The sequence below is a fragment of the Vidua chalybeata genome, chromosome 1, assembly GCF_026979565.1.
Source record: "Vidua chalybeata isolate OUT-0048 chromosome 1, bVidCha1 merged haplotype, whole genome shotgun sequence".
NCBI classification, from domain to species: Eukaryota; Metazoa; Chordata; class Aves; order Passeriformes; family Viduidae; genus Vidua; species Vidua chalybeata.
This window is the reverse complement of record NC_071530.1, coordinates 64,162,672-64,223,619: the sequence shown is the minus strand read 5'-3', so window position 1 is coordinate 64,223,619 and position 60,948 is coordinate 64,162,672. Positions and strand designations below refer to the sequence as shown.

The 60,948-nt window shown below is 39.8% G+C and overlaps 1 protein-coding gene across 2 annotated transcripts; it reads right to left on the bottom strand.

Annotated features, from left to right (window-relative positions):
• Nucleotides 1-21,575: 21,575 nt before the first annotated feature.
• Nucleotides 21,576-37,092, bottom strand: MYLIP (myosin regulatory light chain interacting protein). 2 transcript variants are annotated; one of them, XM_053966124.1, is made up of 7 exons: nt 36,899-37,092; nt 35,722-35,912; nt 26,615-26,800; nt 25,672-25,869; nt 25,163-25,327; nt 23,299-23,719; nt 21,576-22,962 (listed from the first exon to the last, which is right to left on the bottom strand). In XM_053966124.1, exons 1-7 carry the CDS (start codon nt 36,983-36,985, stop codon nt 22,873-22,875), a joined length of 1,338 nt encoding a protein of 445 aa, XP_053822099.1. In that variant the 5' UTR covers nt 36,986-37,092; the 3' UTR covers nt 21,576-22,872. The 2 variants fall into 2 exon arrangements, with proteins under 2 accessions (XP_053822099.1, XP_053822108.1); XM_053966133.1 differs by lacking the exon at nt 26,615-26,800.
• Nucleotides 37,093-60,948: the final 23,856 nt, after the last annotated feature.

Genomic DNA, 60,948 nt, shown 5'->3' with positions numbered 1-60,948 from the left:
TCTGTTACATTTTCTAGGTCAGCGTGAATCATTCTTAAGGGAGAAAATTTAACCAGGCAAGTTGAGAGGACTGTAACTGCTCTGTGCTCCCCCTTGCCCAGCTAGTTCTGCCCCAGGAGAGGCTTTTGTGGCACATGGTGTAATCAGGGAAATGCAGTCCTCATCCCCTCCTCATGATCTCAGGATGCTTTGCTGTTGACAGCAAGGCTAACAATGGTTCTGGTTCTAAGGATCCCATCCCTGGCATACCACTGGACAATTGCAGAATAAAATAAGAGGATAAAGCAATTTCATCCTGAGTCAAGAGGTGTAGATGTAAAGGCACAAGGAACCAGTAGAAGGAGAAGCAGATTCACGTAAAGGCACAAGCAGATAAATGTAAAGGCACAAGGAACTGCTCAGAATGAGAAGCAGATTCCAAAGCAAGGTGCCAGGCAGAGAGGCAATTCTGCTATACACTCTAGTCTAGCCCTATATTGTGAACATGTGAAGGAATCCATAGTCTTGGAAATAGTAAATGTTTACCTATTACACACATTCAAAGATAGTGACATACATATAAAAACAATACTCTTCCATGTGCTGTGAACAGCAGCATCAGTGGTTGACACATGACTCTCTTTTATCCAAGGAGTAATACTTACCAGCAAGACAACAGTGTGTGGCATGTAAATTCAAGCCTGCTGCACCCTTTCTTTGGTGTTATCTCTGAAGATGCTGTGGGTCACAGTCTTGGCTGCTTTCAACCTGAAGCTCTCATGCCATAAGGGTAAAAAATGTGCTGGCAAGGGTTATAGGCTGCAGTGATTTGAGCTGAGGACCAACAGGGCATGACATACTGAATAGTTCTTGGTTCAGCAGTTTGTGGGCAATGAGCATCTCTCAGCAGGAATAAACCATGAAAAACACAGAACTCATCTACTTCAATTACACTGTGTATTTTTAGCCCAGAGTTATCACCAATTAGGCAAATTATTTTCTCTAGTGATGAACTTCTTTTTGACCCTTTGTAGGATATTCTACTTCCTGGTGCCTCAGTTTCTACACAGGGGATAAAAATACTCCTTTAACTTGCAGAGATGTTGTGCTGATTAATTAACGCCCAGCTGCACTTTCCAGGCTCTTGAGATGAAAAGTGCAATGTATGTATTTCCTTTTAAAACTGTATTTTACTATCTTGCTGAAAAAGGCATAATTTGAACCACTGCCAGCGTGAGAGGAGAGTTCTCAGCGGACACAGGAAATCAGAATGAAGCATATCTTGTCTCTTTAGGACTTGCTCAATGCTCATTGTAAAACCAGAATATCTGCAAAATACCTGTTATCTCTATCTAGGTTTAATCTTGGCTAAATATTATTCAGAGAACAAATTGTGACAGCTGCTGTTCAAACACTGGGCCTTCTGTTGATGTCAGTAGTTGTATGAGAGATGAATTAGGCTTGCTGTCCCATTTTAATGAGTGCACGAGTGTGTGTATCTCCCATGCGTTACACTGAGACAGTGTTAAAACAGGTCAGGATTTGGTTTAAATCCCTCAGTCTCTGGGGCTGTCTTATTTCTTGCTGAAGAAATCAGCTCTTCAGCAAAATGTGTGTCACCTCAGTAGAATCAGGGGTGCCATCTGCAGTTAGAAAGCTGGGCTTCACAAATAATTTTGTCTTTGCTCTCAGTGACTGCATTGCATCTCCTCATGAAGCTTCTTGGATCACAGAATCACTGAATGTTTTGAGTTGGAAGGAATCCACAAGACTACCAAAGCCCTGGTCCTGCACAGGACAGCCCCAAGAATCAAAACATGTGCAGCCATGGATGTGGGCCTTGATTTTGGAAGAGGGGTCCTGGTTTGTTCTGTCAGAGCAACACTCACTGTTTCTCAGGTTGCTGTGCAGGGTAAAGTGAGTGTGGGTTTTGGGTTTTTTTATCCACCTCTGCAAAATCCCCAAAAAAGTGTGTGACAGGGAGAAATAGCTCTACCTACTGGAGGACAGACAGGCTCTAAAGTTAATTTTTAGGTACAAAAAATATGTGGGTTGAGTGAGTAGCTGAGCAACATCTGAGAAGCTATGGAAATCAGAGTTTTCCTAGATCTAAGAGGTTTAAATTTTTCAATGGAAAATAACTGTGCCCCATTGTAACAAAGCCGAATGTTTTTTTGGACTGTGTGTAAACCCTTGATTTTGGCAAATAATGGCTGACTGGGAAGCTGGAAGCTGTGTGCTGTGCATGCAGTCTGTAAGCCTTTTGTCATTCTGAATGTTGGTTCAAGTAATCTTTCTTTGACAGCTCATTTGCATCTAAGCTATCCCCAAAGAGTCTGAGAGTTTGGAAATAATAGAGATGACATTTGGGTAAGTGTTTAAAAATGCACAGCAGCAGGATGCTCGGAGGCTTGCATTAACAAGCAGAAACAAATTCTGAAAGTGAGCTGCAAAAAAAAAAAAAAGAAGAGAATCTGTTTGAATGAAGTAAGTTTCTCTGGGCATCTGAAGACTAAGTAGGAAGCGTTTTGTGCCAAAACCTGGGAAGGTAAGCGTTACTCGCAAGATGACAGTGCCAGAAAATAAACCAACACCAATGTGGCTTATGGCTAGAATGCAGTATTGAGCACAACATACTCCCAACCTCTGTGAAGTACTCCATTGAGAAAATTGCTTGCAAATCAGTCTGAATGGCAATGGAAAAACAGGGCAACAGAATGACTTCAATGAGCCAAAAAAATTATGTGATTTTAAGTGTTCCTGTCCTCTAGCACAGGCATGATGCCAGCAAATCTGTTCAAGCAAGCTTTGAGGATTAGGACGACACAATTTTGCTAGTTCACAGGCAGCTGATGTCACATGCAACTCAGGAGATGTTGCTGGATACCAGTAGGGTGTATCCTGACAGGAAAATAGATGGTGGCTGCTGTGTTTGGAAGAATACTGTGCCAGGATGTGTACATTAAAACTCTCTTGGTGAAGGTAGCTCCGTGCAACCGAAGCACACAGAATTGTAGCTTTCAGGAGGTGTTAAAGTTCATTAACTGGATTTACCACTGGAGTTCCCATGATGATCACTCCTATTGATATTGTAATAAAGACAGCAGTTCAGCTGAGGGGTTGATTTTACAAACATATAATAAGAGATAGAGAAGAGATTTGCCTGAAAGCATGTTAGTCCAAATGGGGTGAAACTAGTAAATGAAGAAATAATAAATAATTGAAGAAATAGTTGCTGTGTAACAAAGGACAGATTAGGGCGAAGCCAGAACTATCAAGTTCAGCACCATGCCAGTAGCAACTCTGCAAAGTTGCTCAGTAGATATAAACCACAACAGGCCCAGCTTTATATATTAATTTTCCAAAGCATAATTGCCTTCATAAGGGAAGGCCCTCTGAAGAAAAAGGACATAAGCACTCAGGAATTTGGCTCTAAAATGGGCATTTTGGGCTCTGGAATGTTACAAAAGTATATTTATTTGCTGTAGAAGGATGGAGGTGAAATTCAGGGTACAGAGTCAGGACCCAGCAATGAGTATCCGGACCTGATCTGGCTAGGGTTGGTGCAAGGATATAGGATTTGTGTGGTGTTCACTACAGCCTTGACCCAGGGCTCACTCCTGCCCATACTCCTGCCTGTCACAGTCTATTATAAACAAAAGCTTTGGAAATTAGTTATAAAGGTCATTGATTTCAGCCATTCATCCTTGCCCAATTTCCACATGCTGGAACATACATGGTTTTACATGGAGCCTTTTTTAGAGCTTTCTTTTCTTCAGTGGCATAAACAGCCAACCTGAATTCTGAGCTCCTTTGCCCATCAGTGTCATGCTCAGGAGCACACAAAGGCCAGAAACACTCATATAAATTTCCTGCAATGAAAGATCGAAGGCAGTGAGTGAGCGTTGCCTGTTCTTATCTGTTTCAATGAGCAGCCATAGCACAGCAGAGCTCCCACAGAGTGCCAGTGTAGCCTCCCCTGCTTCATTCAGACCTCTCGCCCCAAATTGTTCCTGATCAGTATTGTTGGCTTTTAGATCCAGAGGAAACATTTGAATTATAATAGTGTTCTTCAGTAATATAGAGCAGGAGTGTTTGATACCTGTGCTCCTGCCTGGAAAGGCCACAGGCTCACTCAAGTCTAGATGCAGGCAATAAGCCAGCAGGTGAAGCAGCATGGACATCAGGGATCTTGGGCTTAGCAGGACTGAGGCCCCAAGCTAACAGAACAAGATGGACAAAATCCTTCAACAAGATAAATTGCTTTTTTGCAGAGGTCAGTTAGCCATCAGGGGGCCTTTGTACAGAGAATCTCTAATAAATAACTCAGAAGGGAACAGGATTTTCTCTGTGGTGAGAAAGATGGAGATTTTGAGAATTTATCTGCTTCCTGTTATTCTTGAACAGAATCTCAGAGCTCTTCATGTAACACCTGCCCTCTTCCTCTGTTTCCCAGCCAGGCACTTTCCCCTCTTTCAAAAAGACTTGCATGGGGAAACAAGCCAGGTGAGGAACCCACTGCTTGGACACTTAAGAAGCCAGCTGAAGAAACACTGTTTTTGATAACTGGTGTTTCTAGAAACAAACTTTTCATGTTCAAAAATTTCTGAATTCCCATGGGGAATAAAATAAGTAAGAGCCTACCTCAGGAAAAAAAAAAAATATCCTGCTCACCCAACTGCTATTCTGGAATGGAATTCAAGTAAAAATGTGATGAAAGACTCAGACAAAATAGTAATTTAAAAGAGAGTTTCTTGTTAAACCAACAAATATTTTTAAAACACCAGCAGGATTTATTTAAGGAGAAAGCAGCTGATAATTGATAGATTTTATACAGAGGTTGTAAAGAATCTCAAAGCCAAATGATTTGTCAAGTGAAAACTTTGTGTTCATCTACTAAAGGTAACATTATTTTCTACTCGTTTGTTTCTGTCTTTTTCAGCTTTTCAACAAGGATTTGAGAAATTTTGGGCTAAATAAGCATGGAAATTTTTAGGATTGGAATTTTTGGGAAGATTTCTGCAACCCATTTCAGAATATGGCCAGCTGTAGTGAGAACAAAGAATAAAGTAAACAGCAGAGGACAATAGACCTGCTCCTCCCTATAGAAACCACTGCTCAGAAATACAGATAGAAGTCTCTGGAAAGTTTTGTGGCACTCCTGAGCATTCTCTTGGAGTGAAGAGCTGAAGAAATATTTATTTTCAGACTTGGGTCAGGGAATAAGAAGCGAGTGAAATGACTCATAATATCCTAGACCTGCTAAATAAAACTTGTTTGAAATGACAGCCCACTGGAGAGCACAGTGTCTCTTGAATCAGTTTAGAGCCTCACTGTATAAATTCTGTGATGACAAAAAATACTTTCAAAGGCTTTTTAATTTCCTTAGCACCTCAACTCCTATGGATTCTGGACTCTCTCAAACAGAAGAAGGTAGGCGACTTGCTTGTTCTTCTGGACTAATGTGAGAAGCAGAATATGGCTTTATTTTAAGAAGATGTGGGCTGGATATGCCTCTTTGGTCTACATCCTATCTGAGAAAATACCTCTGTTATTTGGGAACAGGTGACTGTAAGATGCCTTGATGAGTTTTGCAAAGGAAGGGAATATTCTGTTCACTTGTCTCTTAACTCTTGCCCTAAATCCCTCTAGAGCAAGCACTTCTCACAAACAGGCTGCAGACTAAAATACTGTGAAATTCACAAAATCCATTAATAGTCATTAACTACAAAGGGCTCTGTACAGATTCTTGAATGCTTTACTACTAGGGTAATTTCCATATTTTTTCTAGATTTTACTCCTTCGGGCTTCTCCACAACATTTCCAAATCATCCATGTCACAGATTTTACTAGGGAACATAAAGACACCTCCAAAGAGCACAGTCCTTTATCAGAGTCCTTTTTTTGTTATTTCCTCTTGTTTCAGATAGGCACAGTTGAACAATGTGGTCACAAACATGGTTAGTAGGTATAGTTAGTAACATGAAATGCCTTATCTGTGGCTGCATCTACAGTTGCACTCTGATTTGGTAGAGTAACATAGTGTTGAAATGAACCCCCTGCTCATTCTCATTTCTGGTCCACAAAATTGCTTGGCACATAGGACCTATGCTCTGAAAGAAACTGCACCAAAAGCTGTACTCCAGATTGGCATCACACATGCCCCAGCTCTCAGTTGAGGCTCTGGACCTACGACCCGTCCATCAGAGAGCTTCAAACCACTTGCCTGAGGGTGATCAGATGGCACCCTACATTAAACCAGATGAATTCAAGCTCTAGATGCAACTTGTGCAAAAGACAGAAGGGAAAAAAGCAGCCTAGACTGCCAAGTGAAGTCAATCGCAATGGTACAGATCACTCTCTTCCCTGGAGATACTTGTTGTGTGTCAGTCTTGCTGACTGACTGATTCCCCCTTCCTTGATGGCATTTGAGAGCCAAAAATAAATTGGGGATTTGTTATAAATAAATTAGCAGTTAGCACTGTTAGTACTATGCAGGGAGGCCTGTAAAATCTGGCCTAGGAGCCGTGGAAATTTTGCTGCTGAAGAGAGAGGCCTGGTCAGCCATGGCCTTGCCTTTACAGAGCACTGATGCCAACCTTGCCTGGGCAGAATTCTGGGGAATTAAGAGGTCGGTGTGGTTTGAACTCTGATGCCTGTCAGGAGCAAAGGTGCCTGATTGTGTCCCTGCCTTCTTATCAGTCAATAAATGATGATTTTGCCACTTCTTCACCTACCTGCTTTGCAGTCTAAACTATTTGGTAAAGGTAGCTCCAACTTTGAGGAGCAGAGTGCAAGCAGCTCCTATTTGTTTTTACTTTGCCTATGTTAAGCATTGTATTTCTCTTGGAAAAGCATTTATTGGTTTGTGTTTTGCACATGCTCCATTCCTCAAATCTTTATGGGGCCAGAGCACTCCCTCATGGGCTGAGCAGTGCGCTGGGTATGGTACAGATCCTCAGTGTTTCTCTAACTCTGCAGTAGAAGACTGGGTGATTTATTTGCTATCTTAGCTGCTATTATATGCTATATGATTTCTCTGTGCTTCGTTCATCACAGCTTCTCCTCATTCTGTCTTCCCATCATTATTCTAAGCACAGACAGCACTGAGAAGGCACATGGTGCACACTGGTGACACACCAGGCCAAGTGGTTGCAGTGAGCTGGTTTCTACAGCTGACAGGTAGAGGTAGGATACATCATGACGAGCTGCTTCTGATTTACCACCTAAAGAAACTGATTGTAGCTAGTCCATATGGGATGGCATGAGTTTTGAGCCAGATCTCTGGACCTGTAGCAAAAGTCTGGGTGACAACACCAGCAGGCCCTGCCATGGGTGTAGAATCATCCAAGATTGCACAAATCCTTAAAATACAAATTTCTGTAAATTGTCTTTCTTCTTCCATTTCTTGTTCATTTCTCAAGGAAATATACAAGGGCTCACTTTTTAATACAGTCAAAGCATCCAAGTATCTTTCAGGATAGTCTAATTTTAAGTCTCTTCTCTTTATTCCCAGAAGAAAGTAAGTATGATTTCAGACCCTCAGGTCTTGTTCCGTTTTCATGAGATGACAACCACTCATCAGGGATTGGGATGCTAGGGCTGTCCTACAGGCTGGTTCTGTAGGTAAGATCACTGGGCTGGAATACTGTCCATTAAAAACAGACTCCAAGAAAAGGACAAAAAACATGGCTATTTTTTTTCTGATCTGTTTTAGCTATAACACTTAAATATACTGAAATGATTGTCCAGCATGAATAATTATTATGGCCTTATTTGCCTTTCTGCTGTATGAAAAAATGTGAAATATTTAGGAACAGTGTCATCACAGTCCACTGAAAACATTTACAATGGTAGAAGAACCTGAGATGCAACATAAAACATCTTTGATTTTTTTCGTCCTTTTTTCCTGTCCTTTTAGATTTCCTTTACATCGTTTTGCTGACAGCAGTAAGTCACATTTTTCCTAGATAACTTTTGTTCGGCATTTTGTAAGATTTTTTTAGCCCTACTTCAAGGCTGATGATAGGATGAATTTCTCAAGGCATCCCATTGTTCTGCAGTTCATATCAACCTCATGATTAAATTACTTGACATGGATATACTCTTTGCACATTTATACACTATTTTTTCTATATATAAATCAAATGGGAATCAAAATAACAAAATAAGAAAACAGACAATGTGAGTACATTAATAGGCAAAGCAAGCCACAAGGTTTTACTAACAAGGATTATTGATATATTTATTAAAATAATCTGCCATTTCCATCTCAATGTGCACTTGATTTGAATGTCATAAATAAACAATCAAGTCTTGATTTTTGCAATGCTAAGCATAAAATTAGAGCACAGAGAAACCAGCCCAAACAAAAGCCTCTGGCTTTTCACAGAATCATGGAATTCTAGAATGGCTTGGGTTGGAAGGGACCTTAGAGACCATCTCATTCCAACTCCCTGTTATAGGCAGGGACACCTTCCACTAGCCCAGGTTGCTCAGACCGCCATCCAACTTGGCCTTGAGCACTTCCAGGGATGGGACATCTGCAGCTTCTCCAGGCAACTTGTGCCAGTGCCTCACCACCCTCACAGTAAAGAATTTCTTCCAAACATCTAATCTAAATCTCTCCTCTTTTCATTTAAAACCATTTCCCATTTATTCTTTTGCTCCTTCTCCATATAAATGTCGCTCTGCCTCTCTTTTATAAGCTTCTTCCAAGTAATGGAAAGCTGACAGAGTCCTTTTGGCTGAGCCCTTTTGCCTGAGCTTAGGTTTGTCTGATGTGCTATTGATGGGCAGAGATCTCTAAGTGTTGCATTCAGACCTGTTTCAGGTAGTCGACTTAAAAGGTAGATCTCATTTCCTGAGAAGAAAATGGTGTTATTACTAATTGCTTTCTGACTGATAAACAAAACTCAATTATTGGGTTAGGCTTTTCATAGGAACTTCTGTACACTCACATGGTTCATGTGAGTTCTGTCTGTCACATCCAGGTAGGAGCACAACAATCAGGAAAAGTCTGAGTATTGTTTTTCATCTGCAGACTCTGAGGAAAAAAAATGAGAATATTACAATATTGGCATAGCCAGGTAAATTTATCACATAAGAAACTAAAATCCTTAATTTTGATATGCTGTACTATCCATGGTCAGCCACCTAATAAGCATGGCCTGGGTTCAACCAAAAGCCAGCAGAAATTCTCCTTTGGCGTAAGTTGAAAGGACTTGCATCTTCACATCAGGAGCCCACTGGTTCTGCTCAGGCATCCATGACTGGTGGTGCAGTTGTATCTGAAGATAGACTGTGGCCATGGGATGGTTCTGCAGATACATTTAATGGTGGAGATGAAATGTAAAGAGGCAGCATGACAGGTTTCCAGATGGTGCTGCCTATTCGCTGAGCAAAAGACTCCATATGCAAGTTGGCTATACATGACTGTTGGCTTCTTCCAAAAATAAAGCTGGTCATTAACATGATTCCCTTCTTTTTTTGTTGATGTTATTAAACTGAGAAATAAATCAAGTGTTTGTGAGTATGTAGGAAGGAAAGCAGATAAAAGAAAAAACAGAAACCCAGAAAGAGGCAAACCCAGACAACACATAGCATGAAAGCACTTGCAGATTAGGTTGTGTGTCTCTACAGTGTTTTTATTTATTTTTCACCCTGCCATAATATGTGGGAAAATATCATAGTGTGCTGATATACTGGAGGGACAGAGTGGAGTTCTGTTCCCATTCCTTGAGGGACTTTAGTTTATTGAGACTGCCTTTAATTACTGGGATTGAAATTATAATCAAAGAAGGTCTTGAATAGAGATGTTGATATTTCTTGTGTCCACAGAAGTGAGAAAAATACCTCAGGCCAAGGTTGCTTCCCCAGAGATATGCTTGCTCAGTTATCTAACAGATCTTGCAGTTGGCAATGCCTATATTTAATTACAACTTCAAAATCATGGTAATAGAAAACTGTTTATCCTCTGCCCTTAGACTCTTAGATGTCAGGCTCATCCAACTGCTGCTCTTTTCCAACTCCCTGATGGAACTGCAGTGAATAACAAGCCTGTGCTTCCGGATGCTCTGTGCATAAATACTCCTGGAAGCTACCCAGAAAATACCCTCCAGGAAAATTCCAGAGACACTCTTGACGATTCACTCAGCGCTAGTGAACCACCTAACTGGATGTGAGCACTCACCCTGTTGTAAAGGGCTTAATCTAATAAACAAAACAGGAGTCTTGACTCCCAGTCCCTTTTATTTCGCTTCTTCTTTCAGAGCCATCTGCTTCTCTGACCTATTTCAGAGCATGCAAATTCACAAGCAAGGTGAAATTTCCCATGGACCAGTAGCCTGTGAAATATAATTACTGTGCTAATTTCGAATTCCAAGCGGTCAGCACCGGCTAGGAGTGCTCACTCAGCAAACATGTTAACACAATTACAACAAATATTAAAATAAAAGCCATGTTGAGATTTGGCAGTGACTCTGGAAAATGACAGGTAGCTTTTCTGGGGTCAGAAAACAGACAACAAAATGGCTGATAAATGTTTGGGGTTTTTTTTTATGACGCACAGATGCATTCTCAATGGAAACAGTTGAAAGCAAAAGGAAATGGTAAGTGAGAGCACATCGCATCCAGGCTGCCTTCCCAGCAACACTCAGAAAATGAGAGGCTGTTATGAAATCTCTGCTCCCTTGTGAGGTCTTTGCTACCTTGGATGACCTCTGTCAAGTTATGCGCTCATTCAGCACTGCAGCCTGTCTGTAACAGGGGCTAATGACACTAAGCCCGCTGGATAAATCCATGTGGGATTTATGACTGTGCAATGCACAGCATTTCAAGATATACAGTATGCCAATTTGACAGTATCCGTGACAGGGGTAAGGCTGTGAAGCTGTTTCAAAAAATCTTAGAAAAATCCTGCTTATAAGTCTCCCATTGCTTCACAGCGGAATAGAAGAATGAGATTTAATACTGTATTTTAATGTAAATGAATTTACTGCTTCCAGTAAGGACAGTACGTGGTTGATTTTTTTTTTTTTTTTTTTTTACTCTTTCAGGATTGCCTTTGGGATTCACCTAGTATTTAAAAAAAATAAGAAGAGAAACAAACAAAAAGAAGTGTTTTGATGATGATAGCAGGTTGTATATTATCCAATCTCTGGAGTAAATTGTACTAATGCAGCCTTGCTAAAATAACCAGGAAGGACAATTTTGCCCATTAGCACCCCTAATACCAGTGGTGGGTTTCAGGCTGTGGTGCTTTTGCAGAGGAAGCTCAGGTCAATGAAGCAAAGCCCCAGATCCCTTCTGGGGAAGCAACACTTTTTGACCTGCTATGCTGCTTACCTTGGAAGAGGAGCTACAGGCTCTTCTGTTGTGGTCATAACAGAACCTGAGGGAATCAGAGTGACAAGCATATTGCACATTGACTCCATTTCTTGGGAGGCTTGTGTATGAGATGTGTGTGGTGTGAAAGGGAGAATGTTTCCTTGCATCCAAGACTAATTTCAATCCATTGTGACATAGACAGAAGAATCTGATGCGCTCGGCAGAAAATATATGGAAAAAACGCCTAATGCAAAGATAAGACAAAATGTACTGAGGGTGTGTGTGTGTGGGGTGTGTGTAATTAATTTTGACATACATGCTTAAATCAAACAGCCCAGTGGTTACAGCACTGCTTCAGATGTAATCTGACTTTGGTCAGCTCTGGTTGAAAATCCAGGTACAAAAGGCAATTTCTCTCCCCCTTGGCACTGTCTGTCTGCACTGTAGGGTCTGGGGTCAGAAGAAGTTGTAGGGGTGCTGTGAGATGAAAGTGCCAGGCAGCACAGGGCTCTCCTGCTTCAGGTACTCATGGGAGAGTACAAAAGCTGCCCTGCAGGTTCAGGACAACCATCTGCATTGTAAATGTGTTTTAACAACCAGGGAAAAATATCCTACATCACATGGCTGGCATGGTGTGGGAGCTCCATGAAAAAGCAGAATTCAAATCCAGCTCTCCAGCTCTGAGACTTGCTGCTTTAAGCATAAAGCCAGTTTTCTCCTCCCTCCCTTATGCTAGCATGTTCTCCAAGTCAGAGCCATTTGAGGGAGGCAGGGTAGAAAGAAAAGAAAAATAACCACAACAGAATAAAATGCATATATATATATATATTTTATTTATTTATTTATATATATATATGCAGAGATGCAAAGATATATGTGAATTCATGCATCTATATGATTTGGATCGCACACACACAAGGGTTTTGCGTAAACAAGATCTTTTAGGATTGCAAAACAACATATTTTTACTTCGTGTCATTCTTAGAAAATTTTGGTTGAGATTTAAAAAAAACTCCATCATTCTGAAACAGGCAGGCAACACAGTAAAATCAATTCTAAGTGATGCAAATTGGCACAGTTATTTGAATAGTGTTATAGGCAGACATAATAATTGTTGCCGCCTGCCTATATTAAAACATTTCTGCTATACAAAACCTTCCATGGGCTGCAGTTCTCCTTTCTTTAAGTAGCTGTCTGAGCTTGTTTGGTATTTATGGTAAAACAATACTGAACATTTTGCTGCCATGTGGGGTCACAGGACAAACATAATGACAGACAAATGAAAGTACAGGCAGACAAAACTGAGGGGTCAATGTATAGATGTCTGACATTATAATTGGCTGGAAATGATTCCAAAAGTCAACATATGCAAGTACTTAAATGTGGCTTATATTTTCTCTTTGGTCCAGGGCCCTGACTTCCTTAACAGCAAACACTTGCAAACACACCATCTGTTGTTGAAGAGTGAGCAGTTTAATGAAGAGGATCAGATTCTTTCCATCTCACTTATTCCTTGGTGCCTGTTCCATTTTCTGGGCAGTTGTCTTCAAGTAATACAGAATTTCCTTTGGTTTCCTTGAGCTTTTGTTCAGACTTCTAGTTCATTAGACTGGTGATCCGGGATGCAATCAAGGATGTCAAATACATTTTATAATTTTTAATTTTCTTTTAAAAGGAAAGAGACCTGGTGGAATCACTCCAGTGTTATTGTAAGAGTAGCTGTACAGTGTTTTAAAACCAAAGGTATAGCATCAGCAACAGCAGAGGTACATGCACAAGGTGTCCCTGTGTTCTTCTTCATCTGGAACATTTTTCCTGAGCTTTGGGACCACGATTTAGAGTACATCTCCCACAGCACATTGCACTGACCCAGAGCACTCATATCTTGTGGGCTTTTGCCTTTCTCTGGCTAAAGGGCTTCACATCCTTTCCCTGCCATTTCCCAGTGCTCCTTTCCCACCAACAGCCTGCCAGGAGGTAAAGGAGGACTTTCACTCCACGACATGATGATCCTCATTGAAACTTTACCCAGCCAGCAGCCACATTAGCAACCAAAGAGGGAGCCCGTGAGCAACCAGAGAGGCTTAGTTTCCATAAACCCAAGCCATTTATTTCTCTAACCCCATTGCACAGCTGAAGAAGCCTGACAATCCAGGTGGAGCAGCAGAAGCTGCCATATTCCATCCCTGTTAGCTACTCCCTGTGGCAGTTTGGCCTTACACTGCATTTGTGCCAAGGAAAATGCCAGCAGGGGCCAGGCCATATCCCAACAAAGATATAATTGGATCAGTCCTTAATGTTTGAGATGAAGATCCTCTCATGTCACTGTCACCATGATACAGGACCTCAGATGTGCCCCTATACACAGACCAGTGGGGTTAACATCACTTTGAAGGAACTGGGAATCCATCAATTCATAGTAGCATTGATGGGAAAGTATGGTTTGGTGGGATAAAGGAAACGAGTTCAGAGAATAACTGATATCTCATGTTAATTAATTTCCATGTAAATACTCCTACAGTAAAATGAGACATATGGCTCACCTCCCTGAGCCCTAAGCAGCTCTGGAGAAAATGTTCACTTGTCAGAGAAACGATCACAAGGGAAGAAACACAGTTAATTCACCCACCATGAGCATTCTCTTTTAACAGAAAGGCCTATCTTTTGAGGGCACAGCATTTTCCAGAGGATGGAGCTTCTAAGGTATTAATTACCTTAGTCTTCAAATTAAAAACCAGAGGGAAAGAATGAGTGTCAACATGTCTTTCTATTTAGTGAAAACAAGAGACATGCCCATGTCTCTGCACAGGTGAGATCCTGATCTAGGGAGACAGTCTCAACTTTGAGCTCCCAAGCTAGAGGTTGATCTGGTTTTGCTTTAATGTCTCTTACAGATAAAAGCCATGAACAAAGTCTACAGACCTCAAACAATGGCCTTGGGCCTATATTTGGGCCAACCTCTCACACCTTATAAGAAGATCGCTAAGAGGAAATACAGGTATCACAAAAAACTGTTAGGCAGATGGATAAGAACTGAAAAATCCAGTCTAGACTGGAGTCTGCTGCAGGCTAAGTCACTGACAGCAGAGAGAAACAAAGGCTTAGGAGGAATAAACAATTAGCAACTCTGATTTACTGGAGACTGTTCAGGAAACATTGCTGTAAACTCTTTCTCATCTTGGATGAGTTAGCTAGAGACATGTTTCCTCTCAAAGCCTTTGTAGATTCAAAAACATCTCTGGGAAAATCCCAGAGTAACTGACTGCACTTTAGGTGCCTGTTTGGCTTTTTCTTCAGAAAGGTATTAGTAGCATCACCAGTTTTGGACTACATATCTGGAAGGCCAGCTGTCTTTTTCTTCTTTGGTATTCAGTTCATCAGAGATCCAAGTACCCGCACTGTGCCATTTAATGTTTTAAAAAATGCATCGATGTCCTTTGCAAAAAAGGCAAAAAATCAGAGGAGACAGGCAATTTGTAGCAAGAATGAAAATGCAGTAGGTGACTGTAGGGATTTGGGGATTTGGCTTGAATTAAGAGTGAGGGAAATACTGCTATGTAGTGAAGAATACAGCAGCATGCAGGCAGAAGCTGATATAGAGTGGATGAAGCTGGCATGTTTCTGGAATTTGGATCCAAGAAATACAGAGTGCAGAAAAGGGCACTCGGAAACATGAGACTGAGCCAGGAGTGATAAGCAGGGAAGTGTTTTGTGGAGGAAAGGAGAACAAGGAGATTACAAGTAAAGCAGCTGGTGGCTGTGGAGGGCAGAATACCATACTGAAGCCAGAACATTACATTTTAAGACATTTTTCATGAAAGTATCCTTTCACTAAGATACCCACCACAGAAATTAACCTTCAGATAAATGTATTTTGATAGGGATGCACTGAATGTAGAAAAGGGAGTTCGCAACCATGTGGGGGAATCAGGAAATAGTCCTAAGAGACTAAAATATCACCTTGCATGTGGATAATATTTACTGGTAGGTATCCAGTAAGGTGGTGGCAAAGCTGCAGAATATTTCATACAATAGTGCTGTATCCTTTTCAGAAACAGGCTTTGCAAGGAAAGGATCCAAGGACAAACATGCCCCAGTGCAATCCTAAAGGACTCGAGTTTTTAGAAGAAATCCAGGAAGACAACACTCAGCTGAGGATTAGCCATGAGGGTTGTATCTACACCAAAATAATGTTGTTTCTTTGTGACTGGTATTACATAAAGAAGGGTTTAGCAGCTTAGGGTTGTTAATTTAACATTTGCATAGCCAAGAGTGAGAAAAGAAACACAATATGGTGCAATTTATTATTAGAAAACACTGCAAGGTATTCAGTTTTGGGGGAGTTTCCCTTGTTCTTCTTGTCACTTGTTCCTTACCCTTGTTAGTTTCTTTTTCCACAGTCACATGTTCCACTCCCACTCAAGGACATGATTTTCAGCAAGAGCTGTGCGGCTGATTTTACAGTCACTGTGCTCGGTTTCTGGTGTTACTCTGCCTCTTTCCATCACTACAGAGCTCTCTGCCAGAGAGAGGAGCTATTGTTTGCAATCCATGACCATGAAATAATGACCATAAAGGGGGCACAAAGATGCTGAGAGGGTTGGAGCACCTCTCCCACACAGATAGGCTGAGAGAGGTGGGGATATTCAGCCAGGAGAAGAGAAGGCTCCAGGGACACCTTGGAGCACCTTAGAGTGCCTAAAGGGAGCCTACAAGAGAGCTCCCTTAGGAGAGCTCTCCCTCCTGGAGAGGGACTTTTAAGAAAGGAATGCAATGATAAGACAAGGGGAAATGGCTTTAAATGGAAAGAGGACAGGTTTGGCTCAGATGTTTTGAAGAAATTCCTTACTGTGAGGATGGTGAGGCACAGGGACAGGGTGCCCAGAGAAGCTGTGGATGCCCCATCCCTGGAATTGTTCAAGGCCAGGTTGGATGGGGCTCTGAGTAATCTGATCAAGTGGAAGGTGTCCCTGCTCATGGCAGATGGGGTCAGAACAAGATGGTTTTTGAGGTCCCTTGCAACTCAGCAATTACATGATTCTGTGATTCTGTGATTCTATGACCTTAGCTTGCAGAAGGTCATGGCAATTTCGAGGGAAACTCTTCAGGCAGGAACAGGATTTGAGGGGGAAATACCAGAACTTGCACAGTTGGGAACCTACCCAGCATCATGATCCTTTGGGTAACAGCATCCATTGTGACAGCACATTTCTGTCTCTTTTTTTCCTTTCAGAATTTTTCCACACCTTTTATTCCTACCAGTCTTCTCCAAGAAGAAGCATTTATTCTTAAAAACAGAAACTAATCTTTTTTTCTCTCCCTCTGTCTCTTTCCTACACAGAAAGCCTTTTTCCTTCTTTTGTAGCAGAGGCATTTTTCACCCAGGGAACAACTGTTGTCATTTACTTCTTTGCTACCAAGGGAGGTTCAAATGCTTGTCTCCCCCAGGGTTGGAGAGCTCTCCTGATAAGGTTGTAAAGCACCACTTCCAGTGTGCTAAATATAAAGACCCTGCATCTGCACTTGAAGAGTACACATGGTGTTGTCAGTGGGTTGCTCAGGCAGGGTGCTCTAAGGCCACTCCAGTATTGTTTCACTTCATGGGTCTTGAGGAGGGGAAGGAGGAAGCCAGCTGCTCAAACCACAGCAGAGCTGAAGGCATTTTTTAAAAATTCCAGTTCAAACAGTGACCTAGGCAAGCAGTTTGAAGATCACACACAGACGCCTGGTGTGTCATTGTACCTTCAGGGCCAGTTTGCTTTTTGCATTGCCCTTTTGGAACTTCAGCTTCTGAAGCAAGAGTTGATTTGGCTTTGCAGCGCAAGTCCAATTTTTGGCTGTGTCTCTGTGCCTGGTTTATTTCAATCATCAATACTGCTTGAAAGAGAGTCTTCTATTGACTATTTATAGTTCTAAACAAGGAAAACAAGTACTGTCTCTTCAGATGAGGTGCCAATGTCTCTGTAATTCCTGCAGTTTTAGTGCTATAATTGGAATTTGGTGCCAGATGCATGGATTCCTCAGACAAACAGGGTTCTGGCAGGAGAGAGGAAGATCTGGCTCTGGCAAGCCTGTTTATGTAAAAAGTTGCCATGTTACTGGCTCTTGTTACCTGCATTGGCTTGATTTGAAGAAGCAGAGAAGCCAGACACAAACTACTGGATAAAGCAGAGCTGGCAAACCTCTTCACACACGCACACCTTGTTATTCCCATTGGAACCACTAAATGATCCTGACAGGGCAGCTACAGACAAACAGTCTTATTTAGACACTCCAGTGAGAGGAAAGATTATTTTATACTGACTTCCTTTTTTCTTGCTGCCAGAGATGGTGCCCTTTGCACTCCTGACAAGGCACAGAAAGAGGTGGGGGTGCTGTGTGTGTGATCCTCACTGGACAGGATTGGCCAAAGCAAGTCAGATTGTTTCCTGGAGCAGAGTTTTTGAGATCTGCTAGATGAAGAAGGGCTGGCTTCAGAGCCTGATTCCAGAAATTACTGGTAAGAGAACAGAAGAGTCTTCAGAACAGAAGAATAAGGAAGGGTTAGCAAATATGTTAAATCAGGTCACTCAGGAGAGAGGCAAAGTGAAAGCAGAGAAAGGCATCAACTTTCAGGACCAGATTGATTCCCCACCCAGCCCAGCCTCCAAGCAATTGAAATGAATTCTTTCAGTTGATGAGAAATCAGCAAGTGACCTGTTGTTAAACTCTGGGAAAGCTGGTATGGTTTATTTGCTTGACCTTTTTCTTTCAGGAACTTGGCATATGCATGAGTGCTTTGAAAGTTTGCTGCTGGCCAGCCCCCAAAAGTCCACTATCCTGGCATGAACCAGAGGTCATGCTGAACCCTGCTCACCATCCCTGAGCACCCAGGAGTACCAGCCCTATTCAGTCTTTTGGATCCCTTGTGTCCCACTCTCACATGGGGAGAGTTTTCAGAGTTGTCACAATTAGCATTTTCCTACTACTGCACCAACCAGTGACTCCTTTAGCCGGGGCTCTGAGAGTCCCTCCTCAACATTCCTCCTGGTGCCTCTTCCTAGCTCACACTACCCCTTGCAGGAAACCAGAAGACCCAGAAATCATGGTAGCTTTTACCACCCAGTACTGTTGAAAGTGATTTTAAATCATGGGGTTCCAGCTGGTGATTTACCTTTGCAGTCGTGTGATGCTCAAGGCTCCTTGCAGACAGGGAAGTCTGACTGTGGCCTGTTTGGAGAATGCTCCAGTGGGTGATTCCCTGGGGAATTACTGGCCTGGCAGTGGCTTATCTGCCCCAGCATGCCTTATCTCCTGCCTGGCCCTCTCCTGCCTCTCCTAGTCTGCATCCCACCCAGCCCTTCTTGCTAGGGGTCAGTGGTGCTCCTGCAGGCCACCTGTCCCAGGGGAAGCCACAGCCCGGGACCCCATAGTGGGAGCCTCCACCCAAGCTTCCTCCAGCAAAACTGTGCTCAGGCCCTGCCTTGGAAGGTCCACCTTTCTTCTTCTAGCAGGTTGTGGACTTTTTCCCCTCCACAGTTTTACTTTTTAAACCTATTTGTCAGTTCCTACATTCTGTTTTAACAGGCTCCAGCTGGCTGAATCTGAGGGTGCAAAGTGATTGAAGCATTTGCCTGGCACTACAGAATTCTTTCACTGAAAATGGTGGTGGTGATTCCAGAAGGATGTTTGACCAGGCATTACTGAAGCTAAATTTTGTCAATTCATAATTTTAACACTCCATGGAGTTTGTTGTTCAAAAGCATACACAGGAAATCTGAGCTGTTATTTTCCCTGTCTTTGATCAACATGCCAGTGTGCTGCTGTGAAATGAAACAGCGTAGGCTGACAGATGAGAATTTTTCCCCAAGGGCATTCTCTTAGGAAGGCAACACTGCTGATTTAGTAAGGAAATAAATCTCCACATATATGAATGCTGCTGTGTACATGCTTTTATGGCACTTGGGGAAGAAATCAAAATAATTTAAAAATACAGAAGCCTTCATTCTACAGTTCTTTAGCACTTGAACATTTTGTACGTAGCTTGAAATGAGCAACTATGAGCTGGAGGATGGAGCTGTGCCTTTATAGCAGCTGTAGCTTTGAACATGTCAACATGTTCAACATTTACATGCTGCCTTTGGAGCCCATTGCCAACTGAGCTCTCCATAAACAGAGACCTTGGTGCAGCAAGAGGAGGATGAAAGCCAGGGAGATATTGGTAGAAGTCTGGAACTTGACAGCCCTGTCTTATTAATAACACTGAAGTGCAACTGCTTTAGTACTTTATCTTCTCCAGATCTCCTACATGTAACCCTCTCCCCACAGGGCTGCTCTTAAATGCTGTTCTGCCCTCAGGAAGTGCATGTCACTAGCAAGGCTCTGGCTCAAATCGACCCAGCAAGTCATGTTGTCTCCCATGGTGAGTTTTTCCCATTTAGTTAGTTGTGGGGGAAATTTGAGACTATAGCACTTTAAAGTGACATTGCACACACCCAATGGGATTACAACAACTGCTCTGCAATTCTGAAGATAAATAAAAACTGAATGTTCCATGAGTTTTCTTGCCAAGCTATACCAGCTTTGGGTAGCAGATACTGATACAGGAGCTGACTTACATGTGAGAGATATCAAATGAAGCTTTGTGATCAATGCTCCCGAGGAAGAAGCGTAAAGGACACACACTCCAGTTACTCCCACAAGCTGTGCTGTTGTTTTCTAGATTTGGGAGTTTGGGTTTTTTTCCCCCCTCTGCCATCCATTGCAACATTCAAAGCATCTTTGGAGAAAAGAACAGCATTTCAGTAAACAAGACCTGACTTTTTCTGCAGTGTGACTAAGAGGCATGTGGAGTTCAAGATTTCCTATTGTTTCCTTTACACTCTTCACAGCACTCGGCAGCTCACGTGGACAAGACACGTTGTATTACTCCTTGTAATAAAGTGTACTCAACCTACAAACATTGAGCAACCCAAGTCACGGCAGTGTTGCATGGTTAAGCAAAACTTTCCTAGCAGAGCATGATCAATTACATTTCAAGCAATGCTTCTGAAGAAAGAAGCCTGTGAACAAATCAAAGCTATCCTTACATTGATTTACATGAATTTTTTTCTTACATATAAACCAAGTAAGGCTCTTGTAGTGATTTACAGTGTTGCAGAGGTGGGCTGCTGCTCAATTCTCAGAACAGGTAACATCATTTCATTAAAAAAAAATCCACAAACCCCCACCTATCGGAGACCCCTCCTAACTGCCAAAGTCCATCAGCCTTCACTTGTTGCTGCACACTCTGCTTTGCCATTACAGAACCAGGTTCCCAGCAGCTTCAGGTACAGCCTCCTGCCTGCACTCAGACCTCACAGCTTGGATTGATGCCCTGCACAGCTTTCCAACACTAAACAGGGTATGCTTACAGAAGTCATAGGATTTGGCCAAATTCCACCACTACCATATAACCAGTTTCAAACCTTACCTTATTTAGAGTTCTTAACTACTGGAATTATTTTTATTAGCAAGGTCTAATTACACAGTCAAGTTAATTACAAGGACCTAGAGTCCAAGCTTGCCTATTTTAACAGCTTGATCATGTTGTATACTTTAAATCAGATTCCTGTATTAACATCTATTTATGTTAATTTACAATCCATTTCAGCCAGCTGCCATAAGATAATGGATTAGATGTTACTAACATAATTTGATTGTAATCCTGCTATGCAAAGAAGGTTTGCTCAAGCACCACTGTATGCTGGTACAATAGCTGGATACCGTCTTCTCTGAACACACTTGTACACCTGCTCCTTCCTTTTTGTGGCAGAGCACAGCCCTGGAAGTGCTGAAGCACCATCTCTCCAACAACATAAAAGGAGTTAGCAAGTCTGAATAGCTCCAATCAAAAAAGACACCAACACATCTGTAATTAAGAACTTGCTTGACAGGACTACTGAAACTCCAACCCTCTACTCTCAAGCTGCATTCTTTAATTTCTCTCATTCTCCTGTATTATACCTCCAGGTATATTGCCTCAGATTTGGGGCAATTTACTGTAGAAAATATTCTTCACAAGGTCAATTTGAAAGGCTATGCTACAGTTTGAATATGTCAGCTGTTTTAAAGTTCACTGTCTGTAACAAATGCCAGTTTTCTTCCCTCCTTTGCATGCATTTGAGAAAACTTCATTACCTCAAACATGACAAAATATTCAAGCCTGTGAATAGGAAAATACTGCTTGTGTTTTCAGTTCAGTAATCCCTCAGATGAATTTCAGAACAAAATCAGTCTTGGCAATAATACAAAGATTTTTAAAGTCCTTTATTAATCTGAATATAAAAAAGACAGAAGCTGCCTACAATATAGGACAAAGCTCTTGCTTCATGAGGAAACAAAATTTTCTTTACAAAGTGAAAAAATAAATACCCTCTTAGAGTAAGGTTTATATGCTAATGTGTCATAAAAAAGTAGAGTTTTAATATTTTGACAAAATGTCTGTGCAAAGAAACAGATGCATAAACACACATTACTGCTACATTAAGGCAATATGAAAAGTATAGTCAGAGAATTTCAGTAAAGTGACAGTGTACTTTTCTAGCTTTGATTAAGCCAGTATTGCACCCAAACATGGTCTCCAGTTCCCTCTGTACCCTGGAGAAGACACTAGGAAACCAGAGCCCAAAATGCCCAAGTAGGGGGGTGGAAATCAAAAGCATTTTATTGGGTAGGTAATTTCCTGCTAAAGATGCTAACTGAAGAAAGCATTTAAAATTAGACAAAACCCTTAAAGATTAATGGTGCATGTTTAATAGTTTAAAATCAGTCTCCAAAAATAAAGCCAACTTGAAGGCCAGTTCCCTGCAGCTTCCAAGACCACCAGCCAGAAGTAAACTGTGGGAAACTTGGGACTACCCTGCCCACTGAGAGCTGTGAATGAACTGCCATAGCAGTGCTTCCACAGGACACTGGCAACCACAAGACTTTCCTGACTCACCTTCAACACTTGAAGATTAACAATCTTGTCCTCCCTTTCCAAAGCTATTCTCTCAGAATTGTTTTCTATTTAACAGAATTCTGAGTTCAGCACAGCTGCTTAGTGAAGCCTTGTAACTTCAGTTTAAGAACGAATTTTTTAAAAAGAGATCTCTCCTCTTTAAAGCAGTTTACTAAAAGCAGACGCTATGAGCCTTACTAAACTGGTACGTGTAAAAGCAAGTCTTACTATTAAAATAAACAGTACAACAGCGCTAAAAAGGATTTAGAGCATGTAAAAGAAAAGACTGCATTGCTTTTACCAGGTACATTTGCATGTCTACACCGCATTTCTCCAGGGTTACCAAGCTTTGTGGCAACACTGCGGTGCTACAAACTTATGGATCATTCTTTAAAGAACATGAATCAATTACACTTCTCTCAGAAGACGTCCCAAACCATTTTGGACATGCTGAACAAATAATATTTATGTTAAAAAATGCAGTTTTTTTTTTGCTTTTGATCGTGGTTAGGTGCCAGAGTGATTGCCTTCTTCACAATCAATGGTTGCATTTCTTATTAGTGCAGTTTGAAGAGTACATGATGCATTTGAAGTGTGTACGTAGATCATATCACAGTCAGATTGAGAAGACTGGTGTGGGTTGGCAAGTACACGTGCTGGACATGCTCTACACGAGATCTGCAAACAGGACACGACTGGAAAGGAAAAACATTGGGAAATTAGTTTACTTTGTATTTTGAGAGTGTCTGCACTTCCTGCAGACTTCACATACACAATAACAGCACTTTTTCCATCATCCCATATTTAAGACCACATATGGTGAGAAGCGAGATGCAGCTCATTCTTAGCCTCGCCACAAATTACATTTAGCACATCATTCAGACAGAATGCTCTCTGAAATTAATTTGCCACAATCTTATTAGTTTTACTAGAACATCAACACAAATGTATTAATCCATCACCATCAAATATAAAAAAATCAAACCTTCCACACAAATTGGTAACTTGCATCTTAAGGGCACTGCATTTACCTGTAACTGGGAAGCACAGGACTTGCAGCAAACTGTGTGGCCACAGGGACAAAAGGTTGAGTTTATCTCTTCTTCACAACACACCATACAAAGCATGGACTCCTTCAGCTTGCGCAGCTTCTCTTGCAGGGCTTTTGTTTGTTGGCAGCTGAGACCCTCACAGTTGTCACAGTTCATGCTGCTTTCTGAAGACTTAAGAGGGGAACTTGGTGGGGTTTGATCACTTCTTGAAACAAGATCCACAATGCCAGCATTATAAAGAGCTCGCCTCGCATGATCATAAACTTCTTTTGATGTTCTTTTAATATCAAAGACGTATTTTTTACCAAGATTAATGTTTTCATTCAGAAATAGAGATGCTAGGTGACCCTTTAAGTCTCGACTATACTGCATCATGACAGCACTGGTGACAGTGTCACACCTATAAAGCAATAGGACAAATGCAAACTTGGTTAGTTAATACCAGTAGAACAATCCTACAGTCATTTGTTCCCAAAGTTGAAGTAACAGCACTGAAATTAAAGTAAATTAAACAGTCTGAGGTAATATTTAAGCTCTTGAATGATCTTTGCATGAAAATTCTCCTTTGGAAAGTGTAAAATGGAAAGTGACAATTACTTTACATCTTCAAAAAGTGAAGTGTTTGGTAAAATAGAGTCAAGCCTATGGAAGGGACTTAAAAGAATTATGCTAACAAACAGCAAACAGTTGCTTAATCCACAGTTCAGCCTGGCAACACCTTTTTGAATGGCATTTCCAAATGCTGCCCTAAATAATTCCAATTAAGAGTCTTTGGCTCTCAGTTTTATCATAGAGCCAAGTAACGTTTTTAACCCAATTTCCACCAAGTAATTTATATGCTAGTATTATTGTGCTACCACATATTATGTCATTCTGAAGGGAGCCAGTGTGGAGTGTAGAGAATTAAGGCATTTGTATTTGCCACTGTGCATTTCAGCTACCCTAACCATGCTTGTCACAGATTTCAGTGATCCAGTTGAATCTTCAGAAGCCTATTAAGGCATATCACTTCTCTAGGCAACACAGGAAGGAAAACACAAACAAAACAGAAGGACTACAGTCTCCCAGGGCCTCAGGTTCAAGATCTAAGCTTATGGCCAAATGCTATTGCCAAACTAAAATTCTCCTTAAATTAAAATCAAACTGTGAAGGACAGAAAATTATAAGCAGATACAAAGATCAAGAAGTAATTGAAACTAGTATGTGGTAGTTAATTTTAAGAAAACACTGCTAAGTGTGTTTGACAGCTAGTCTTACTGATCAGTGTTGGACACCACAGTAGGAATGAAAGGGGGTTGAAAAGTTGCCCACCAACAAATGAGTATAGCACCTCACCCTTCAAAGAACAACAGGACAGAGACAGTGGATAGCTGCTGGCATGAAGCAAAATCCTGAGCATGTGAGCAAGGACAGAGGACCTGTAAGAAGGTTTAAATATATGGGATGGGAAGGTAGCATGCAGATAACTTAACTGAAGGAGCCAAATAAAGGATCTACACATTCTGAATGACAGGATCTTCCCTACTGCTCTCATTCTCTTACACAGGAACAAAAAATGTATGTATTGCTTATTAAATATCAAGGAACATAAAAAGCTTATACTCTGAAATGCTGTTATTCATAGTGGGAAAATTTTGCTTACTTTTATTGTTACTCCCACCCCACAAAATGGAAAGCAGCAAAAACCTGTTCAGCTTCTGGACTTGAGAGGAAAAGAGAGGCTGCAAATACAATGGAATTTTGCAAAGCATTTCCAAAGTGCAGTCAGACTGCTGGCTGCTTAAGCACTTAGATCAAACACTGGAGAAGAGCAGCAGTGCATGACTCTAGGGGCAATACTGACCTGTAAAATGCATGTGTTTCTGTAATTGCTCTGTAGAGTCCACTTGCTGCCCTTGTACTGATCATCTTAAACAAGAGAACCACACTATTACCAGACTCCTTGGTAACAGTCAGATATACATTCTTTCCAGACTGAGTTGCCATTTGAACAACAGGATAAGCAATCCTATAAATTAATGTCAAAAAAAAGAAAGGTTATTTAGTTGTTAAGGATTAGGGCATTTTCCACAAAATATTACAGTGTATTTTTATCAGAAGTTACAATGATTTCTGATGGTAGTCAGCAATGCTGATTGAAGATGCTGCCTCAAGAATATATAAAAAAAAAAATCAAGATAATTAAGGTCATTTGTTTACCTTGATTACAAGCAGGTACTGCCCTCAGACCCTACATCCCTATAGTCACTTATAGTAATTCTCAGAGCAATTTTGAGTATTTATGTGACAACTAGAGGCATGCTCCTTATTTTTGAAAAATTGATCATGCCAATGGTTCCAGGAAACACATACCTGTTGATTGGACTGAAGTCGTCTTTGCAGATGGATATTCCTTCAGGTCCAACACCAATAAGGAGTTTTTGCCCTTCACTATCTCTCACTGAGTGCCACTCTACCCCATAGTTCTCCAATGTTGTAACAATCTGTAGAATCTGGTATTCAGCAGATGCTTGACTTAGACCTTCTAGCTCCTTGTGCTTTGTAATAATGCTGTTGATAAAAAGATTAAGGATAGGTGAAATAATTCAAGTATCTGCTGTTACTGTTAGCAGCTTGTTTTAACATGGGTTTTTACATGACCTAGTTAAACAGATTAGTAAATGCTCCTGACCTGCTTTATCTGTCTATAGATTTCCAGCAATTATGAACTGGAAATAGTTGAGAATTACCAAAACATCCTGAGAATATCAAAGGGGAAATACTGTGCATTTGCTTAGAAATGAAAAAGCTACATATAATCAAGGCTTTCCAAATACCACCACCAGCCCCAACATATTTCCCTGAGCTACCATTAAGTTCATAGTTAAAGAAAACACTTCAGAAAAGTATGACACACTGAATGTTTCCTGATATTCAGGAACTGAGCTATGAAGATGTTTCAGAATTCTGTTTGCTTTTCAGAGTAAGGGTACTAAGCCAGATGAATTCTTTCATTCACAAGTACAGGTCTAAGACATACTTACAATTTAACTACCCTGATCCAGGGACTTAGATATATCTGTATTTCCCCATGTACCAGAGTTTTCATTAGAAAACAACAAAAACACCACACCTCATAACTGAGTTTAAAAATTTAACTGAAATCAGAACATCAAAGATTCAGGCTGGAGATTTTGATCTCCAAAGCTATTATTGTTAAATTACTGATTTACACTATATTACCAGCAATTAAATGCATAACAAAAATTTTTGCTGTTGGTCTCCAAAAAGGAAACTAGATCATTGTGCTTTTTACCTCTCCAAAATAGTAGTGGTGAGCTCTTTTGCACACAACTCTTCATAATTGTACTTGGCAGTGTTCTGGTTATAATCTCCAAACTTCATCTGTGCCAACAATGCACTAAGTTCAATTGCATGCTCTGAAGAACACTGAAGATTACCAGCAAGAAGATCTTCTTTTATATGCAAGAAAAACATATGCCTGCAACACAACCAAACATTTGCTTACACAAATTGTTACATGATATCTGTAATCAAGACATGTAAGTAGTAACATCTCAATTATGTTTGGTAATCGAGAATTTACAATGAATGTACCAAGCAGATGAAGTCTGGCACAAGGGAAAGAAAAGAGCCTCCATCTTATTCTTTACTTACTCTTAAACATGAAGCTACAACTGAAGATGGCATCTAAAATCACTACTAACAGAAAAGAGCACTTCATCGTCCTGAGTATCTCAAGAATAAGAACTGCTTTAACTCCTAAGGCCACTTAGTAATTTCAATTTAGTGAGTAAAATATCAATGAAAGATTTCAATTAGTTTCCCATATTTACATTTTTGTTGCGATTTACAAGTTATTCTTCATTTCACAAAAGCAAATTTGGGAAGAGCATCTCAAAACATACAAACTTCTGTTTTGGAAAAAGGGGAATCCATACTCTCTCTACACAGTGGAAATGCCCCTGCCACTACAGCCATGGTGTTTTTGCCAGCAACATGATTAACAGAATAACCTGAAATACCTGAAAAGGCATTAGGGAATGAAATAGAAAAACAGCTATGGTGTAAGCATTCATCAGACCAACCTTTGCACTTGAGACCAAGGCAGGTTTGACAGCTTGCTGAAAATTCAAAAAGCTGCTCTTAATTATCTAATAGGTTACTTGACAGACAAATCAACATTTTAACCAACATTAACAGCAGCATGTCATTACCCCCTATGGGTCAGCCTAACTTCTATAGATCATCCTTGTTTTCCTTCAGGGGACACAATATAAATTTCTTACCATTTAAGGCTCAACATATTTATGGAAGACAGATGGAGAATTATGCATCACAGAGTTATGTATCACTGAAGAAAATCTTACAATAAATGAAGCCTAGCACCCACAGGGATGTGTCTTGGCTTCCACAGGAACAGGACATTTACTCTTCTAAAATGAAGTCTAATCTACTTTTAAGAAAAGCTTTACTGAAGCTCTGTACTTAATCTCTCATCAGTGAAGCTGAAGATGCTAATTAGTGATGAGCTTTCCTTCCAATTGGAATTCTGAGTATCTTGCATATATTCTGTTGTAGCATTCTAAAATTGCTCAGTACAACAAGGCAAACAGGACTTTTTTCAGCATTATGATCAATTACAGAACTTACAAAAGCTGTGTTCTTTCTCAGCCCTATTGGTAAATGTTGCAACTAAGAAGATACCAGCCAAAAGATGCCTCATATCCACAACTTTTTGAATCAGGACAAAACAGAATTGGTATTAAATTATCCTGTAAGCTTTCCTACAGTCCACTTCCTGCAAGAATTCACAGCTCCAACACTTCCCTTTGCAAACCATTTGTTATGCTGGAGTATCATGCTAGTTGTGATGCAAGTGCTTAATCACATCACTCTCAAGTATAAACATCATCCTACACTCTTCAGCACTTCTTGAGGGGGGTCTGGTGGAAGCCAGTGTCCTCACAGTGTGCAGGACACAACCTGAGGTGGCAGGAGGACCAGAACTTCAGACAGTTGTCTCCACTGTCAGCAGGTTATTCCTTCTTTAGGCTCTTTTTCTTTGAGAGAGAGTATCAAACCTCTGCTCCTATGTGTTTCTCCTACCTTGCAGAGTAACAGCTTTTTGGGCTTGGGCCCCAGAAAGGCATATCTGTGGCCTTTTAAAATTATTTTGTTGTACAGACTCTTTTTTGTGCTCAGCACATAAATCTAAAAATTCAGTATAAATTACAAAAACACTAGAGCCAAACTAAATTCAAATAGTAGGCCTTTCCCTAACTCCAATCAACATTTCATAAAATAAAGACATTCTTATGCATTCTTGATCCTCTGACAATACCAGAACAGGATTTCCAGTCATTTAAAGTACTAATTACAGCATTTCAAAGAAAGATTAGACTTTTTTTTCTCATTAGCTAAAACACATTTACAACTTGTATCTTCAGGGTTTTTTTTCATATGACAGCACTGACTACACAGGGTAAAGTGAAGAGTTCTCCTCTTGCTGGGAAGACCTTATTGACACCTCAAGGGGAGCTGAAAACCAAAATATTGCTCCTGCAAATACAGGTGAATTACAGAAATGGATACAGAAGATGCATGGCATATCACATTCCATTACTACAAAGCCAGTAATGGCATAGGAAGATAAATAAGTTTAAGGCAATGTGAAGTAGCATCACATCAGCTAACGTGCAGTAACTTCCCATAACTGGCTCACATCACAGAAGGGAAAACATCTCACAAATACTCCACTACTTGGCATTTTTTTTGATACGTAGAACAAACAACACATATAAAGGACAGTTACTGCAAAGTAACTTTATGCAAATTCAGTCCATCTGCACCTAAATAACCTAAACTACACCCATAACAGGACAGTGAATGACTTCACACTGACCTGTTAGAGCAGCTGCCCTGCAGCCAAAGTTCAGGTAGCAAATTCTCTGCTGCCTTTTTTTTTTTTTTTTTGTGTGTGTGTGTGTGTAATGGTGGGGGTTTTTTGTTTGTTTTGACTCTTTGTGTTTGATGAGGAAAAGGCATCTACAATTTTAAAGACAGTAAGGGTTATGAACACATCAGAAAAAGCCCATCCAGCTGCAGAATGCACTCCTTCAAAGTTATATTAATATCCATTGTAAAATCATTCCTCTTCAAAGGTCCAAAACATGACACTAGCCACAATCTGATAACAAATGCAGACTTGATTTTTTTTACACTAAACAAAGTCTTTTGATCCTTAAAGAAAAAGGCCTAAGAATGTGATTTTCTTGCTGAATACAGTCAAGCAAAACTAAAGCATTAGGATCTCTGATGCAGTTCCTTATCTATTTCTGCAAATTCTAAAGGACCCAACAGACTGTCATGTAGAAAATCTGTTCATATCACAGATACTATTAGTTACAAGAAAGGATTTATGTAAGTTTTTGTAAATTTGATTGTGACCTAATCGCTTCATACACAATCCTCCACCCCTCCTCTCTCCTGGAACCTTTAGATATGATTAAAAAAAATTAAGACTTTGCTCACCTCTAAATATAGTCAGGTTGTACAGTAAGAGGATACATTTTTTTCAAGGTATTATTTCAGCACTAGTACTTTAGACTTAATGCAATTTTTACCTAGCAAGTTTTAGAACAATGAACTGTTAAAACTATAAACCGGACTGTTTTTACGGTCCCTAAAGGTTGCATTTCCAACATTGCTGGTAAAAAAATCTAAAGTTTGTCCACCATACAAGAAACTAAATGTTGTTGTTTCTACATCATTCACACTTCAGTTGCACTTGATACATTAATAATACATGCTACAAATTTGAGAAGTAAGTGAAGTCAGACAAAAGGTATGTCTGACTGTTCTTGTCCTAGCCCCAACATTCTCTTCACACATTCTGCAGCTTTTTACTACCTTTGCCAAGGCTTCATTTAGTCTTTAAATCTTCACAATGCTGAACTTTGCCCATTAATTGTTGTGACTCCTAGTTATCTTAACACTTGCCAGACATTTTGGGACATTGATCAACTAGTGGCAACTTTAAGGACAAACAGAACTTCCCACTGTGTTTGTAGCCCAAGTTCTCTACGTGTGATAGCATCAGTATGAAAGACTGTCTCTGTAACCCAAAACAGCCTTTTCTTCCCCTCTGAACCCCATGCTACCTAGACATACCTGTGTATTCAATTGTGGAACATTTCCTCTGAGTTTGGTAGTCCAAAACACTACATAAGAATACTGACTAGAGGGAAACACATTAAGTTTGCCAAAGCTACACTCCATCAGTCACTGCCCAGACAGATTTCTTCCTTTCCAAAAGAACAAAAGGCAGTTTTACAATTAGAACAGGATAACAGATTTTCTTCAAGCATTAGCTACTGATGATTTTATATTAATTTTGCATCCTTATTTTTGGATCCATGTTCTGCATATAACTGAAGATTTATGTACATACAAAGCACTCAGTAAAATCAAATGTGGTGTGATTAATATACTGTAGTTGGATGCAAACAATTTGATACAAAAACTGTAGAAAGGGGAAGTTGCAAGGAGATTTCAGCAGATGGTCCATTTCACAAAAAAGTATAGCTATCAAACCAAAGCCACAGACCCAGATATCAATCACATTAATTGCTTTTTGCCTCCCTCTGAAGCAATTTATGCAGGCTGACAATACTGAACACTACTACTAGAAACAGCCATCAGAACTTCACTACAATGGAATTCCAAGAGAGGGCAAATCAGTTAGTGTTCATCCCAATGAACCCAATGCAGTAAGAACTCCACAAAAAAATATAAAAAGTACATGTAGCACAAGATCATATTTTCTTTTGTAACTCATTGACGACAATTATGTGCAATAGGAATCAAGGCTCTGCACTACTACTAGTAGTTTCTACGAATTTTTTTTTTAATCAAGGCAAGGGAAACAGCAAATAGGTAGCTAAAAATTTTAAGCTCTAAACTTAGCTGTCAGTGGAAGAAGTGACAATACTTTACCAAAGAGGTGTCTGCATATGACTAATGACCCCTGGAAGCATAGCCAAAAAGAACTCATTCTCTTGCCAGACTATGGGCAAGAATCTTGGCATACTTCCCAAGGAACTACCTGTTCTTTTTGGGGCATGATTCCTTACCACAGGTTAAGGCTCTTTCCTACTGTGGAGTACATTTACCGCTCTGTAGTCTAAAATCAAAATTAAGAGGCATGATTGTTCTCCCTAAAACATATTTATAAAGACTTCTAAATGTATAGAATTCTGATTTTAAAAACAGACAAGGCCACCCTACATTAAAAAAAGCAACATTCTTTGCTTTTTTTTTATGCTCCTATCTTTGTTCTTCCTTGCTCATAGTAGAGTGGATAAAAGGTTACCAACTGCAGTTTAACTCTGGCTTAGACAAACAGATCCATTAAACTCACCCCAGTGTCAGTCATACACATTTTCATTGCCTTGTAACAAAGGCCACGTCACTGCTGCACTGGCTATCCAATGTTATAGGATAAAAAGCAAAAAAACCATCCTGTTATCTACTACATGTATCTGACTCCTCAAAAGATTTAAGGTCATTCTTAATTTCAACTAGTTCATCAATACAACTGGACAACACAGCAAAAAAGTGTACTTTGTAAGTATAATTCAAATACTGGCAAACATCACACAACTTTTTAACAATCTCAAAAACAATAATTGCCACTTTCAAGGTTGGCAAAACGCAGCTTTTTGAATGCTTCATGATATTGTGTGGCTCACTAGAATTTGACATATTTTGTGGCTTACATGTGAATATTTGATTTTCAGTCATGCTAAACAAGACAAATAATGCTGAATCTAAAACCTAAACCCATCATTCTCCCAGACTGCTGCCAGACAGCATTGGTCTCTTGGGCAGTTCGGCAAACACTGTTCCTGGTAAAAGGTGGATGAAGTTTCAAGACTCCTCTGCTCCACATTCCACACCAGCCTGTGGCCGATGCCCGGAGCTCTCTGCCTTTGGCAGGGGTTGCGATATGCCAAACCGGAGCTGGCTCCCGGGCCGAGCCCCGGCCACTCCCGCTTGCTGACCTCGGACACCCGCACCCGGCACGGCGGGACCGCCCGGGCCGCACCGCTCCTGGGCACCTCCTCCCGGCCCCACCCCCCGGCAAAAAGTCTCCTGAAAATCCCGATTTGAGAAGTATAATCCTTTCTCTAAGCCCTAGCTCCTTACTGCAATTCAACACTTCACAACATTTGATACATGAACCACCCACAAGTCAATCAGTAAACAGGTGAAAAGCAGGTTTGCTTTTTTTCCCCCTGCAACTGTTGCACGACCTATCAAAGAAATACAGAAAAGAGTGAAAATGAACCAAGACACAAGCCAGGGTTATGATCTCGATCTTGGACCATCACATGTGTCTTTAAGCAAACAGATAATCCTTTTCAAGCAGTATGATTACCCACGATAAAGAAAACTTAGAGCTAGCTCTTCAGACTCCTCAAAAGCACCACACTGTTCACATCTCAGACTTGCTTGTAAATCTCTGACAGCAGCAGATTGAATTACATTCTTGCACTGAAGCACTTTTATTCCATTGAAAACAATTCTAAACTATGAAATCATGTGGGGCAATTCAGTACCAGGTAGTCAAAAAACCTAAAAGTTGAGATCCAAAGAAGAATAGAAATAAACTGCTTTTAACCCTATTAAAAAAGTGCAGTGGAAAGGGTTTCCCCACACAATTCTCAGATTCCCAAAGCACTTAGTGAACGTGGTTTGTTGCCACAGTGGTCAGAGGTACAATTATAACCTGTTCTGCCTTTGTGCTCTGTGCAAAAAGGCTGCCTTGTATAAGAATATTAAAATTGGCTGTAATCTTCCTCTGGGCTGATCAAAGGTAACAGAAGCAGAGGTCAACATTGTGTTGCCAGATTGGTTTCACAGCATGTGAACATTAAATTGCTACAAACAAGCACACACCTGAGTTTTAAACTGAAGTGCAAGGCAAGGGTCTCTAATGAAGCACTGCAACTGGGGCTGGCAAAGCTTCCGAAGTACACAGAAAAAAACTGGTAACTCAGTCATAACGCTTGCCATTATAATCATGATGAAGCACATCAACAGAATTTAGAATTACTTGTAGCTTCTCAGATTTCAAAAGCAGTCTCAACATGCATCTAATTTATATGTAAAAACAGGATCAGAAGCTGCAAGCAGAAGACTGGAAAACTTCCCCAGTGTTCTTCACACACAGGACCACAAGGCAGCAGCTCTGCCAGAAACACCCCATACATCAAATATGGACACAACAACTAAAGGAAACTAAGGATACCCATCACTTTCTCCACCAAGACTTTGCAGACAAAGATGAAACAATGTGTCAGCTTTAACTGTACAGCTAATCCTTGCAATTCTATGATATAGCTATTTATTTTTAAGTTTGGCAACAGGTTTACAGGTTTACAATTACAGGTTTTTTTAATCTTTTCTTACACAAACTAAGTATGAATTCACAGTTACGTGCATATGTAAATCCTCAAGCAGATTTGAGTAGGAAAAAAAGCCACTCTATTAAAACTTGGTGTCAACAATCCAGGAGAATAGACATTTACCACAGGCTCTGGAATTCTAGGTCTGCTAACATGTGGACTATTGAGCTTACACAACTAAAAGGCAGTTATTACAACTTGACATACAACTTGTATTTGGTTTTAATATATCTCTTCTGATGCCTAAGCTCGGGTTAATTTTTAAATTGTTTGTTAAAAATGTTAGTTTCAGAACAGTCTTAATACATAAAAGAAAGCTTGCCCCACCTACATACTTTTAAATCATCTTTACAGTGGAGAAATACTTGCTGCTTTGATGTAGGTGTATAAACTCTGTTACATTTTAGCTACACAAGCCAGTATTTGAGGCCCTTGGGGCATGTTTCACCAGTTCAACCTTTCTATTAACTTCCACCTCCTGCCAGGTCTTGCACTGACAGCGCTGAAGGCAGGGACACAGACATCTGTAAAAGCCTTGTGAAGTTGAAGAAGCATTCATCAATGATAGCATAAAAATGCCACTTTGAGGTTTCCTCAGATTTTCACCCTGATTTGCTTTGTGAGTGCAGACACATCCGACATGCTCAGGGTAATCTCTTCTGCCTCATCAGGTATGAAATTGTCTGGCTCCTTTTGTTCAACATAAATCTCATTTGTTATTTGGTTTTATACTTACCAAGAATATTTAAATAACAGTTTCTTTAAGGAAAAATACTCTACCATATGCCACGGATAGCAGAAATTATTTCCTAAATAAAAGTACATCAGAACTGGAATTCAGTTTAAATGCATTTACCTAACTGAAACTATTATCCAAGACAACCATGTGGTCTACCACCACAGCATTCTGAAAACTTCAACCATATTGATGAGCTAGAACCACTGGTCCCCAAAAGCCTGTCCCCTACACACTAGACCAAAAAATAAACTCAAAACCTTTTTCCTGTGAAATAAACATCAAATCAGACTGTCAGCCTCTGACCAAGTTCTTCAGACATTCTAAGCAAAAGCACCATGTTGTACTCATGGTCTTAATTCTGAAAGTACTAAGTTAATGAGAGTAACAAATTCAGGTGAGTAGTGAAAATGGGTTTTGGCATTATCATACAGACACTAGATTTCAACTGCCCCCATTCATATTAACTGTACTATCAAAAACTAACAGGAAATAGTAGGTGGAAGGTCAGCATTAAATACACACGTGTACAGCATTCTTTAAAGATAATTCTGTTGCAACTCATGTGGTAATCAAACTCAAGGAGTAAAAGCAAGTGTTCCCTACTAATCTTAGAAGACTATTTCTTCTGCTTTAATAACAGTATGACGATTTAGTTAAGAGGACTTGCCACAGAAGCAGCCAGACAGCTGTTTCTTTTGTAGCCTCTAAGGGCCTGTAGCTATATGAAAGTTACTGTAACATAATACCAGACAAAAAGGAATTCAGCAAGTTTTTTTTTTTTGCACTGTGGGAGGAATTGTTTCCTGCCTTTCTGTACTAGTGGTTCAGAATGACCTAGAGTAACACCACAGAACAGAGGTTACTATCGGACACACAAATACCATATAAAAAGTTTAATACTGGTAGCTTAAGTTTCTTCCAGTTCCAGCACTAAGTGCTCCAAAATATACTCACACTCATTACTTACTCGCAGCTACACGAAGTTTAATGTTGCCAATTTAATTACATTTTTTCTAAAAAAAAGAACAATAATAAACTTCAAAAACACCAAGATTTCAAAACTACATAGAAAAGTCAAGCAAAATTACCATATGATAAAAGAAATAAAAACAGTGTGCAATCACTTTTGTAAGTTATAGCAACTGAAAGCAAAGTATTAAATTAAATGTGCTTACAACCATATTTACTTACCTTGTCTGTTCCTGTAAGATAAGATGTGGCTCAACAAAAAACTTGACTCTCAATTTCAATCGATAAGGGGCTAAGCCATCCATCTGCTGCGAGATCCTGTTCCTCAAATTCAGCCATAGATTCTCCCCTTTGCTGCCAGTGAACTGCAGTCCAAAATAATCAACTTCTATAATCCCCAACCTTCTGCAAACCTGAAAGAATAAGATTCTTTACAATCAGGCTACAACATGACAATGAAAAGTAACTTCTGAAGTGGTCTTTCAGACTGCTCACATAAAACCACACAAAATCCTGCTGTTAGCACCTTCATACAAAGGCTTAATCACTTAGATTTTAGGTTGCATACAAAGCAGCCCAGAAGAAAGCACTATGCATGAACTAGGAATTTCTCCATTAGCCAAAATACACATGGGCTTCCACGGTCAAATTTCACCCCCAGGACAGGCACTTGAGAGGGTCAGCGGATTTCCACAAGAGGAAAATATCTGATACTCAACATCACAGCCATTAGCACTTGCTGGGCACGGAGGAGTAAACCCACAAGTTTTATTTAGGTGCCACCAGCAGACCGGACGGTTCCTCTGTCTCCCCCCAGCATCCCTACAGAAGCCACCGCAGACACAGCAAGGCGGTGGTGACGGAAGGGCGAGAATGCACCTGGACGGCAGCTCCAGCCCGCTCGGCCCCCGATGCAGAGGTCTGAATGCAGTGGGTGCTACATCCCCCGCCTCTGGCCCCACTCCTGTCCCCTCCCCTGGGACACTTCCAGCGGGATTCCGTGGCGAGGCCCGGGCCTGCGCTTCCCACGGGAGAGGGGCCGGAGAGCCCGGTGGCGTGGGATGCAGCACCTTCTGCATTCAACATAGAGAAGGGGTTGGGAAAAAAAAAGAAAAAGACGGAAAATAAAAAACCAAAACCATAAGGGAAGCGGGGACGCTGCGGCGCTCCCCGCCCCCACCGCCGCGGCCGCCCCCGCACGGCCCAGCCCCGCGCCACCGCCGCCCCTCGCCTGGCGTCCGGGCCCCGCCGCGGGGAGAGGGCGGCGGACTGGCAGGGGAGCAGCGCGGCCGCCGGGCACCAGCGCTCGGTGCTGCCCCGTGGGCACCGCTGCGCTCGTCACAGCCCCCGCCCCGAGCGCTGGCGCCCGGCAGGCGGGCGGCGGGAAGAAGACCCTCACCTGGTTGAGGCAGTCCTCGCCGTTGGCTTTCGCCTCTACCTCCACCTCCATCACCACCGCGTCCGGCCTGGTCACATAGCACAGCATGGTTGGGGACAGCCGGTTCTGCTGCTGCCGCCACGGACACCCGGAGCGGCCTCCGCCGCTGTCGCCACGGGCTGAGCCCCGCACGCGTCGCCCGCCGCCGCCCACGCCCGGACCCCGGCAGCGCCCGTCCCTCGCCGCCTGCGCGCCGCCCGCTCCGCTCCCTCCTTATGTACCCTCCACCGCCCCGCCCCACCCGGGTCCGCACCTGCGGACCAATCAGAAGCGGCCTCTCATGGCTGCGGGCCGCCGCCGCCGCCAATCAGCGCCGCCATGGCCGCGCGGGCGTGTGTTGTGCTCGCTCTGTGGCGCCCCCCGCCGTGCCCGCGGGGTCGCGGCGCGCTGGGGTCGCTGCCGGGGCTCCCTCAGCCGCCCTCAGCCGCCGCTGCCCGCAGCTGCTCACCCTGGCGTTGTGTCCGCTTAAATCAAAGCAAGCTGCAATCTTCCAAGTGCAGGTGGAGGCCAAGCCTGCTGGGCAGGGACAATATGTGATACATGTGAGAGAGGGCAGCCATCGGGTGTGTGACAACTAAATATTGCCTTCACAGAATCACAGGATCGGTTAGGTTGGAAAAGACCTTTGAGATCGTCGAGTCCCATAATGCATCACCACCGTGTCAACTAGACCATGGCACTGGTGCCATGTCAAGTCCTTCCTTAAACACCTGCGGGGATGGTGTCTCCACCACTTCTCTGGGCAGCCCATTCCAATGTCTAATCACCTCTTCTGTGAAGAAATTATTTCTAATTTCCAAACTAAACTTCCCCTGGTCCAGCTTGAGACTGTGTCCTCTTGTCCTGTTGCAGATTGCCTGGCAGAAGAGGCTGCTCCCCACTTGGCTGCACCCTCCTTTCAGGTCACTGTAGAAAGTTATAAGCTCCCCTGAGCCCTGGCTCATGTCTCGGCTTTCAAACACTCATTTTTGTTAATGGAAGATAAAATCCAAATTGATGTTCTCACTCCCATACTCTCTTTGGCCTCCTCAACTCTGTATTATGCAGAATGCAAAACCCTGGAAGACATGGAAATTTGAAGAACGACTGGGCAAGCCCTGTCACAACCTCCATGCATCACCATGCCAAGGGATGGTGGAGATTTTACACTCACTGAACTCTGTAGGTCTGAATCTCGTAGGTGATTCCTAACCAGGGGAAGAACACTTGCACCAGGCAAGCCCTTGGAAGTATATGTTTGTCAAGCATACCCAAGGTGCATAAAGTAGTTTTTGGCTGCTTTAATAATGTAAATTGAAACAACAGGGAGGACTAGGTACAAAATGCATGCTGTGTGTTGCCCAAGAGAAGTGTAGATCAAAGACGTACTGAGCAGTGCAGTGGTGAGGAACAAGTAGGCTGTCACCAGGCAGAAGACTGTAAGTTATTTCAGCTTTTTCTCTCAGACAGTGCCCAAAGGGTTGCAGCAGGCACTTGTCACACGAGCTGTCTCCTGTGTGCAAACAAAGTAGCTGAACAAGTAGCTGTGAGATGAAATGGGGGATCTAAAAACACAGTGAAGAATAATAGGAAGAAGAACAAACCCCAGCACTAATGCAAGGTCACCACAGGGCTGAATATTAGCTTGTTCACATGTGTATGGGTCACTTGCTTCTGTTTCACAATTTCTGCTATGCTTGTCAGGGTTGTTAGTATTTTCAGTTTTTAATAAAAAAAATGCTCAGAGCAGATGCTTATTCTGCTGGGAACTCTTGCACACACGGTATATGGAACTTGATCCATTTTGTTCATGTGAACTCTAGAAGACCTCTCAGTTCTGAACGAGGCAGAACAGTAGGAGACAAATAAGAGTAAGGACATGAGATGTCAAACCTGAGTGGTGCTACATTTCACCTGCACACTTCCTAGCTCAGATTTTCATGCTCTAGAGTGTTTAATTTGAAGAACTTAGAGTCTTAAAGGACCAGACTCATAGAGTGGAGGGTTGAAAAAGGGAAGTAATACGAAAGAAAGATGAACAAAATTGCAAAATTAATTGCATCTCAACTCTGTGGTTTTCTGGTGGAAAAAACCCAAACTCTTTGGGAGAAGCTTAATTATAAGGAGATTAGCTACTAGCAAAAAAAAAAAAAAAAAAAAAACCCAAAATATTTTAGTATGGGGAAAAAAGTCTGTAGTTCTCACTTCTTGTTTATTTTTTGTTGGAGTGGATGCAGGAAATTAGATTTTAGTTCTATTTTAGTTTTACTTCTATATATTGTGGAGTTGTGGTATTTTGTGTGATTTTGATATTTCTGTCATAATCAAAAAAGTCCTAGATGTGTTATGAAGAAGAAACACCAAAACTGCCACAATGACTCATGCCATTAGTGTTCTGATATACTCTCCCTCACAGTAGCTCATATGAGATGTTACAGAGTCAGGTGAAAGAAATGTTGATATAATTGTGAGATAATAATGGGCTTGTATATTTTCTCTAACACTAAGCAGTTAAAGCTGGCCTATACCTGATAGATTAGCCTTTACTTTTTTATCCATTTTTCTTGTGTAGCAGAAATCAGTTCACTTTATGCTGGGCATTGTCCAGACAAAGAGAAACTTACCCTTTCTCTATGTATTAATATCCATCCTCTGTTTTCCTTTTATCTGACTTAATGTAAATTCAGGTGTTCTTATTATGTCTGTAAAAGTGTTATCCTGCTTTGAAATCTGCTAAACTGTAAGCCACAAAAATAGCTTGTGGCAGTAAATTGCGTAGATTGGTTAAGCCCTGTGTAAAACAAGCATTTCTTTTTGAGGATGTAATCTGGGCACTGCTGTCAGAGAAATACATTTAATTTTGCAGACTCTCTGTGATATTTTATTCATGCTGTACAGGAGAGAGTAAAGGACCAAGCCCTTTTGCACACAGGAGACAGCTTGTGTGACAAGTGCCTGCTGCAACCCTTTGGGCACTGTCTGAGAGAAAAAGCTGAAATATCTTACAGTCTTCTGCCCGGTATCTTTGATGAATTATCAACACTCAGTGAGCTACACTGTCAAACTGCTCATAGCATGGATGTTCACCTTTTGTGTATCATAAAAGAGCAATGTTTATCAACATGTCATCTCAGTGCTGCATTTCACAAAATGATGTGTGCTGTATGACATAGATCTCTATGGTGGGTCAGCTATGGTGTCACCTTGAGCATAAGTGATTCACCTTATATACATTTATATATTTACATTTCTTTGCCTAACATTGGTTGATATTTTTTTCTAAATGTAATCTATCTAAAAGGTTAATTATTTGTCACATCCTGCTTGAAATAGTTATAGTACCTCATTGTCTTTGAAACTTGAATGGAAATTCTGTGACAAGTCTAATTGCTAGAAGAAAGGAAATAATTTCTAGACCTTTGAATTTAGTTCCCATCAGGTCAAGACTGACCATAGTTTCCAAAGAACACTCATGCCTCTTGTACAGATTTTTATTCTCAAGGCTTCCCAAATGGTTTCCTTCAACCTGTTGTCATGATACTCCATCTTGTGAGGAATTCAGTAGTGTAGCTGTGGTTTCTTTACCCAGATGTTTATGCAAGATCTTAGAAAAGATCCTCAGTCGTTGCTTGTTGTCCATGGTATTGACTCTGATTAAATTCAGGATTTTTTACTGCCACGGAAAGCCAGCGCAAAAGGTTCAAAATGCTCAGTTGCTGCCAGTGCTCAGGATGAAGTTTCATCAAGTATTTAGAAGTTCCTATCATTTATCTTTGCTGTTCATTTGTGGCAGTCACATTAAAGGCATGAATGAAGTACTGCATTACCTCAGCTCTTGGTGCCAAAGGTGTGTCTTTACATTATCTGTATGGCCAGCAGTGTATATATGTGTATTTTGTGCTGTATGTATGTGGTCTCTGTGTATCAGCTGGGAATTCAGAGGCTGAATTATGTTCAGCCTCATTACAGGTTGGAGCTGGGGATGTGGAGTGGCAGCAGTCTTGCCTCTGTCAGGCTGCTGAAATAGGCATTTTCCACTAACACAAATGCTTAGAGAAAATAACTGAAAAGCACATATCATGCCATCATGCCATTGCTATTTCAGTCCTGATTTCCTTTTTTTTTTTTTTTTTTTTTTTTTTTTTCTGACTGTCACTTTGTATTCTGTATCAAATTGAGTAACCATAGACCAGGTCAGCACAAATGCAGTTTAAGATGATTTAGTTTAAGATGATTTGAAATGAAACTGAGCAGGATCATATGACTGTAGTCAGTCTTTTCTGCTGTCTCCTTCTGGGGTAAAATTGCTTTGTGCATGAACACAACAGTAGTGTCTGTCCTCCTTCTTGTCACTGTCAATACTGTTGGTCATGTTGCAAATGTGCATCACTCACGTGGATGATGATCTTCTGACTGAAGCATGGACAGAAGCATAAAACTGAGAAGCTATTCTGACAGTGATGGTTGCTTAGGGGAAACACCATCGTCCATCCACAAACACAAAACCATTTTTTTTTCCTACCTAAAATATTCTTTTAGTGTTCGGACATACATCATGCCTTTGCCTGAAGTTTTTGAAAAATATTCCCCTGTTCTGCACTGTCCACAGTGTATAATTGGCTTCTATGGAAAAAAGAGTGTGTCAGTGACTGACATTCCCACAGTGCTGGTTCTCCTTTACCAAAATAATGAATACGGAATAAAGTGCTGAGATTTTCTGCGGCTAACAGGCTGTAAGCTGATTGTTTTACGAAGCATTATTTGGTGGTCAATTCCAGGAGTTTTGATAAAACTGGTCTAGGATGTTTTACAAACATAACTACTATCCTGCCAGATCAGACCAAGGATTCATATAGCCCTGAATCCTGTTTCTTGGGAATTTTGTCCAGTGGTAGATGACGTGTAACATACAAGAGGTACTTATTGATGTCTACATGCTGCAAAGTGCCCAAGGCAAATACCTCATGTTGTATCAAAGAGTATAAGAAGAAATTCTTATTCTTACTCCCCATAATCCTCTCCCAGCTTCCACTGATTTATAATTCAGGGACTTTTTTGTATTAGATAAATAATTTTATCTTGAATTGCATTTCATATTCCAAAACTTTCCCAGTTGGAGACCAGACTTACTGTAGAAATTATTTTCTTGTTGTTGGGACATATATCAGCTGCTCATGAAATCTATTAACTCAGTTTAATAACTAATTATTTTATAATTGCTATCAGAAAGAAATTCCTCAGTCTGCACTTTTTCAGAAGCTCTAAACATCAAATAACTTTTGAATTTCAGCTGGTTTTCTGGGTCATTGATTCCATTTCCGAGCATTTTGCTTCCTTTAGTGCTTATAAAATGGAGTCATCATTGATTATTTTCACATTGTTAAAATGTGCTCTTGTGGTCTGGAGTCAAAGCTTTCACAAATTAAATTCTCACCAACATTTGTTCCTACTACTGTCACTATAAGCTCATATTTTAAAGCTGTTTGCCCTTCCTCACACCACCTTCAGAACTGCCAAGACATTCAGAAAAATGAGCTGGAATTTGAACAGATTAAAATATGAAGAAAGACTTGTATAATAGCTATTTTTCTATGTGTCAAATAACTGATAACCACAATATTAAAAAATTTACCTGTATCTCAGAAGGTTTTACATTGTCATAATAATAGTCAGTTCCACAAAGTGGAAAAGGAACATAATGATAACAAAAAAGCCTTTAAAAAGACTTTTTTATTCTGCTGTATCAGACCTGTCAAACATTGATTTTATAAATCTTGTAGTATAACTCTTCTGTTTTTAACTCTGTCCATCAATCAATATAACTTTTGTAATGTGCTTTTATTACAAATAACAGCTAACAAAGAGACTTGAGAAAATACATATTTCTCTATTTTTAGTTGAATTGATCAGTGCATTTGACCTAACTTTGCCTGTATTAATTTCCACTCTTTCTCTCCTGCAAATGAATCAGTTTTTTGTCTGAAGAAAATGCAAAATATCATCACTGGCAGAAAAACTGAAACAAACTTAACAGTGTCATTAAAGCTTGATAATAAAGCATATGATAATGGATAATATAAAATAGTAAAGTAATGAAAACTCTCATAATCAATTCTTCTACTTCTTTTTCTGGTTTTCTTGCCTTTTTTAAACATTTCTTTTATTTTTAGGTTGATTTTTGATCCATGTACATTTTCCTCATTTCACAGACCCTGCACATCCTGGGCTCAGATCCATCTTCACTTTCTAAGTATCTGTCTGGACAATCAAAACCATGTATGATAAGGCACATATACAAGCAAAGTGAATACTAATGACAACAATGGTTTTAATTGTAACATTTTTTAAACTTTTGAATTTGTGTCTTTGAAAATTCCGTAAGTATTCAACAAACTAAACTACAATGATTTTAAATGGTTTACAAAAAAAGTCCTCTCATTGCCTCTTTTTCTTCTTTTCCTTGTTGCATTTTGTACCATCAAGCAATCTTAGTGTGGCATTCTACAGAAACATTATCTCTACCACACTGATGTAGCTTAAGCTAATAAAATTATTAATAGCAGTGGTATTATATTACAAAACCAAGAAATTAAATTCTCCTTTTATGATTAGAAAATTTAGGCTTCTGAGAGTATGCAGAGTTCAGATGATGTCACACTGGTTATATGTTTGCAGAAACACTGGAATTATGTGAGGTGAACTCCTCCAGAATTTTGTTTAGACAAAATTCTAATTCTGCTGTCATGTAATAATGGTCTGTCCTTCTGATTTTAGAGCTACATATTTAATGAATCCATGTGCAGATCAAAAGTGTCACATCAAGTTTTTTTTTAAAAATAAACTAACCAATGAATCTTTCACGAAAGTCAGAAAGGGAAGTGGCTATTTTATGCCAAAAATTTAACAGTAGGTATTCCCCTGCTTGGAATTCCCCTTTTTTGAAGTACTAATATTGAGGAAAAGAAAATAATATAGTTACCATTATCAATTTAGTTTATATTTTATTTCACTTAGAATTTAGATAAATGTATGAGTTTTCTTTAACCTAGCAATAATTTTTTTAATGCTTAGCATCTTCAAAATATTTTATTATGTTATTTTAGTCTATGCGCTAATATCCTTGTATAAGTTTAATTCACACCATTTTTATAAGAAATTGAATACAAAATTTGCTTATAGCCTAAAAAGGATAGATAAGAAATACTTGGGCTATCATATATCTGGCTTCTGATACACATTGAGGAACACTGTTTGCTGCTAAATATTGTGTCCCCCAAGTGTTATTATTAAAACAGCTTGTTTGAGAAGATAGCATTTTATAGCAATCAACTGATTTACTACAAAAATTACAGTCTCTATGAATTGATGTCCCAGTATTTAGCCATTGAATGTCTGAAACAGAGGCACATGAGCACAAAAGCACTCTGATTGCACAATTTTATAAGCATATTTTTCAGGAAGGCATTTTCATGGACTATTATCTTTCAATTGCAAGTATTTGCAGTCAAAACAATTACGTTTTGTTCTAAATGTCAGCCAACAAGATTGCCAACAAAACAGAAGCAAAGATGGTTGCTCTTAGAAACAACATAACTCACCACTGTTAGTCATTTTTTCTCTTACAATCTCTTCAAACTAGAGTATCTCAGTAGCTTCAGTGTTCTCATTTCATAATTAGAATAGAGGTCTACAGCTCTCATGATCACAGTAAAGAGATCATTAACTAATTGGAGGGATTAATACTTTCATTATTTTCAAGCATTGTTCATTATTTTTAACAAAGGCAGAAGTCTAATCCAACAATATATCAAAAGTTCCATTTTTGGGCTCAAAGCCTGCATGGAATTTGTTGTGAGTAGAAGAGGAACAGATACCAAGTTGTGGTAATTCCAGTGGAATTACAATGAACAAATTATAAGTGGAAATACAATGAGCAAATTAAGAAAAGTCAGAAACTTTCAACTCTGCCAAAAAATGGGAACAAACATTTTGCAGAGGTGATTATTCTTTTCTGTGAATAAGCTTATCCTTTCCTAGGAAAGGTCACAGCAAGCAACTGCAGATAGAGTAGGACTGAGAAGTTAAAGCTATGTGTGTGGGTTCTCTCTCCATACCATGTTTTAGGGAGAATTTAGGTCACAGCCAATGATTTTGTCACTTGACAGATCCAGTACTTATCACTTCTACAAATAAGGGAAGATCCAAGTGACACAAAATTCTGCCACACTGGCAGCACATAGTGTTTTTCTGTGATGAGGTATGGAGTAGGAAATGGCTTCTTTCAAATCCTGAAGGGAAATTAGCTCATGGATTAGCTTTTTGCCTATGTACTTATACTAAAGACAGCACACTTAATGGCAGGGAGGGGGAAGAAAAAAAGAAAGGAAAAAAAGGTGTCTTATAATTTAGATAAAGACAAAATATCAGTTCCTGCTAAAGATATATAGACAGGTCTATGTATACTTATATATATGCATATACTTGCACGTATACCTTGATTATTACTGAGTCTGAGAGGTTACTTGTCTTGCACTGTAATTGTTACTCCAAAGGGTGATACCAATTGTTTAATGGACTCAATGAAAACATGGCCAGTTTGAAGAAATAGATGAAGTGTGACAATTGATTTGCTGACACATTTGTCTCACAGTTACATGACACGATTTTAGCAGGATCAGGAACTTGTTAGACAAGAGGCAAAGCTCATGATACTCGCTGTGAATGAATTTGTTCGCCTGAATCAGCTCACCAAACTGACATTTGCTCACTGTACTCTTGAATCACAAGGAAAAACAGTAACCATTTTCTCAAGGCTGTGATCTGGTTAGGTAGACTGCTTATTGCAAATGTTTTTAACAAGCTCATGGAGAAAGATATTTTATTCATAGAACACCCCCACCTCCACCCCCAAAGTTAGCTGTGGTTGCTTTTACAGCAGATAACAAAACTGCTAACAGTTGGAAGAAATAATTTGATAAATTGTTTGATTAAACTAGTATAGTAAATAATCAAAACAGAAGTCACAGATGTCATACATATTTAAGGATACTTAGTTTGATATATGTGAAAGGCTTCAATAGCCACATGTGCAGCTGAAGGGCAATGCCATGCTTCTCTGGTACAGGAGGCATCTACTGTGGAGCATGAAAAGAACATCATCAAAGAGAAAAAACCCTTGAGGGTTTGGGGAGGTGCATTTTGTAGGAGAAAGAGATTGTTTTCCTGTGCAATTTGGGAAATTGGGAAGTAGCTTGAGCACTCAGTAGTGAGCTAAAGATCTGGGGAACCAAGGCAGTGCAAAGGAGAGAAAAATAGACCTAACAGAAAAATGACATAAACTAGTTTAGGTATAGTAAGAAATGCAATGAAAAAGTTATGTCCTTGATAATGAAAGAAGATATTTAGAATTTGTTTCCCTTTGATTTTGAAAGACTGGAGAAAGAAAGGGGATAAAATTGAAAATATAAAGAAAATTATATGAAAAAGGTAACTGGGAATTCTTTGGTGAGAGCTCTGTACAGTAACCACAAAACACACAATTGAATGCAATACTTCACAGACAACATCACTTCTTGATTCAGGATCCTCAAAAACTTAAAAGAGACTTTGATATTTTTTTTCTGCATTTGCCTTCTTTTTAATTTGATTTCGTGCTTGGTGAGTGAGAATGCCTATCTGTAGAAAGCAAAATATCCTGATAACCTCTGATGCCTCAAGTGAAAGCATTGGTCAGACTTTAAAAGAAACTGAAGAAAAGTGGCCCAGAATTGTACTTTTAACTTTACAAACAAACCAAAACCCACCCATTCACAGTTCTCAGAAGACAGACTAGATATGCAAAAATGGGTATCCTGTATGAAAATATCTTGAAGTTATGGTTGATTTGCAGTTGATCAAAGCTGTGAAGAGAACAAAAAGCAAATTGTAGAGTTTTCTATAAAATATATGCATCAAAAGTAGAAGTCAGAAAAATTATCCCTATTCTCAGAGGCTACTTTGTGTGTCTACAGCTTGTGTGTCTATTTCCATAGACAGTTATTGCATCTGCAGTTTTTGTAGGAAAACTGTGTTTCTCTGAAAGAATTACAATATGTTTTGTTGCAGTCTGTGTGAGTCATGTGCAAGTCATTAAGGTCAGAGCCTGTCCTCTGTAAACACCAATTATATAGGCCAAGGTTAAAGAGAAAATGTCTGGTTTATGATTCCCTTCACTCTTCTAGCTGTATACAAATACTTCTAACGAGAAAAAAAAAGTTTTTGAGAACTGACAGCTTCTTTGCAATTTTCTTTGCAACTTCTAAAATTTAGTTCCACATCCATTATACAGCATCTGTTTGCAGACTCACTTGGCTAAAATATTATGTTTGCTCCTGGTAGCTCTCACAAAAAAATTGAGAGAAAAGGAAGACCTGTAGCTATGAAAGACTACATGCTTAACTCTAACTTTCAGCACATTTCCCTGTTTCTTCAGGTCTTACATGTTCAGAAATTTTATTTACAAAGAGGATCAGCTTTATGTTAATTAATATTTTTGACTGAAGAGAAAACTAAACCAAACCAGAAAAAAGTAGAATGATATGCCCATAAAAGAGCACAGGAGTGTATCTCTTCCTTGAGGAAACCTATTTTTCATGTGCCATCAACATGGGCTCTTTCACTTGACTTGCTCTGTATTTTTCACAGAGCTCTAACAACTACTTGAATGTCAACATTCATTTAAGGCCAGTAGAGAAGAAGCTGTCTTTTCCCATAGCTTTTAAATCCCTAAATGACCTCTAGATAGTTTTTAGAAGTTTTTTTCCCCCCATATTGTCTTTGGAATCACTAACCCTGTGCCTTTTAGTATTGCATTGCTCTTATTACTGAGGTCTTCCAATTAGCTGGTGACTGGAAATATATTGTCCTGTGCATTATTTTAATTACTGTTGTGGGAACTCATTCTCAGCAGGAACCCTGTGAGTCAAAACCTACATTTTGTAAGAACCCAGTTCCCTTTTTAAACTGTTACCATGTAGGTAACACAGCCCTCACCTCTTTTCTGCTATCCCTTATTAGATGTTCAAAATGGTTGTGATTTTGTTTTGGTCTGTTGTTTTTTTTTTAACATCAAACCATTCCCAGTTTTGTATTCTATTGACAAATTATATTTTGGTAGGTGAAAAAAAATATGATCTGTTTGTGAAACTGCTTTTTGCTATGGCAGGAAGTCACTAAAGGGAGGTTTCAGTGAGTGTTGGTCTCTCATAAACAACTATTTCCATGAGCATCAAAACTAATAAAGCCTATGGATTTGCCTTGTGGTTGTATTCCCAGCTGCTTAATAACTTGCTGCCTCTCACTGAAGCTTTTCCTTTTACTGGAGCATTCATAATGTTCCTCTTGTGGTTTCTCAGTCTAATACAGGCTGAGTTTGTGCTGCAATCTTTCCTCACTGTAGAGACAGATATTCTTTCTCTTCTTTGCACAGGTATCCAGTTTCACAAAGCTTATATAATAATTTGGTGTCTTTGAGGCAGCTGCCTCTCTGTCAGACTTAGCTCAGACTGGTCCACAGTTTCAAAAGTTACTAGATTAGGAGTCAGCAGAGACAGCGATACATGTATCTTGTTTACTTAGGAACCCAGGCTCAATGTTCGGTTTCTTTTATTGTTTTTTGTGAGTTTGTTTATCTCCAGGAACTGAGGCCAGAGGCTCCATGTTGATTCATTCATGCATGTCTATCAGTCTTTGCTGGTGACAAATAAGTTATCAGCCTCTGGGTTTGACTATATAATTGTAAGAGGAGTGTGTTTGCAGCCTTCTTGAACCATTTTCTTGACCATGGTTCTTGAACCATGGCCATTTCTCATAAGAAAGACTCTAAAATTCAGTGTCATAAATTCCCTTAAACTTTCTGTTCCAGACATCTTGCAGTACAGGTTGCTTGGCAGATTGCTTGTGCAGGCAAACTGGATTAGGCACAAGTTCTACAGCTTTTCCTGTGACTACTTGCACCCCTTCTCTATTGGACAGAATTACCAGTAAAGACCAGTACCTCAGGGAATTTCTATACATGTTGTGACATTTGTTAATTATAGCATGCTAATTCCATCATTATGGATTGATATTTGTGTTTGCTCAGCTTTGGCCCAGTAATCTTGTTGCTACCCCAGTTTTTATGAGACACTTTTCAGATGGTCTCTCTTAGATCAAAGCCAACCTCTATACAAACATTCTTACTCTACATCAAAAACAAACCATGACATTTCTGGTGAAACACCTCATGCCAAACAAAACAGATGTGGCAGTGTGTGGGGAACATCTTATAAAACAGGTCTTTAAGTATACACTGTTCTGTCTTTATGTGTTCTGTTTTGCCAACAGAACCCGACAGAACCCTGCAGATACAAAAAGAAGAGAAAAATATTTGACATAATTTCATCTAGAATTTCTTCATTTCTTCCTCTTCAGAGCAGGAACAGTAGAAATTTCTTTCTTTTATATATTTACTTATTTTTTGCTATGTGAAGTGGAATATTTAGTTCTTCTTTAAATGTAAAGAGTTATTCCCTCTATTTTCCCCATCACCTCCTGAGGAAAAATAATTTCAGACAGTATTTTAGCATATGATTTGTCATGGGCTTTTGCTGGGGTCACAAACTGTGGTCCAGCCGTAACCCTTCCCACGCTGCTCTGCAGAGATCTTCCTTTTGCCTTGGAAGATATCCTTGATCTCTTCCTCAGTTGTTCTATTCCCATGAACTTCAATTGAGATCATCCTATTGATTTGAGCAAATAGTAGAAAAGGCTCTGGCATGACCTAGCTGTGGTCTTCCAATACCTAAAGGTAGCCTAGGAGAAAGATGGAGAGAGATTATTTACAAAGGTAGGTGGTGATAGGACAAGGGGGAGTGGCTTTAAAATGAAAGAGGGGAGCTGTTAGATTAGATACTAGAAAAACAAACCAATGCTGTGAAGGTGGTGTGGCACTGGCACAGGTTGCCCAGAGAAGCTGTGGATGCCCCATCTCTGGAAATGTTCAAGGGCAGGTTGGATGGGGTGCTGAGTAATCTGGTCAAGTGAAAGGTGTTTCTGCTCACGATAGGGGTGTTGGAACTTGATGACCTTTAGGGTCCCTTCCAACCCAAATAATTCTATGTTTCTATAATAATTTTAAATTAATGGGTACTTTGAATATTATACTTCTGCAGATTAACATGCTGCATGGAGACAGAGGTAGGGGCTTAAAGCAGCTTCTTGAACTGCTGGTAGTTTTTTCTTCATTGCTCCAGTACTTTTTGGAACACCATTCTGCCTTGTACATCTTTGTCCAAATACAAGAGACACAGAAGTATCCCATTTACTGTCAGGTCTCCGTCTTCTACTGCAAGTATTGGCTTTTGCTATGGTGGTGATTTTTTTTTCAGAACTGAGGGTGCTGGTTTTGGTGCTGTTTCACTGTATTTACACCAGCATGCTCTGCTAGTTCCAACAAATCATTGTTGCAGTGATACGTTCACTGAAATTCCTCTGTCTTATGTTATGACTAACAAGCCAAGCTCAGCTTGTGTTATTTACCACAGCATGTGCTGTTTTTTTGCAGACTTACTTTGACCTCCACATGTCTTTCTGCTTCAAGCTTCTTTTATCAGAACTGTGTTATCTGAGAATTGTCTATTCTCTACAGCTGCTCTTCTGGACAAAATAATTTCTTCTTATCATATCTGTGTTGTTGTGTCATGGACTAGTTTTAGCCTGCCTGTTGTACTTGTAAACTGAGTGAAGACACAGAAGAATTCTTTACTAGGAGAACTGCGGCATTTAAACTGGATTTTGAATTATTGTTTAAGGAGCTTCCTTCTTTCAGCCCTTCCCTTTCTCTCTCTCTTCATTAATAACATATGAAAACTATCCCTCTAATTTAGTTACCTAATTCATAAGACCAAATTTAGACAGTCTGAGTGGTCCTAAATGCTCAATAATGTATTTTTCCTGGTATGTTTCTTTAAAGTTTTATAGTTACCTTTTTCTTCTTGAGCTAACTGGAAGCTATTAAAATAGTGCAATACTATTACCCCAAAAAAGCTACTTTCTGACCAAACATCCTGGTTTTGCTGTCATCCACTCATTTAACCTTCCCTGGTTGTCCTTTGCACTGTACCTCTCCTGCAGAGATTTTAATTGCTCCATCCCATTGCTGAGGTTCTTTTCTTCATTTGTACCACTACTCCTGGTATCACATTCTGCAGTTAAAAAAGCATTCAGAGCCAAATATCTGACAGAACCCTGCTTCATTCAGCATCTGACTCTGACTGATCATCCCTGTCTGCCATAAGTCTCTGAATAATCTCAGCATCCACTTGCAGCTGGCTCATGTCCCAGCTTATTAAAAACCACAGTTGTTCAGAAACTGTGCATTTTCCAAAACATTGATATTATAATTCCAAATATATTCTTCAAAGCAAATCCAAAGAAAGGTCCAAAACATAAAAGTCATAGACTTTGAAGTCTGTCTCAACCCCAGCATGCCAGTTTCTGATGGCATTAGTCTACATTCAGCCATAACTAATAACCAAAATGAAAAAGAAACAATATTGTAGGGTGCACTCTGCAAAGCAGATTCCTAAAGCACTTTAACCAGATGGCTGTGCTAATCCATGAAGACTAATTTACAAAACAAAACAAAAATGTTCCAATGTTAAGAAACAAACTGCAAATAGTGGTACTAAAGCAGGATATGATTTTATTGAAAGTTATGTAGAGTTCCATTAAATTACTTTCTGTCCTATAAAAGATGTAGAAATAATGCTTAGTTACTCTAGCTTACATATGCAATTGCAATTTTGAAGGTTTGCATCAGTCATAATCAACACTTAATTATTGAACAGGGGGTGAGGGATTTTGAGTGTGGAGTTTTGTGCCTACATCTTGCAGACAGTTATTGAAGAAAATAAGGTTTTCTTTGAAACAATTTCAGTTAATATGTCAATGAATCTTTTATGCTTTTCAAATTTGAATAACTTGCTAGGAATTTGACATGCAGTACAATCTACAGATTTAAAAGTACCTGATACTATTGTTCTTTGTTATTTAAAGTACTAAAATATTTAGTCATCTTCAGCATGAATCAGAGTTCTAATGCTTTAGGTGCTTCGACAGATGGGAGATCCAGGTTCCACTTCTCATATTTGTGCAATAGATATGATTAAGTACTCTATGATATTATTTTCATTGTGTATTGAAATGGGTTGACATCAATCTGAAAATAGGAGATATTTTAAATGGGTATCACTAACCTATCAAATCACCCATTTAAACCAGAAATTTATTCTTGAATCATGGGCACCTATAAACATATAAAACACAGTATTAGAATCCAGTATTTGGGAATTTGATGAAGTTTTTAGTAAAGCTTATCACTGTTAGTGCTCCTTGAGAGTACAATGTGCTTTATAGATGCTTGAATCAGATTCCAAGTTCTTCAACCCTGTTGATATAATGTGGGTTGTTGCTCTTTGTTATCCAGCAGATTCATCAGGATTTTTCACTGTCATGGCTCTAGACAATCTCAATATGGGCCAAGTCTGGAGGTGAATACACCTCAATGTGAAAGGACAGAGGGCCAATAATGAGAAAGGAGATCTGAAGGATAAATAAACATTTTATCTTCAGTGGTATTTATAGGCCAAAGGGCTTTTCATCCTTTCACCAGGATTAAGTAAAGCAGTATTAAGTAAAAAGACTACAAGAATCTAGGAAGTTATATGGTAGAGGAAAATATCCTGAATCTGGCATGCTGCAACTGCATGCCTCCAGGTCCAACCAGTAGCAAGGACAGACTGTGCTGTTTATTTGAAGGACATCACCAGACAGACATCTTTGCCAGCCCCTGTTTTCCATATGGCATCCTTTGGGAACTTTAATGCTACTAGCTGGAGGATTTTGTACATCAATCATGACAAATGTAGTTATCTATGATGCCTACACAGGTACTACAGAGGGTCATCCTTACACCCTCTTCTCTTAAATAGCCATGAAAAGTTAACTAGAGTCTCTAATGCATTATAGTTCATTTTAAAAATCACTGAAGAGTGAATAAAGTGATATCAAGTCCTGCAAAAATAAACCTAAGAAAAGCTTGATGGGGACAAGATAAAAAATCTCGAGGAAAGAAATGGCTAGACCACATCTGTGGATTGTGCAGCAGACTGAAGGGAACACAGAGTGAGCAGTAGTATATAACCTGGATCACTTAAAGGGATGATAGTTTTTATGGCATCTTCCCAAGACTTTAGATTCAAGACATTTACTTAACTTGTCTGCAATATGACAGCAGGACTGAAAGCTGTGTTTGAGTTTTCAAAAAGGTTTTATACCTCTTGAAAAGACTGCTCCCTAACAACAATTTCAACTACCTCCAGGCATTTATCTTGTTTAAATCATGTACATAAAAATAAGAAAATTAAATAAGAATTCTTAATGAGACATTCATCTGAATAAATCTGTAATTGTCTTGAACGGAAAATGTTTATGAACTCCTGAATACAACATTTCATCTTCAAAAAGTGTAAGACAAAGAGAGAGTTTGACAAGCAATTAAGAGTCTCAAGATAGAAATTGCTATGAAAGTCCAAGGTATATTTGTTATTAATCATTGTGTAGCTCCCTACTACTGTAAATCAACACAGTACACTGAAGTCAACAGAGTAATTGAAGCAGCATTGATTTTTCACAAGCTGCAAAGCTGACCCAGAGCATTTCAGTTTTATTTAGGTTTCTTTAAAGAAATATTGTTCTGTTTTTTATTTCTCCCCCTTTCTGTAAGTTGAAGAAAGTAAATACTAAAGCTAGATCACTTAAGTATTTAGAGTTGAGCACAAGAGGATTAAGAACTTATATTAAGGCCTTTTTTCAGTCTTTAATGTATAAAATGTTTCTATTCTTGTTTTGTGTTAAATTGTAATTTCAGTTACAACAATGTACTTATGGAGCATTGCTAATGCGATACAGCACTATTACTGAGATAAACATCTGACTGATAGTACTTTACATGCACTCCAGCGATGAATTTACAATGTAACAATATTTCATATAGGAAAAGTTTGCTAGAATACCTTACAAAGATATTTGTGTAGTCACTGAATCATGGAATTATTTGGGTTCAAATGGACCTTAAAGATCATCTCATTCCAGTCCCTGAACAGGGACACCTTTCACTAGATCGAGCTGCTCAGAGCCCCATCCAATCTGGCCTTGAACTCTTCCAGGGATGGGGCATCCACAGCCTCTCTGGGCAACCTGTTCCAGTGCCTTGCCACCCCCACAGTAAAGAATTTCATACTAATAACTAAATCCACACTCTTGCAGTTTGAAACACTTCCACCTCATCCTATCACTACACTCCCTGACAAAGAGTGCCTCCCCATCCTTCCTACAGACCCCCTTTAAGTACTGGGAGGTTGCTACATCTGCACTTGTTTTTCATCAGGGTGAAAAATAGATGCAACGGATTAATGAGAGGAAGGGAGGTTCCAACATATATCAAATAAAATACTATGCTTGTTGAAAGTAAACTTCTGAGTATTGACTTTTCACATTAAATATACAGGATATGTCAGATAAATACTAGGATATGAACGATTTACCCCAATGTTTTGGATTACCTAAATTTAAGGTGTTTATTTTGAGTTATCACATTTCCAAAAGCTAAAAATGTGGAGCAGGGGAGAGAGGGAAATGTCTCCATAGCAGCCCTAAAGGCATGAGTGGGGAACAGCACCATTCATGTCTGTGCTTCTATGCCTGTGCCCACTGTACAAGGTGGGAAGGACATAGACTGCCCTGAATTGACCTCAGGGACTTTTGACTAGCAAATGCTGTGTACCCCACTCCTCCCATCATGTCTACATTCCCTTCTCTTTTCCTTCTCCCAAGTTGCAAGTCCTCACTCTTTTGTCCCAAGTCTGTGCACCCCAATCTGTTACTGTGAACCTCCTCCTTTCCTGCCTTTCTCACAAACATGTGCTGCAGCCCCTCACTCTCCACACCAGCCCACCTCCTTTTTGCTGAAAGCTCCTCACTCTTCCAGCCTTGGAGGTCTCCATTTGTTGGATGTCTCACACCTCTGCCTCAGGCCCAGGTTCCCTGGGAGCCTTCAGTATTTGTCACGCCCACGCAGTCTCCTCCAGCTGTTGCCAGTCAGCTGCTGTTCCTGTTGTCCTTCTCCTTTCTGGTCATACTCCCATGGCTACCAGCACAAACAGGGCTCCTGGTTTCAGTGCCTTATCTACAAAATCTTGCTTGTTGCAGATAGAAAGAAACCCAAGGACAGTTGCATTTACCAAAAATCCACTTGGATGGGACACTTAAGGAAGCAAAAGGTATGTTCAGAAGAAAAGCCCACAGATGTATCATGGCCCTACTAATTTCTCAAAATTAGCCTTGTATTAATACATTATTCATTTGAACATGGTGCTAAATAAATGCAGATTCTGTTATGCAACATATCACAGAGAATACCATGTACCGTAGATTCACCACATCTGACATGGAATAACCTCCAGCAATAGGTCAAAATGGAAACACTTTTGATTCTTACTGATAGTTGGACCCAATTACCCCATGGAAAACATCCAGTTTTGAAAGAATGGGTCTGATTTGGAAGCCTGTGAAGCAATCCCTTAGAATCTGTTTGGGGTACTTTGCCAGATCTCTATTTACCTAAGCCTTTTCAAACTGCCTCCAAGCAGATGTAAATGACTCTTGTCTAGAGTCATATAATTTTATTGCTGAAGTAAATGAAGTGAGGAGGAGACAAAGAATGCAGCGCAGAATAGAAAAGGTCAGTGTTACTCTCTCCACAGTGACAATAAAACATGGTAAAGTGGGGATGCCAAAGCGGAGGTGGGAGAGGGGGGAATTGCAAGGAAGGAAGGAAGGATAGATACAACAGTACTGTCTTGCAGTACAATGTGATTCATAAAGCAGCAGTGCGTGAAGAGGAGGAAGGGTGATTCACCTGAGAAATTCACACTGCTTAGTATTGCAGCATCTCTCATTTTAGGGACTTGAAAACTTTGACATTTCCATGCCACAGCCTCAGTGCTGCCCTTGGTACTGCACAGGCTTTCTCTCCAAGCAGCAAGTCTGAAAAAAAGAGACCTCATGTCTGATCAGCTGCCATGGAAATACAGCCAAAAAGTGTTATACACCAACTCTCAGTGTCTTTTTGAAAAAGGAATCGTATTTTTACCCCAATTTCATTGAAAAAGAACTGAGGTACAGATAGATCAACTGCCTTTCCTGAACTCAAAATACAAATAAATCACTGGCTAAGCTTTCATTAAAACCCACATACATTCTCAGCTGTATATTCTTCCCTCCCACCTTTTAAATGACCTCTAAAAGTCTATCTTTCCTTAGAGGTCCTCTGAATTAGCCAAAGGGCAGCTGTGGCAGCAGCTGCTGTGCAGCAGCAGCCGGTTAGGTCTCTCCATTCCACTCTCCCATCACACCTTTCCCATGACTAGCTGCCATGACTAGTTTCTAAATAAGAACTTTGTACCTTTTAAAGCCACATTTCAAAATAAATACCTGCAAATTTTAAAATTCTATTTTGGTGTTGGACTCACACTACATAACTCAAACATAATGTCTGCTGGCACTTGAGCATTTCATACACACATGAGTATCAAACCTAGTAAGTAGAGAAAAGAGAGCTACAGGAGTAACAGCATCAACTTCCAAGCAGATTGGTTGAATTTAACAAACCATAAAGCATTTCATTTTGGGGTCAGCAAGCTGCTAAGCCTAACATATGCAGATTCTATTAATTTCCATGGCTGGCTCTTGGAAAGACTGAAAGGGGAAGAGGAAGAGATACAGGATACACAGGCAGAGCTGGCTGCACTACTGATGAAGAGGACACAAGAAAGCTTACTCTGCAGTACCGAGCACTCAGATGCCATCTGTCTCTCCTCCTCAGAAGATCCAAGTTCTGCAGCGCTGGACAAAGAGATGGGAGGCCTCTTGGTAACCCAGCCAGCCCTCGTGATTCACTGCTGCTCCTGATCTAGAAATAAAAGGATTCACTCATCTCCTAATTTGCATGCGTGTCTGAGGCACGGAAAGGAGGATTTTACTTTGGATGATTTCCACAGAACTGATCTAATCTAGTGATAGGAGGAGAGTGCTGCTTTGCTGGATACTGAGAAGCAATAACTGATATTACATTGCAACTGGTATGTGACATGCTCAGCATAGCGAAGTGTACCATCATCTCCCCTCAAAGATCAATTACCTCCTGGTGAAGGCTGTCCCAGGTTTATACTTGGACACTATTAAGGTAATTATTAAGGAATTAAGGACACTATAAAAGTAAATCAGGCAAGGCTGGAAACTCAGGAATGCTTTTTCCAATTAAGAACACAAGAAGCAATTAGTTAGGCACAATGCAGCTGGAATTCGGCCAGTAAGATCAAACCCTGTTTTTATAAAAAGCAGCACAGGATCCTTAAGAGCACAAATCTAATCTAAAAAAGGAGAGAAGACGGAATAACTGCTCTTTTTCTTTTCTCTGTCATAGTATGTTTCTTTCATTTTCCTGATTTTTGCTTATAAATTACTTAATTATATTCTCTATTCATAAACATTCAATGATACATTTGCTTGGAAGTCTAATCCTACAACTGTCATTGCAAATGAACAGAAATATGATTTGAAGTGCTATACATTGAGAATAATTCCTTGATCAGAAAATTAAGCTTATTTTAGTGAACTGAGTACAGGTCTTATAATGAATATATTCTAATACGAATGTGAAAACTCCAAATATGAATTTAGGGACATGTTTAATTTTTATGCCTGAATCAGCCGCTTTTTGCTATTCTAATGATTACAAAAGCCAGAGAGAAGCAAGGTGTCATTTTTGATACAGATGTAAATTTGTATTATATTGGACATTTTTTATTTGTTTGCAAAGAAAATTTCTGTTGCATAGAGTGTAGGTGAATTTCTAAACAAAATGAAAAACAAAGCATAGTCATAATAAGCAATGTTCCCTGAAGCTTATAGGGCCACAGCTCGTTAAAAAAACCCCAAACCTATGATAACAAAGCACTGTGAAGATGGATAAAGGTTTGTTGGTAATATGAAAGGTATGAAAGCTGAACAAAGAAACCTGACAGGGTAAGATGATTTTAACTTTTAACTGTACATATAAATATATGTGTGTGTGTGGACATTACTGAGAATGAAAAGAAAATATTTCTTTGGATGGGTTTACAAAGAGAAGAGCTAGAAGAAGCAATTTTCATTTTTCTTTTGTAATCTAGATAGTGTAAAATTATTCTGTCTTCACAACCTCAAGGCAAAGAAGACAGTCTGCTTCTCTAGCTATAAAAAACAATCTGTCAGATTTTTTTAAAGGAAGTCACAACTTATTTTTCATAAAATAAAATGCAAGAGGATTAGACCTTTGTGGTGACAATGAAATCTGCTCAAAACTCTTACAGTGAAACCCAGAGCTCCAGTGAGGTCATGCTTGAGGCAATGATCCTGCAATAAATGAAGTTTAGATTTTGTAGATTCGGGGCTTGAACTGTCAAACATGTAGACCTTCTTATTCATCCAGATTTTTTTTTTTTTCATAAACTCCTATATTTGAATAGATCTAAAGGTTATCAAATGAGAATAACCCACAGCACACAGACCCCAAACCTACAGCATCAACACTATCCTTGTAGAAAAGTGGTTGCAAGTCTGATGGAAAAATATTTTTCTGAAAATACAGTTCTAAACAAATTGTGTCCTGTAATGTGTCTATTTTACTATTCTGCCATATTACACGCTACTGTGTCCAACTGGCATTCTTTTTGTATACCACCTATTTGCTATAACAGGTGAGTTCTGCCTCTGGGGTGATGCTTAATCATTTTTCTTTTAAAGGTTTGAATTTTATCAGAGTCTCCCTAAAGTTTTCAAAAGCCCCAATATTAAGTTATTGGACTACTCTATAAGAAAATCAATGTTCTTCTCTAAGGCCCACTCAGGTGCATGTGAAAAGAATCTGATGAACTTCTAAACACTAAGCTCAGGTATCTGGCATAGATTGAAATGAACTGAGTCAAGGATCCAGCTTTTCTGCTTACAATAATTTTGTAAAAGCTGCATCATAGTCTTATTTAGAGCTAACAAGCTCAAATTTTGCAATTAGGGTGCAAGAAAATCTTCCAGTACCGCTCACATTTGGTCATTTGTCAAAACAAACCAGAATCTGTTTCCAAATTAGTGAGTACTTAAGATCAGGAATTATATGTCTGTGTTTGTTTCTTTAGTAGTTAGCATGCTGTGGAAGGTGTACAAACAAGCAGTCCCAAACCTCCTGAATACAGGCAGTGCCCCACTCAGTGCCAAATCATTCCAAGCCCCGGGTAGCATTTAATTTACCAGCGTACAGAAATTGCAGTTGTGTCAGGTGCTGGCTAGCACAGCATGATAGCACATCTCTAGTGCAGATAAAAGAGATTCATAGCTCTCCACAGGAGTTACAGGGAGATTTTTAAAACAAGATGAACAGCAGCCTATAACCAGTTGAAGGTCAGTTACAAACATGATGGAGTCAAACTCTTCTTGGTAGTTATGGACAATGTTGACTGCCAAGTCAATTTAGTTTAGGCATTAGGGGAAATACAGAGACATGGTGGAACCTCTGTCCTTGGAGGTGTTAAGACTTTGGCCAGGCAAGGCCATGGCTGACAGTAATTCTGCTTTGAGGGGATTTCCAGAGGTGTCTTCAACAGGCATTTCTGTAACACAATGAAGCCACATATAAACTTCCTGTAGGCTCACTTATGTAATCTTGTGCTTTTGGAAGCCCCAAGTTTACAGGATTTTAACCTTTACATTTTGTGTATGAGACTGGAGATGGGAGAAGTAGCAAAACTGACAGGAAAGAATAAATGCTCTGTGCTTACCTTGACTGGTGTTTTCCAAGCCCAAAATAAAATTTAGATAGGTATTTTGTTATTGACTGAAAAGATGTGTCATTCATATAATCCCAAAGAGACAACATTCAGCACCTTAAGCTGAATTGTATTTGGATTTTGTGCATGCATACAAAAACCTCAAAAATCAAGGTAACTGAAATCAGAGGGCAGAACCTGAGTCCATAGAACAGACTGGTGCTCCATTTTTAAAATAAAGAGTGTGTTTTCCAGATAGATGCATTGCATAGATACTTCTCATTACACTCAGTGACTTTCAACAATAGTATCTATCACTGTGCAAGTGGGTTAGATACTGGAGAAATAGATTTGTTTTGATGTTTGTAAACGGCATCTGCCTTTTGCTTATTTAAATGGTAATTTCAAAATCAGCTTTGCCAGTACCTATATTATATTTAGAGATATATACACTTCTATCAAAGAGAAGTTTCCACCCCCTCATCAAGAATAGTGTGATAATTCTCAAAACCCAAGCACGCAACAGATCTTCAGCTTGAAGTCATGCCTTTGAAAACAAATATCCATTTTCAGTTACTTGCAGAAGCTTTGGTTCGGGGAAAAGAGGAAGACTGGAGGCTGACTTATTTTTCTTGCAGTCAAGAAGAAGAAGTCTCACTCCATGTTACTGTAATAAAAACACAGGGAAGGAATGAGCCATGTAGAAATCTGTGGAGTTGCCTGGAGGACAGAGCTGAGTTTACAGCAGGCTGCTCACCTCTGAGCATAACAAACTGCAGTAACACCAAAAAGCAAGTATCCATGCCAGACTAAGCAGAATACCACACCTATATACAAAGAAAAACATGTCAAGAGCAATTTTCTTTAGAAAATTCCTTATTATTCATGATGGTTTAAAGGCCTCCTGCAAAACTTAAGGAGACAAAAAAGGAAGAGAATATGTTACAACAGAACTAGGAATTCACCTATCACACTACCTAATATTCCAGTGGAACTAAAAAGGTACTCAGTTATTTCATAAAACAAAAGTAGGATTACTTCTGGTTTCCTGTCTCAGAAAGGAGATGCTATTTACAGAATCACAGAATGTGC

Excerpts from the sequence above, each read along its gene's own strand:
- MYLIP (XM_053966124.1), bottom strand. The coding sequence starts at position 36,985 with ATGCTGTGCTATGTGACCAGGCCGGACGCGGTGGTGATGGAGGTGGAG. Across the intron at positions 26,801-35,721 it reads ATCTTACAGGAACAGACAAG|GCATATGTTTTTCTTGCATA; the intron begins GTAAGTAAATAT and ends GTTGTGTTGCAG. Across the intron at positions 22,963-23,298 it reads CCTGTGCTTCCCAGTTACAG|TCGTGTCCTGTTTGCAGATC; the intron begins GTAAATGCAGTG and ends TTTCCTTTCCAG.